We start from the raw sequence: 72,089 nt of genomic DNA, 5'->3' as shown, positions 1-72,089 counted from the left end.
TGAAAAATGTCCTTACTGGATATGGAGGGGAAAGTCCTCTGGTCAATAAGCGGAGGAGGGTTGGCCACTTACTTACTCACCAACGGTTTTGTCACATAAGCATACAGATAGTTGAAGTTACTCAGGATGCCTAGATCAGTGGGGATTAGCCAGATCATCAAAGAAGATAAGCGGAGCAACAGCACACTCACAGTGGTTTGGCTAGATTTTGCCAAAGCCCACCCAGACACATCACACCAGCTAATCCGAATGGCCTTGGAGTAATACTGGGTGCCATTAAAGGTTGTCAAAGTTGTGATGCTGCTCGTAGATTTACTGAGGATGGGGTTCAGTGTCCAAGATTTTACCACCAAATGGCAGAAGCTGGAAAAAGGCATCATGGCAGGATGCACCATTTCAGTCGCTATGGTTGTGGCCACCATGAACATGGTACTCAAAGTAGGAGGGACACAGTGCCAATGGCCAATGGCAGATGATGGGACAAGACCTCCAGCCTCCAGAGGATTCATAGGGACATGACTGTTATGACCCATCTATTCAAGGAATACAGTTGGTTCTGAGCCCTTCAGATGGGGAGATTGCCTGAACAACATCTTCAACATCAGTACATCTTCAACTTCCAGGGGTCAGAAATGCGAAACATCCAAGAGCAAAGGCTCCTTTGTCTAGGGAAGAATTTCAACAGCAGCTTGAAACTCAGTGGGAATGTTAAAGAAACCACAGCCCAACTGAATGCCTGCTTAGAGTAAACTGTTTGCCACTAGGACAGTTCAAGGTTCGGCAAATCAAGACTCCAGTGGGTATTCTTTCAACAACCAAAGCGGAAGCAACACAAAGTGTATAGCAGGTTCCTCTAGAAATGGCTGGGTGTCCTGCCACATTTTAGTTCAATCAATCTTTACAGCAGGTCCTCAAAGTACCATTTACCAGTCTCTGTAGTTGCAGAGGAATTCAAGGCCACAAAGCGAGGACAGCCTGTAAACTGCTCCTGTCTAAAGATGAGAAAGTCTGGCACTGTATAGGTAATGCTATACAGTGCAACATAAAATGGGAACATCAGGAAGCAGTGAAGGAGGCAGAAGTGCAGCGGAGGCACCAAAAAATAAGCCGGACAGTCGGTCAGGAGCGCCTGGGCAACTACAGTAACAAAATCAACAGCAGAGGAAGAAGAGAGCTTGTGGTGCATGCAACAGCAGTAGAGGAAAGGCCTGTTAAAATGGGTAGGGCTCGCCTTCAGGCCCAGTGCACACATGGGATGAGGCCATAGAGCGGTCGCTGGATCCATTCTGCAGTCAGGGCAGAACAAGTCGCTGCACCCTGAATCATATCTTGACTGCATGTCCGAAGACTCTTGCTGATGAGACATTACAAGTCCTGACAGAGATTGCAAAGTGGACTGACATACAGAGAGTTAAGGCCAAGAAGCATCATTTTCTTAACATAGGGCAGCAAGGCTCCCAAGACCCAAGACAAGACGTAGACCTTTGTGGTATCTTGTTTGGAGGGCAAGCTTATCCAAACTACTAGCAGAGGTTACAATATGGAACTTTATGGAGTTATTCATGATACTACACGAACTTTGGCGGATGTTGTACAACTGGTTCTGTATGGATTCGACAACAGCCAACCCAAAGTCTTCTTTGAAGTCATTTTTGACAAAACTGTCCACAGACTTCAGAGGGGGGCCACCCTGTTGCCAGATACTCTGCCCACTGAAGTCCTTTCACCATGAGCAGAGAAATCACATATGCAATCTTGGCTCGTTCATTCGGAAACTTTGAGTGCTGCTCAGTTGCCAGTGAAGACTGCATTGGGCTCGTATTGTGGGAAGACTGCAGAGAGGCGCGGCGATGTTCAGTCACCAGTTCACCTTGGGTCTGGGTTTGAAACTCAGGCCCCCTCCATTGTGGTTAGGAGTCTGGTCTTCTGTTACAGACATCCAGACACTCGGGGCAGTTTCATTCTTCACATTTAGTGGATACAATAACGAATCCTAGAGCAGATACAGCATAAGAATCAAATGTGTCCTATCTGCAACAAGAGCAAACACTCTTGCCTGGTCGAAGGGATTCTTTTAAAAAGGAGGCTAAACAGTTTAAATGGATCAGCGAAACACAGGATAAGTGTTTCGCTTCTTCAGTTCAGAACTGAAGAAGCCTCTCGGACTAGGGGTGAAATGTCTTTGAATGAAGAAATTCAAGACCAGTTGCCACGACAAGAGGATTTTGACAAGAAGTCCCTTTGTCAAGCTCTCTGGAATCTCTAACACCTTTGGTGAAGGCACCATCTAGGTACTGTGGCACTGCGCTACAGCAAACGTTTTTCAATACTAATATGGACAATATAAATTTTGATACGTTTATTTAGCCAGAGATATTTTGGCTTTTGTCTCTGTCTGATCATGCATTGTACTGTATATAATGTAACAGTAGTGGTGTTAGAACTTTGAATCTTCATTTCTTTTCTTTTGTTTTGTATGTATGTTACATATGGACTAACTCTTCCCTTGAAGACTCAATTCTAGCAGCCTTCTTTGATGCAATGTACTGCAAGCAAAGATTTGTAAAGCTAGGCATTTGCTCAATAACATTAAATTATCATAATTTATTTTTTCTATTTATTCTTTTTTTTATTGATCTGCTATTTTTATCTTTGAGATTTATGTTTGAGAGATAGATTATGGTTTAGGCCTCATCTTGTTTTGAAAATCATCTAACCAGCCTCCCACAGGTTTCACACTTTGGCAAGCAGTACTTACACCCAAAAGATTCTTGTTATTTTCAATAATTTCTTGCAGCTGGAGAATTTTAAGGATGAAAATACTTATAAGGGCATTCATATTTTCATTTGTCACATCCCCTTAACAATTGATCCAAAAAAGCATTAATTATTGATTGCTCTTACACCACAATTTAGGTGTATTTATATAAACAGACAGACCTCATTTGACTATTGCTATGAAGTACCAATAAGGCTCTATGCTGCATCAAATCTTGCAATTTTTTTTCACTATGGTTTAAAAAGAAAATAGAAACGCCAAGAAATGGTAATGCTAAAGCATTGTGTTTCCCAGAAAGGTTGTGCTACCCCATTGTAAACTTTTTTTTATTTGTGGTAAATTTGGACTAAATTGTTGGTAACTTTGTTTTTAGTTTATTAAAGAATTTTCAAAAGAAAAAACACAAGTTTGACTTGGACAACTATTGTGACTTAAACTGGGTATTTGCAATTATATTAAAATTTCATTTGATTCAATTTGAAAACACTATTTTAGAGACTGTCAATGTAAGAAAAAAAAATGACAATCATAATGGAACGCATCATTCTCACAGATTCTGAATGATGGTGGGTTGTCTGAGGTCAGAGTTGGACTGGGCGATTTATGCGAATGTGTTCTCAAACCTACTACAGAACTAATTCAGTTTGGGGACCATTTGACAGCTGTCAATAGTGATAGTGGTGGCTTTATCTGGTGATGCCTTGAAGGCCTCTCCACACAGACACGGGGATGATGGCTGCAAAACCTTATTTTTCAGCTTTTTGGTTTAGCGCCTCCGACTATCTCTTTTGGCGGTGGATTTCTGGCCCACTCGTTCAGGACTCCTTAGCCTCTTCTATGTTCCTTCTCCTTGGCCTGGCAAGGCTGTCTTGAGTTTTGAAGTTAACTATGGTTTATGGTTTTATGTGCTGAGGGTCTTCACCTGCACACAAATGTCCTCACTTGTGCATGTCTATAGTACTTGTTCTTAATATAAACAACTGCTGCCTGAAGGAAATTATATAAATTGTGATCTCCTGCCCCTAGGTGGTTGATACAGTGAGATACTTTCCCCCAAAAGACCAAATACACCATATACTGTCTCCCAATAAAAATAGTGAGGTTTGTTACAGTGGACATAGCCTTGCTACATGGTCCATTTTTCAAAAGGAATCTTCAAAAGGCTCAGATTTGAATTCTGTCTGGTGTATCAACCACTGCTGACACAATTACAATGGATCACAGACATTATTCATAAAAAATCCAATATTAAAACATTTATCCAAGTTATCTCTCTTTGGAAACAGATTGAAAACTGATGGACACTTTTTTGGGGAGTCTACAGTAAATAAATGATTTACGATTCAATCAATTTTTTAGAATGTTTTACCAGGAGTTCGTAATATCTCGTCTATTGGGAAAGTGTAATTTGGGTCAATGCGTACTTTTCAGCCTCACATCTCAGTGAATCATGTTTTTGGTACATTTACATAGACTTACAGCATCCACCTTAATTTTGTTAAGAGGAGAGATCTATTAACATGAGGTCTTCCAGTTACACCTACTGTAAAGTGTGACGTTTGTTATGGTATGGAGAATTTAGCCCGATAATCATTTTTGTTTTCAATAATGTCTAATAAAACTACTTCATATCATTGTGGATTCATCCTGACCTGCTTTATCACAGATTTTTGTCCGTGGTGATGAACAACGGAATCTTCAAGAATTGGACATAGAGCTTTACAGATTTTCTGAATATTTAGTTAGGTGAAAGCTGCAGCTTTATTAATATACATGTATATATATATATATATATATATACATACACACATTTATATATATATGGAGCGGTGCAATGGTGCAGTGGTCAGAACCTCAGCCTCACAGGACAAGGGACCCTTGTTCAATTCAGACAAGGACCTTTCTGTGTAAAGTTTGCATTTTCTCTCCGTGTCTGCGTGAGTTTCCTGTGGGTTCTCCAGTTTCCTCTCACAAATATCCAAGAATATGCAGCAGGTAAATTGAGAAAATACATATGCACGATATATAAGTCTCTGTTGATGAATAAAATCAACATCAAGTCCAGTTCTACTGGTAATTGATCCGTAGGCAATTAAGAGGAATGACCTTCAGCATCTTTGAAAAGAAATCCAAACAAATATCAGCTTATGTGTGAAACCCTCATGAACTCAGCTGTCATCATATTACAGAATTTAAGCTTTTGCTTTGCATTTTAGCTTTAGGTGACAACTCATCCCCTTCTGTTTTCCCCACTGTCTTCTTAATTATGAAAATTATACGACCTCCTCCATTCCCACTTATCTCTGTCTTCTCCACTTTTCCTCCCCACTACCGGCTGCCATGACTGTCTCTCATAATTTCTCATGCAATCGGGTGATGAAATTATTCCCTCTGCCTTGAGTCTGGCAGTTGTTTTAGTGTTGGTTTTAGTGATGCGATAAAGCACTGCTTGTTCAGTCTAGCTGACAGAGACTAATAGTCTGATAGAACTAGTAGCCTCATCCTTCTCATACCAAATCACTTTCTGCTTTTCAATTTGGGGAACTTCCGGATGGAAAAAAACAGAATTATCAACCATGGAATACCGACAGAAAAACTATGAAATAAGAAAAAGAGACCTTTCTAAGCACGATATTGATGGGCTGGTGGGGCTGATAATCGATCGCTCTGCAGAGAAACATTTTAGGAATCCCCAAGTGAACCACTGACATTTCATTTGACTTTACCATGGGTATGATGTCTTTACAGATAAAGATGTGTGTCAAGGCCACATTAACAGTCTGATCAATTTCAAGAACAACACTAAAATTAAGGAGGACACTGGTAAAATTACGTCAAGAGCATACCTTAAAGAAGAATCAGGTTCAACCAGAACTGTTTCATGAAAGAGGCAAGTGAACAGAAAAACAGGAAATTGGTTCAAGCAGTTGAAGATGTGAAATTCCAATAAAAGGCAATGCAAGATAAATGCACATTTCACAACTCTGATCAAATGAAAACTAACAGCAGTTCTTTAATCTTGGTTTTAAAAAGTTGAGAACAAAAAATGAAAAGCTGCAGGAGTTTATACCAAATATATGGAGAATAATATTTGAACACTGCTTTTCAGACTCAATAACAGCCAAGCATACCTGCTTTGTTTGCATGGCAGCAACAAATTTGAAATTAATTTACATCCCAAAATATCTTGTGCTAGATTAGTCTCTTAATTGACAGGAAGCAAAGATGTGAGAATGGGTATGGTCCACTATTTTGGTCCGAGTGAGGTCACACCATAAGTAGGGACATTCTGGATTCCCTGCTTCTTATGTAGGTTCAAAATATAACACCAGTCTCCTGTAACATTTTTGGCTTAATTTTGTTTTTTTTTTAAAATGGACTGAAGTGGAGTGCTGGAGCATTCCTTTTCCTGATCCCCCTAAAAAATTGCATGTGTTTTATTTGTAGAAATGCCTGGCGTATTCAACCACCAATTTAATATTTGCATTTACAAAGCTTATATTGGATTATGTTAGCCTATGTATGTGGTTCGATACATTGAATGTAACTAAAATTCATCCATTCATCCATCATCTGCCGCTTATCCTGCACTCAGGGTCACAGGGATGCAGGAGCCTATCCCAGCTGTTATTTGCCACGTGGCGGGGTACACACTGACACACTGCCCCGGTCACCAGTCTTATCACCTGCATGTTTTTGGAAAGTGGGAAGAAACCAGAAATCCTGGAGGTAACCCATGCTGAGAGAGGAGAACGTGCAAAACTCCAAACAGAAAGGCCCCATGTGGGAAGCAAGCCAGGTTCCAGGGGACAGAAGCATTAACCACATTCGTTTTTAATCTTGAAAAAATAAATGCATATTAATATTGAACATATGAGGCCTGAACTTTGGAGATTGCTATATCAATTTCCTGGGATATGAGGAAAGCTATGGAGCAACAAATTCTCTGTTTATGAAGAATTCATACCAATGTAGACTGCAGCTCTGAGATGAAATCAAATTCAGACTGAAAGTTTACCATTATTTACCATTGTTTGTCCATGTCTGATTATTTCTGACCTGTTTGTAATAATGACAACACAGTATTGAACCACTAAAACCACAGGATCATTTAGGTATTTAACATGACTCGTTAAAGAAATCCCAGTTTTTAGTCCTTCTCCCATCAGGGGTATCCACAAATATGCTTAAGATACCAGCAATGACAACACATTAAAATAAATTTGAACAGTTGTTTTATTAAATCCAGTGAGTAAAAAAAACAAGTAGATCTGTGGGTCATATCAGAAGCCAAATTAAGATGGGATCTACTTGTATTGGGGTAAATTGTAAAATAATGAAAATTTGTTTCCTTTTGTAACTAATTAAAATGAAGTTGGTGGACAATAGGCTTAATTCAGAAATTAATTCATTTTTCCTATGATCAAACAAATATCAGTTATAAAGAGTAACTGTTGCTTGTGCCTTCTCTTCCTGAAGGTCGCTTCTCTCTTTTGTATCAGTTTCTTTTTTTTTTCTTTTTTTTTTTAATGAGGAACAATTAAAGTACATAGAGCAAATGGTTGAGAAAGTTGAGAGTGAGACAATTTATTCCTGTTGTTTAAAGATGAAAATTAATAAAGTTTTGTTTAAAAAATTCTTTCTGCTCAGTCCCAATTTTGAGTGTTGTTTGCACAATCTGTTTTTTTTTCCAAAATTACCTAAGTAATATTTATTTTTTCCATTTTCAGACAATAAATAAAGAAGCATTTCTGTATAACACAAATGCTCACTTCCATGATGGGCGGCTGACCAGTTTGTCAGATGGCAATCACAGGCCATTGAACAGCAGAGAAAACGATATTTAGCTTGAGGTTTTTTTAACTCCCTCTCCCTCCAAAATTTTGTAGGGATGTGATTTAAGTGTGTGCTGGAAGAGTAGTGTGATCACCAGTTGGTTGTTTCCTAGAGCACAGCCCTCCTGTGCCCACTGCAGTTAGCAATGGGACATGTTTTCTTGTCCAATCTAAGTCCATCATACCTTGATCAATCAATTTTGTCTATTAACCTATACATCTACCCGGTTATTTTTGACTTCCTGTCAACAGCAGAGAGTAAATACCCTCAATGAGAACATTTTACAACATAAATCCCAGAATACAAAATGAGTAGCAATTAATTATTTTTAGCAGTTGTTGACTAAATAAATGATCCATGTCTCTGTGGAAGTACATGGTACAGTATGTGGAAAAAAGAAACCTGAACATCAATCAGCTTTCATCAATTTCTCAAAAGCACAATGCATACTCACAGACTGGCTACCACAATTAGTTGGATTTGTTTCCAAATTCTTACGTATGTTATTTTCCTATCATTTTTGCACAATGTTTGTCTTGTTACCTTTTTTTCACTTTTTCTTTTCAGCATGTGGGGCCAATTCATAAAAGCTTTATCCTTTGTACCTTCAGTTCTATTCTGCTATGATGATATTCTTCTCGAAGGGTCATGAAAGAGCAAGGAAAAAAGAATAAAGACCAGTTACTGCAATATTTTGTACTTTTGTGCTTGCATGCCTTTATGTGTGGTGAGAGAGAGAGCGAAAGAGACCCATTCATACAGCTGACTGAATCCCTTGGTTTTTACTCATACTGACATACTGACTCTTGAGTAATATGTGACTTCAATGCCTTGTTTTAATATCGGTACAGTAGTTATTTTTGGATACTGTTATACTTTGGATATACTATCAATATATAGTGATAGCTCTGATTGGGGTAAATAAATTGGATACTTGTCGGCTTGAATTGATGTGGACATTGAGACAGTCATTATGAACCCAGGTGAATGCAGTTATAGCTAATTTATGTATATTTTTACACACTTATTCATTTCATGTTTGTACATTGATTAATTCCAATCAGCCTTAAATGCTTTGTGACATTAAGAAATTGGTGTGAATATACATGAAGTGAAACCTCGCACTTCGTACTATAAGATGCACGTATAATCTCAATACAAACAGCTTTCCAATAGAGGACTACTGCTCTGAAAAAAATGAAACAGAAATATATTGGTTATTGTTATGTTTGTCAGTTTTGTTATTGTAAGAAATATGAGATGAATAATACGATAATAAAAAGTCCAAGTGGCCTCATTAAATTATTCAAAATCAACCAGTGCTGATGACCCTCAGCTTTTTTACTGATTGTTTTATCCGGGTCATGGATAAACTGCATTTGTGATTTCAGCAATGTCATTGAGTTGTGAGTGCAACATGTAATTTTCATAAGTGAAAATGCTGATGCACACATTTTTCCCTCCTCCATCTGAACCAGTTGAGACATAAGCTTCACGGGACAAATGCTGGGATTTTCCTGAGGTTTGCACAGTGGGGAAATAATACTAACAATGAAAATAATAATCATATCAATATCATATATATCATATATATTATATATAAACTTCTATAATGTCCCTTGCGAAAATATAGTGTGTTAGTGTGTGTGTGTGTGTGTGTGTGTGTGTGTGTGTTTACATTCATGAATATGAACATATCATCAGATTTTTTACTGATGGATCTATGTTTGAGTACCATTTCAGTATGCTTTCGATGAAAGTAGTAGCAGCTGATTTTTACACTAACTACATTGTCTACATAAATATAAATAAAGACTAGTTCAAACCTCAAATGCACACATTTTAATCAATAATGCCACATGATTTAATGGAAATGTCTGGTGAATACCACAAATGTCAAAGAAGCAGTCTCATCAGCCGATCTGAATTAGCTGACCTGCCTCATTTGCACTTAAACACTACAAACATGAGTCTAGATTCTTCATTTTTGCTTATTTGCCTGGGGTCACCTCTAGAACTCTTGATTATTTGTTAAAAACTAATATGGCTCACTTTAACAGCTTCATTTTAAGGCATAGAGGCCCATGCTTAACTGATTGGTATAGTTGTATTTTGGCAGAAATGTGGGAGATACAATATTTAAACAGTAATTTTTCCATACACCGAACCACTTGACATGTCATAAAAATGTTAACAGAATTGAAATAAAGACTTTGTTATGCTGTCATTCTCTTTGCCATGGTTAAGTGTTTATTCTTATCGTCGGCTGTACACTGACATTAAAGAGAACCATGATATACAATACGACACCATTATATAGTCTGCCGTAATGTCCAAATGTTCATGAAAAAACTGCCCTGCTTGCCATTTAGTTTTTTCTTATCAATAAAAAAATTAAAACAATAACTAATTATGCCTATCATTGGTGCTAATAAACAGTAACTGATCAAAAGTTTTGAGCTGCAGTGCTTAAATTGTTAAATTGTATAAGATAAGAAATGTTGTAGTGTTAAAGCAAAATAGCTCCGCTATTGAGAGGATATTAAACAGAGATTATCAAGGAATAAAGGCTTTAAATAAAATAAGGAATTCACTCTATGTTCAGCAGATTTGTACAAATCCAAGGACTTCTCTTTGTCAACCTTTAAAGTGTATTGAAGGGGTTGAATGGTTTAATTGGTAAGTATTGTCATCTTGCTTTTCCAAATTCACTTACATTCATTATATTTCTTCATGTAATGTAATTCAAGTTAAAACTCCGAAGCAGCAACTGTCCATTCTCACTGTTATGTTCTCAGAAGCTCAAAACCCTAATGTTACATTGGAGTGGCTTTTTGGAAATGAAAAAGAAGTTAATATCTATGTTATTCCCTCAAGCAGAGGCTAAACCCTCTCAGACTTGATTAAGATACACAGAATTTAAAGAGTCTAGTATTCACAAGTTATCCAAATATTTTTGGAAGGTCCTTCACATCGTGGCACTGATGTGTGATATTACACATTCAGTGTTTTAAAACCTCTGTATCACAGAGGAATATCTGCCTCACCAGTTTGTTTCATGGAAAAGAAGTTCGGACATCATAAAAGCAAGGGGTCTGAGTGTGCTGACCCTTACAACTGATCTATCTATCTATCTATCTATCTATCTATCTATCTATCTATCTATCTATCTATCTATCTATCTATCTATCTATCTATCTATCTATCAAATTCAATGATTAGATGACTGACATTGTTCTTCTTACAGCACAGACCAAGAACTTTATTGTATTAGTTTATCCAAAAAATTATCTATTGTGAAGGTTGTGGCCTGCTGATATGATGAGCTAATAGCCCCTAATTGAGCACAACACGAGTTTTTGATTGTATTTAGATGGTAAATGTGTCCTGACAAATGTAATTAAACATCAGATGCATGAATTCATCTTACCAAAAAGACACGCCAAAATAAAGCAAGGCTCATATTTTTCTGTGTAATGTGGATCATATGGTGATAATATTAAATACATGGTATGGTGAAATCTAAATGTTAATAAATGAAATGTATTGTTATTTATATTATAGAGATATTTTATCTATTAATATCAAATACATGATATGGTGCAATGTAAATAAAACATCAAAAATCATTAAGACTGAGGACCTCTGCAAAAGATGCAGTGAATTTCAAATCATCATCAGTTTTCAGAAAATGTTAAAAAAAAGGCCAAGCTTTCTATTTTTGTTTTTCTCCTCTGTAAACCAATTTTCATGTAAAGTAATTTAAAACATTACAGTAAGTCCAGGTCAATCGAGATAACTTGGGCAGTATATTGATGCTACACAGCTGAGAGTAGGATGGATATATTTAACATGATTATGATGCTTAGTCTTTCAACATCATCTACTGAAAGGTGCATTTCAGGATTTACTTATATCATTTAATAAAAAAGAGGAAAATTCAAGCTTAAAAAAGTCAGCTATTTTATCCTCAATGTGAGCTTATTAGCTTATTCTTATAGTATCAAGTATACAGAAATTTTCACCCCCCTTTCTCAATCCTTTTTCTTTTTTAAACATGCTTTCTAATTGGAAATCCCAGATATAAAATATATTCCCTGCTTATGTCTGATGCCATCCCCACAGTGAGCTCTCTGGCATTTTGCTGAACTCCTCTCTTCTCAAACTGTAAAGCTAATAGCCCTTGTACTTTCTTTTGAGTGGAGATAAAAGGCTCCACTTTTAATGCCAGCCAACCAGAATATAAAGAACACTGGAAGTTAAGCTTTATCAACACAGACACAAAACAGATACAATTAAGTGAAAAAAAGAAATAAAGCCTGAACTGTGTGCTGATCTCATGAAACAAATACATAGGAAGTTGAGTGTTCAGGGACCTGGAAAGGCATCTTAGTGTCCCGACAGGTTTACGAAAAGTAAAGAAGAGAGCTACATTTCTTTGTACACCAAGGGTATCGAGGTCAGCTCACAGTGCTTTTTGAAATGTCACCAGCTCCCTGAAAGCTTAGAATACTGTTCACCCACAAGGCGGAAAATCTAAAAGCCCCGATTGTTTTGTCTCCATATTGGTTCATGTGCAGCATAAACAAAAACTTCTGAAATGCTTTTCAGAAATTCAGTGTATCATCAAGTCTGCTTCAAGGTCCATGAATTAAACCATTGTAAATGAACACTTCTTATATTTACCCTGTAAAAAAAAAAAAAAAAATACATGCAGCTTTTAATTTTTCCAAAGCTGCCTAAGTCATGCACACAAAAATTCAATTGATTGCCGCCCATGTAGTAAATTACTTAAGGCTGCTGACTAGCTAAATGAGATCAGTTAAGGTTAAGAGCAGCTCAGTGTGAGTGAAGAGTAACAATTAAATACTACTGTAAGTAGGAACTGCAATAACTATCACCACCATTCCTCACACATTAGGCATTGCAGTGTAGCCAATGCATGTTCAGCTTGTATGTCTCTGTATAATTTAATTACATTCGGTAACTGGAGTGATCAAACGTCTAGAAAGACTTTTCAGGGTTTAACTGCCCATGTGCTTTGCATTTTGAACTATCTCTTCTAAGGAGGTAGTGCCAGATTAGGTGACATTATCACAGTTCATAATTTGATGCCCCCCCCCCCCTTTTTTTGCTTACTTCTATCATTGCTTGAGCAAAAATGCCACATCTAGCTGATGTTAAAAATAGAATGTCACTAAAGAATAACATTCAGTAAAGTCCTTCATGCTCAGTGCACAAATATGTGTTCAAATTTTAGAGCTTATGAAGCTCTATAACTGCTCAGTTTATAAGCCTTGTCTATATGATATGGTAATGTCCCTATTTCTCTGCATCAGAGTTCTGGATTAATTCTGGATGAATTCATGTGGAGTGTAAGGTATGAGATGGTATTATTTTTTAATAATGAGCAAGAACATGCTGATTCTGTGCAAGACTAAACTAAGCAAAGCCTGTTATATATTCTTATTTGAGAATACATTTAATCTTATTTTGTAACAACCTTATATGTACAGATTTTAACCCCAATTACAAATAATTACTTATATTTATCTTGTCATTACCATGTTGTGTGATTTGATTTCTAGTATTTTATCTAGAAATTTATCATATACTTGTAAATGAAGAATTTTTCCAAATATTTCTCATGTTAAGGTTATGATTAACGATATCTATGCTGAATGAATATGAATGTATAATTATTGTTGTTGCTGTTATATCCTATTAGGAAGTACAGCCTTATCCAAAAATCTGCTCAATTAAATATACCCAACTGAGGTGATAATTTTGGGTAATTTTCAAGCAATTAATTTTCTTGTCTTTTTCATTTGGTTCAACGTATCTAAAAATAATTCAATGAAGGAATTTTGGTTCTTCGAGTCATAACAGAGGTTTGCTTTGTAATTGGTAAGATTAAAATTGTGAATTTTTCATTAACTTCAAGGTAACATTATTGTTGAATGACTATCTCATTAGACTGCTTTCACACAAAGAAATTGAAGGGATTTGATTTAATCTTTGAATATAGATAGGTTCTATGGATTATTTCAAAATTGTTTTTTTCCTATTAGGATTTTGGGGCGCTTTGAAAACTCACTTGAATTGACAACTTGTTTTGCTTCAGCTGTATGAGATCTCTTTTTGCTTAACACATTATGTGTACTTTTACCTTTTCTTAAAAGCTAAAGATAATCATGACATGGGTTTTGCTGGGCATGACATGAAACTGACCAGTACTATAAGAATAATAATAAGAAGGATAAGAACAACTTTATTTATCCCGAAGGAAATTGTTGTGCCAGAGTTTCAAGTAAAACATAACAATAATAGATAATAGTAGGAAGGAGGGAAAATAAGAAATGCAGGTACTATTTGTGCCCCACAGAGTAGAAAAGCAGTCAAAAAAAATTATGGCAGATTTTCATCTCCAGGAGAAATTAAGATGTAGAGTCAGTTACAGACACACACCAAAACAGACCTTTTGCCTTTTTTTCCCCCCTTACACAGCATGTGGTATAACTCAGGCATCTTCTAGTTTGTAAAAAGACAAGTCTCCATTATGTCTATTAATGTGTGCATACTGCCTCCCTCTGGCAAAGTTGATACTTTCAAGGATTCAGTACTTTTATCCTTATACAGAGGGCAATGAAATTAAGAGATAGCAGCTCTGAGGTTCAGTGGAATCAGAAAGAGACAAAAACCTTAAAAAGCAGGACACAGCACAGCAATTCAGCGATAGCAGAATCTCTGGATTAGAGATATAAGATACAATATAGAGAAAAATGTAAACAAAAAAGTAATTGAAGAACTAGTGAAGAACGACCAACAATCTGGCTGCTAGCAGGCTCCTTTTATCCTCCGCTTGATGAGGCTTGATCAGCCGCAGGTTTACTGGCATCATTCACCTGCACAATCAGGCTCACTGGTGACGGGGGCTGCACCCAGAGCCCTAGACCCGGATCCCAACGTAGAGGTGGTTCTCCAGCAGCTGCTGTGGGACCATTTGAACATGCTGACGGTGGTCTGAGAGAGATTTTGAAAAGATGTTATCCAGATGGACAAACACAAAAATGTTACAGTGCACATCATTAATCAGGGCTTGAAACACAGATGGGGTATTGCAAAGGCCGAAGGGCATGACCAGGTATTCAAAGTGTCCAATGGGGGTCTTAAAGCCAGTCTTCATTCGTCTCCCGAGCGGATCCAAACAAGATGGTAGGCGTTGGAGGTCGAGCTTGGAAAAAATGGTTGCACCTTGAGTGGGTTCTGAGGCTAACAACAGGAGGGGCAAAAGATACTCGTTCTTGATGGTGATCTGATTCAGTGCTCTGTAGTCGATACAAGGCCGAAGCGAGCCGTCCTTCTTACCAACAAAGAAAAACCCTGCCCCCAAGGGAGATGATGAGCGGTGGATATTACCTGCAGCGAATGATTCATGGAAGTACCTCTCCGGGGCCTCCCTTTCCAGGTGGGAAATATTATAGAGCTGACAGGAAGGAAGCGGTGCCCCAGGGAGCAGCTTTATTGGGCAGTCGCACAGGCGGTGAGGAGGAAGAGAGAGAGCCTCATCTCTGCTAAAGACTTGGCAGAAGTTATGATATTCTTCTGGGACAAGGGACAAGTCAGCTTCTTCGGGAAGAGTGGGAGGCAGACTTGGCGGGACGGCACTCTGCAGCCATGGTCATCTAACTAGATGACCATGATTCAACTCTGAGCTCAGACCAGTTAAGCTGCGGGTTGTGGTGCTGGAGCCAGTTGACGTCAAGGACAATGGGTGAGTGCAATGTGGGGAAGACATAGAAGGATATTGTTCACAGTGGTTTCCGGAAATAACCAACTCTAAGGGCTTGGTCTTGTGGGTGATCCAAGGTAAGGCTCTACCGTTTAGGGCAGAAACATTCGACAGAGGTATGGTTTCAATGTTGGACTGCCGGACCAAAGAGTGATTGATCAGATTCTGCTCACAACCAGAGTCAATGAATGCAGGGAGGCAGAGAGTGTCTCGATTAAAAACAGGAGTAGCAGGTGGCATGAGTCGAGGAGACGCACATGTTCTGAGATGGTCGACCAGCCTTCCTGCATCTTCTGGCAAACCCTCTCTCCTTGGCCGCTGGAGGCTACAAAATGACCAGGGTATCCGGGTTTAGCCAAACCCGGATCAGCCTTTTTAGGGTTTCTGGCTCATCCAAGGGAGATAATTTATCCTTCAAGGAGCCGGATATATCCCGGGATACCTCTGACCCGGGGATATCTCGTAAGTGTATTTCCTGACTTTGAATAAACCATTCTTGCTTGATCAGTTCCTGACCATTATGACCATTTTTTCCCTGAAAGAAATGCGAACACACTGAAACAAAGATCGGTCCCATGGCGAGAGCCACAAAAACGGACAAAAGCCACAATAAATGCCTTTATAGCAAACAGCTGTGAAACATAAAAAACACCAATAATTACCTTATAAACTTTCAGTATTGGAAAATAGCAGCATTTTACTCACCAAAATTCTGATCATCTGTAGACAAAATCCATCCTCCTTCCTTTCCTCAAATAGAGTTCTATTATTCTGTCGTAGTGATTATCCGTCGCTTCGCCTCCAAGGACTCCCAGTAATACAATTTGCAGTGTACCTCGGAGCCTGTGAGCCAGGGGTACCGGTCATAGTTTGTGGCTTGAAAATGTCGGACAAATCCTTTTCCTGGTTGTGACGGGTTTGCTAGCTTAGGAATTACCTGACCTTTCTTTACTATGTCCAGCTTTTCTTCAAAACTCCATCTTGAAAACGGCTTTAACAATATATTAGTAACTAAATCTGTTTCTTCTCTTCCTGCAGCCATTGTGGGTTGACAATACTGATATTAAACAAACACAACTATATTTCTGTTCGCAGCTCGCTAGTAAGGTTCTCCTCCCCAATACACTTGTCCACTCTCTGACTATGCAATCAGAGGGTGTGGATACGCTGACGTTGTTGTAGCCTGCTAGAAGGCTTTGATGTTACCAACTCAAAATCTGATTGGTTCAAGGAACAGCGTCATCAGCACTTATTATTTGCTTACAGGGCTTGCAGAACTGATTGTGCAGCCCCCCCCCTCCCAGGCAGATTTCTTTGACTTTGACCCTGGCTGGCAACAGATTATGGCTGAAATGTGATTGGTTAATATGAAAACGTATGTCTGGAAGCGGCACAACCAGGAGAGAAGCTATGAAAGGAAGTGAACAGACCATTTGGAATTATTTAATAAGTATTCATGAGGAAAATATAATTAACATTTGTGATCCAGATATCTTTTTAAGCCAGCAGAGAAGGCCCTGCAGGCCCTGATGGCCCACCACTGGGTTCTAGTGATCCTCTCTGCAGTCTTTACCACTTGCTGCAGGCGTCTGTGGTGCAGAGCAGTCATGCTGCCGTACCACACAGTGATGCAGCTGGTCAGGATGCTCTCAAGAATCCAGCTGTAGAAGTTGCTGGGGATCTTAGGCGACATACCAAACCTCCTTAGCATCCTCAGGAAGTACAGCCACTGTTGAGTCCTCCTGACCGTCTGCGTGGTTTTGAGGGACCATGTGAGGTCCTCACTTATGTGGACACCCAGGTACTTAAAGCTGCTCACCCTGAGGTTGTTGTCTTCACACCACTTCACTAGACTGGCCATCTCAATCCTGTAGACCATTTCATCTTCACTGGTGATGTGTCCGATCACTGCAGTGTTGTTTGTGAACATCAGGACGACAATATCCTCATGGGAGGCGACACAGTCCTGGGTAAACAGAGTGCAGAGGATGGGCAGAGGATGGGCTGAGGAGTCCCTGTGTTCATGATGATGCTGGCTGGGTTACCTATCCCGACAGACCTAAGTCTGCCGGTCAGGAAGTCTAGGAGCCAGTCATAGAGGGTGTGGTAAATGCCAAGGGTTGACATTTTGTGTGTGAGTTTGTGGGGTATGACCATGTTGGGGGTAGAGGTGGGATAGGGAGTAGTGGTGGGTAGTGGCTATGGCGTCTTAGGCGGACCTCTTGGGCCGGTATGTGAATTGCAGGGTGTCTAGGGTTTCCGGGATGTCGTTCTGAATGTGGGCCAACACCACTCTCTTGAAGGACTTCATAATGATCGGAGTGAGTGCTACTGGCCTGTAGTCATTCAGGCAGGTGGGTGGGCTCTTCTTGGGGAGGGGGCGATGGTTGTGTTCTTGAAGCAGGTGGGGACGGTGCTCATTGATATGGTAGCCCATGTCACAGTGGTCAGTCTCATTTTCCTCTAAACGTGCAACAAATTGTCTGTGATTCAGAGCTCTTACTCTGATAAAGTCGTTTTAGTTATGACTTCAACAACAAGATTCACTTCTAACACTGACTTGCACAACACACTGATGTATAGTACAATGAAAAAAAGTTAATTTCTGCTCAGGGTTATTCTCTGCCACTTCGTCTTGGATTCTCTTTAAAAGACCAACTTTTTTTCCTGTGAGATTTGGACAGCCATCTGTTGTTACAGCCGCTAGGCTGTCCCATTTCAGTTCCAAGTTTTCGACACATGCATTTACCTCTGTTAAGAAGTCACTTTCTCAAAAGCCCCTTTTTTGGGACATATTAGTGCAGGCAAGTCCACCAAACACTCCTTACTAAACTCCCCATCAGAAAATCGTTTGCTCTCTCTAGCTATCTTCTGAGATGTGACAAAACTTATTTTGATTGCTGCACCTCTGGATGCCAAGCATTTTGTAAAAAGTGTTTGTTGAGTTTGCAACTTGGCTAGCAATACGGACGACTCAATGGCGAACTGAAAAGATCTTGTATTTTTCCTTGTGTTTAGTCACATAGTGATGATGAAGATTGTAATCCTTTAAGACAGCCACTTGTGCAAAACTAACTAAACACACAGCTTTACCTTTGACTTCTGTAAACAAATATTTCAGTCCATGCCTCGTTGAAAACACAGGATTCAGAATCAACTTTTCTTTTTTTTACCATGAGTCAATGTTTGTCTGGCGTGTGACCTTTACGGCATAAAGTAGTTTACACCACTGGTGGCCCCACCTCAAAGTGGGCAAAGATGTGGTTAAGTTTTTCAGTCCAATTTCACAAATAACAGGTCAGACTGCCATGCTGTGGCAGCTGATATTTGCTTTCTGTCATTTAGAGTTAAATAAAGGTTTAAGATATTGATCTTGGGTAGAAACCCATTCTTTTACAATTGATGGCAGACTTTGGCACCATTGACTGTCAATGGTCTCACTGTCAATATAGAACACTTTTAATATTATCATTTTCTGTTATTATAAAACATCTGATATAAACATCATTTAATATATGAATAATCCATACAAGTTTGAAATTAATGTCTAGCCAGCTGTCCAGTCTTGTTTACAGTTACAACATGAAGATTTCAAAATATCAAAAGATACTTGACACTATGTACTTAGTTTGATAGGATCCTATCATCAGTTGAACATAGCAAATATACTGCTCAAAAAAATAAAGGGAACACTTGAACAACACAATGTAACTCCAAGTCAATCACACTTCTGTGAAATCATAGTGTCCACTCAGGAAGCAACACAGATTCATTTTGACTTGTTTTAAGGACATTACATCAAAGTTGGATCAGCCTGGAGTTTTTTTTTACACTTTAATTTTGAGTGTGATTCCTAATCAGACCGCCATGGGTTGATACAATTGATTTCCATTGATCATTTTTGTGTGATTTTGTTGTCAGCACATTCAACTGTGTAAAGAGCAAAGTATTTCATAAGAATATTTCATTCATTTAGATCTAGGATGTGTTTTTTAAGTGTTCCCTTTATTTTTTTGAGCAGTGTAGAAATGGAATAATCACAGAAATTAAAGACTTGGGAATAACATACTATACAATTTGTGCTTTATTGACAAAAGAAAAGATTGTACAGTTTCTTAGGTTGATTGCAAAAGCAGTGTTGATCCATCACCTCTTCCCATAATTTAGATAGTAAATGAATGACACTGTGCAAACTGAAGCATCCATCCACCCAACTAGTACTTTTATAAATAGACCAGGACAGTTGTGGACAAATGTGAAAGAAGACAGTTGAAGCATTTAGTCGGACGTGGCTGTTAACAATTTATCCTGGACATATCTTGCAGACACATGATAATTGTTTTTGTAAACAAGTTCTTTATATTCTCATGTGCAATTATCTTTGAGATAATCAGATATCAAGGGAAAGGGTACCTGCCCAAAAACATCATGTTCCCACATTAACTAAATAGAACCCGAAAAAGCAAGATAGTTCTTGTTCCTACACTATAATATCTTATGTATAGAAATCTACAATTAAGAGATTACAAAGCAAAATTTTAGAGAGCATGGGGGGAATGCAGCCATTAAATGATTATGACAGTATTACGACAAATAATTGAAAGAGACTTCAATGAAGTCATAAAATAGGGCCAACAAGAATTTCCGAAGAGGAAAATCAGGGCAGTAGGAGGGGTTATGGTTGAGTATTTGACAAGTTAAAAAAAGAAATGAGTTGATAAGCTGACGTATTTAAGACCAAACTGAACTAAAACAGTGGTGTTTTATGAAAAACAACCCCCCAAATAATAAATTTGCATGTTTTACAAAAAATTCCAATGGGTCATTATATGATGTACAGTGCTTTCCGAGTAAAATATATTTTAGACCAGTGTTTCATTTGCATATGTAAATCATTTGATGCTTTCTTTATTATTTGATGAAAAAGCTTTCTGTTGAAATGTTACATAAATCTTGGGATTAACAATAAACTGATTTGATCAAGCATTATTATTATTTTCATTGTTATTATTATTATTATTACTACCACTACTATTACTATAAATATAAGTTAAATTTTACAAGTATTTCTTCCAAATCTGACAGTAAATATTAAAACCAGCAGTTGAGGAATATAAAGGCCCACTGACCCAAGATACAGCTAAAACACAAATCACAAGTTTTCAATTTAGAAAAGAAAAAAAACTAACAGAATAGGAAAACAAGAATAAACAATAAAAAAATCTGTCTATGCAGACAACCGCAAGGCCGTGAACAAATATTGTATTCCAAAAATGCAAAAACCCCTGCAGTTAAATGACTAGTAAATCAAGAGAAAGCATCATTCGAGTGTCACAACAAACTAACCAGCAAGGCAGGAAGGATAAGCTGGCTTCGTTTTGGAGTCTGGACAAATTGCTCTGATAGACATGAATCAAAAAATGTAGTCCCGGGTCATCTTGAGGGACGGCATGGCCTCATTGACGTTCTGGTCAAGTCGATGATATTCTACAGTGTTGCGCGAACACAAGCTGTCCTTCCAGCGACGTGTCTGAGCCAAAAGGAATATCTAACATCGAAACAAGGGGAGGAGAATCACAAATGATTTCTTGGTTGGCAGAGTAGTGGGAAAGATAAAAGGATATGTCAAAAAAAAAAAAAAAAAAAGTAGTGGTGTTTTTACTAGTTTCACAAAAAAAAAGGAAATCAATATGTTAGAAAGCCGATCATTTACTGACACATAATACAATGCACTTGGTAATAAATACCCCACCTGAGGGCTGATACAATAGCTCTGTAGATTTATTTTTTTTATAAATTTTTTAAGGTCTTCAAATTTGACATTCAAAATACTTTTTGCTGGTAATGAAAATAGACAGGAAAATTGAATGTGCTGTCTGGGAAGGAAGTAAAAATTTCAAGCCTGTATGAATGAAAAGTGAAGTTAAAAAAAAGACACGCACGCACACACACACACGGCACGTTCTATTCCAATTAAAACAACTAACTTTTTTTCCATTTTTTTGGAACGTAAGATAAATTCTAATGTGTATCTTGACTATGCCTCCCTGGTGGTGCAGATGCATATTTTATGTATGGCACATTACCCATTATGCATTAGAGGTTACAATATATTTACATCAATACAAAAACACAACTCAATACAACAAACAACTTTTACAAAGAATGATATTGCTTTGGCCTTTCATAGCACCATTATTTCCCAAATTCCTGGATGGACCATGAAAAACACAATCATAAGGCTTAAAAGTATGTGTTAATTGGGGTCATTATTGCCAATATGTCAACCACTACCAATATGTAGCCAAAATTATATGGATATTTAAAAAAAAAAATTTTTTATAACTAAATCAGAATACTGCTGAAGTACTTGACTAGTTAAAAAAAAGCCTTGTGCCACATTGCTGGGTTGCCAGAACTTACCTTCCTCTTGTTATGATAAGTAATGTAGACGATGGCCACCAGGAAAGCAAGGATGACCAGATGAAAGAAGAAGTGGGAATCTTCCTCCTCTGCTACGTAGTTTTCAACTTCCTTGTAATTGGTCTCATCCCTTCCATTGGGCTGCGGTTTCCTGATTACAGTGAGGTCTTTTCTGTCATCATTATTTGACATCCGGTATTCATTTTCACTATGTTCATCATCATCGTCATCATCGTCCCCATAATCATTTTCATCATCCACAGTAGCTGTATAATTATCATCGTCAAGTTGAGCTTCTGAGCTTTTTTCGGTGATTGGCGGTAGGTCTTGCTCCATACTCTCCGTTGTGGGTGGGCTCAGTGTATTAAAGAGTTGAGTGCCAAATTCGGGTGTGTTTGGCTCACGTTTGGCTGAGCCATTATTGACCACAGAGGAAGCTGAGTTATTTGCTGCAGGAACATGACCTTCTGCTCCACTATCTTGACTGATTTCTGTAGTATCAGTGTCTATAGCTGCTTGTTGTGAGCTGGAATCAGAAGAGCCACTGACAGCAATAGAATCATTTTGGATTTTCACCTCTGGTGAAATATCTGTTATGTTGCTTTTAGTATCCTCTGCTTTTGCATCTGCGTTGACATTGATGACATTGGCTTCTGTTACAGAAGCCAATGAACTGTTTGAAGCTTCTGTTCTTTCTCCAGGTAGCAACACATTCGGATCCTGAGTAGTAGTGACCCGAGTAGTTCCCTGTAAAGCTGTTATGTAAAAGGAAACAAGATATATTAGATCAATGTTAAAATAGTCTTTTAAACAGACATGTAGCAGGCACTAAGCTGACATTCAGGTCTGGTTAGATCTTAAATAACAATTTCAAAATCTGGAAAATTATCAAAAATAAATTCCAGACATTATCATCACTCAGTTTATTTAAGGTCTTAAAAGAGCAATGTCAGAACTACTGTGTGGCCCGCAGGCCTACTGCGGCCCACAATCCACTTGTTATTGGCCTGCAGGAAATTTTTATAAATGGAATAGAACATGGGCCGCGATTGAAACTTTCTCCTGCTTGTATTGCACTTCTTAGTTTTAACACCAGGGGAAGCTACTACTGAGCAAGGCAGCAGCTCCAACAAAAAAGGAAAATCACAAAAAAAATTACCACAGGTTGCAAGCATGGGAGAACAGAAGAAGCATGCTTGAAAATACCCAAAACAGGAGGAGTTTCAAATTGACTTGCAATGCACCTCAATGGCAGTTTTGAAAGAGTATAATGTACAATGACTCTAAGAAACCAAACATCAGACCTATGCACCCTGTTGAGCGAGAGCAGAAAGTAAAGTAAGAAAGAGAGTAAATGCCAGCTATCCTGCAGGGTCAGGGACAGTATTTTTTCTGCACTAAAAAAAATGTAGGAAAAACACTACAACTCATCGAACGACGTGGTAAGCCTTTCTCAGGTGAAGACTTCATAAAAAAGTGCCTCATTAAAGCCAACAAAATAATGTGCCCGCAAAAAGAGCCGGACTTCAACAATGTCAGCATGTCCAGAAACAGTTGCGCAATGCATCGACAGACATCAATAATGCGTAACATCAGTTCAGTCACTACTACTATTTTTGCACACCACTTTCTTATGTGCACGTTTGTTGTGAAACACAAGTTAATTTTGCTGTGCACAAATCAAAATCAGCTGCTTTCCTTAGTGTGAGGCACTTTATGTCACTCTGTGATCATCATTTTTGACATGAGTTGCATTGGATCAGCCACCACAGCTGGATGGTTAGTGCCTCAACTGAGTTAAATACCCAGCCTAGTAACTTAAGTAAGAAGCTTGAAACGCACTCATCCCATTTTCCCCTGTATTGTTCCTTCTCTGTACTGACACTGTACTGTCTCTGTAAAGAAATCGGAGGCTGCTGTTCTGAGAATGCGCTCCAAAACCCTTTTCTGAATAAATCAGGAAAAAATAATTTATCCATTTAAAATCCTTTTTTTTTTATTTTTTTCTAACTTTAATACACTAAAGGTGATACTATGTACCTTACCTCACGTAAGTGGTCCAGCCCCTCAGATATTACACATACAGATATTTATCTGTATCTGGCCCTCAGTAAAAAAAAAAAAAAAAGTTTTGACACCCCTGTCTTAATAGATAGGTCTTCACATTCTATCCTCTCTCACTACGTCAATAAATATTCTCTTTGGTCTTCCTTGAGACCTCTTGTCTGGCAGCTCCTTTATACATGACTAACATCTAACAAGTGCTGCTCCTCTGATACTCATTCCTGATCCTATCCATCCTGGTCACTCCCAAAGAGAACCTCAACATCTTCATCTCTGCAACCTGTAGTTCTGCCTCCTGTGTTTTCATCATTGAAACAGTTTCTAGAGCATACAGCATCGCTGGTCTCACCACTGTCTTGTACACCTTTCCTTTTATGCTGGCCGATACCCTTCTATCACTTAGTACCCCTGACACATTTCTCCACCCATTCCAACCTGCTTGGACCCGTCACTTCACCTCTTTTCCACACTCTCCGTTGCTCTGGACGGTTGACCCCAAGTACCTGAAATCCTCCAGCTTCTTGATCTCCACTCCCTGTAGCCGCACCGTTCCACACCAAGTTCCTCTCATTCACACACATACATTCTGTCTTGCTGAGACTAACTTTCATTCCTCTCCTTTCCAGGGCATACCTCCACCTCTCTAGATTTTCCTCTACCTGTTTTCTGCTCTCACTACAGATCACAATGTCATCTGCAAACAACATGGTCCATGGAGATTCCTGGCTAAATCTCATCTGTCAGCCTATCCATCACCATTGCGAACAAAAAGGGGCTCAGAGCTGATCCCTGATGGAGTCCCACCTCCCCCTTGAACGTCTCTGTTACCACTACAGCACACCGTACCACTGTCTCACAGCTAGCATACATGTCCTGCACCACTTTAACATACTTCTCTGCCACTCCAGACTTCCTCATACAATACCAGAGCTCCTCTCTTGGCACCCTGTCGTATGCTTTTTCTAGGTCTACAAAAACACAATGCAGCTCCCCCTGGCCTTCTCTGTACTTCTCTATTGGCATTCTTAATGCAAATACTGCATCTGTAGTACTCTTTCTAGGCATGAAGCCAATCTGCTGTTCACAAACGTTGACTTCTGCTCTCAGTCTAGTTTCCATATTATTGTATTATTATATTATTATATTATTATTATTCCATATATTATTATTATTCCATATTATATTATTACCATGTATAGTTTTCATTTCACATTTCATAATTGGAGGTTCAAACCACATAATAAGACAAAGTAGACTTTCACAATACTATTTCAAATTTGAAAAACACCAATTCGCATCCTCAAAGTATATCACAACTAAAAAGAAACAATACAGAAACATTATTATGAGAAACAAAAAAATATTTTCAAGGCTAATTCTAAAGTGATATTTTAAGGGAATCAGGTCTGAGGAATTAAGGCAGATTAGTAATTAGAGCTACGTTGTTTGGATGACTCGATTTATTTTCAATACACCATGGAATGCTACAGCAGTGAATATGTGTCTTTAGTGTTCACCTAATGTCTAGTGTAGAATTCATAATCATCTTTCAACAATGAGTTTCCTCAATCAGCATATTGTGCTAGGAGCCCTTAATGCAGACAATGTAACATGGTGAATGTTTATAGTCTTAATGACTTTAGTTTTGTGGTTTTCAGTAACAGAGAAATCAGCTTTCTTGTGGTTTGGTCAGGTGACTGACATGGACATTAAAAGGTATCCCAATCATCTTTTATTCCGTATTTCATGGAATATTTCAGATGCTTTCATTGTGGAGAATTGAATTATTATAGACAACTAGTGACAACTAGTCACTAATCAAGCAGGATGACCCAGATTCATTTCCTGCAAGGGTATTTTGTACTGGCTCCACAATGTTTGGCGAAAGGATAGATAATGTGGGATGCTCCAGGATAACTCCACAGCACAAAACTCTTTATTATATAGGGGTTTCAATCAAAACATTTAAATCATAGTTTACCAACACAGTGACAAATCATAATTCAGTAGTAGTTTATTGAGTATGCTACAATTGGGATTCATCTATGTCATTGGTAACCTATGATCCAGTCTGACAAAGCCACTGACAAACTGATGCTGATAATAGCCAGAATTCAATAATAGATAATAAACTATTCATAGAGCACTTTTTGTCCAACAGCTGTACAAGTAAGAAGAACATGCACATGCTATGAGCCCACTTCAGGTGGGCTTTTGTGATACTTTGCACTCAGTTACTGTTTTTTTTTTTTCGTAAACAAAAATACTTAGATATATTTGCAATCTGTACTTTGCAACAGATTCAATGCCAATCAACTAAGTATCTAGTATATTATAACTCTAGTAAGAGTTGGCTATTGATCTCCCATCAGAAAAAGAGATAATGCAAAACAATGATTGAGAACACTTAATTGGGAGTTAAAGAACTGGCACCTGTTAAAGCGCAGTTGAACATATTTCAACAGTATTTTCATGAAGAAGTACAGTATAGTACTCACAGATACTAACATCAGACCAATTTATAATTGTCAAATTTATTTACATTTGATAAGTATCAAATGTGAAGAAAAATATCTAAATCTATTTGCTCTTTCTCTTACAACTGTATTCAATTTTAACAGCCAATGAGAAGGCCCATGATTTAAATCAACAACTGTAGGTCCCAAATGTTGACAGTTACAATGAACAGCTACCAAATACAAGTTCAACACTCAGACTCACTGTAGACCTTTGACAATGTTATATCATCATGGAAAATCCAGGCTAACTTATATATGCCATGAACCCACTTTGCTGTGAAATATCTGAACAATATTGACTGAAAGGAGACTGAATTTATGTTTGCTCTCTTATCATACATCTTTCATCATATACAATCCATTGTGTTGGTGGTATACGAGGCAATTTTTTTTTAGCAGTCTAAGTATCTCTGTAAAGTATATATTCAGCATGTGACAAACAAACTCATGGAACTAATGTGGGTTGACTGGCCTAACAAACACATGATGTGCTAGGTCAGATGTAACATCACTTGAGCGGCTACAGTTGCAAATCCATTACAGTAGAATCTCCTTATCTGAACTGTCCAAATGGAATTCTGTGGAAAGTGAGGCAGGGCTTGTAAAGAGAGTGCCATTTTTATAACATTAATACAGCCATATGTCCCAGGCAAAGTAGACCAAGGGAGTCTATGGTCACACCTATTCACTCATTTGTCATTCTTTGTTTTGACTGCTTAGGACTACCATTCAAGTTTGCAGGTATGTCTTGTAGGTATCAAGTAAGGAGGGTAGGAGAATATACTGAAAGGAAAAAAGCTACCGTCATTTCCAGACTATTACTCTGGAAACTCTACTCTATACTTAAAAGCCTGAGTATTTGCCACAAGAGTTTGCAGACTGCTCATGTGCAGAGTTATGCGACATCTGTACAAGCACAGCATACGTAGATCTGAGGCTGGAGCCGGACTACTAGGGGTTCCAGCTGGTATATGCAACACCCTCAAGTGCACTTATCCTGTCACCAAAGGCTTGACTCTTAGGGCTGGGTATGTACGCAGTTTCACAAAGGGAAATACCCAAAACATGGCGTAAATAAAGAGATGCAATAGCAATTTTGGACAGATTCAGTGTGTCCAAGCGGATCAATTCTTGAATGCAGTTTGGACATAAATCAAAAACTTTTACCAATCACATTATTACCATCTACCTAATGATATGCTCATCTACCTTTAGTATTCAAAACAGCACCATCAAATCAAAGTATAGGCTTCATTTGACCTCTGTTGACATGTGGTGGTACCTGCCATCAAGACACTACCAAAAAATCAGTTACATCTAATGATGAGATATGGTGCCTTGAAGTATCAGACCTGTTCTTCTAGCACACCCCACAGATGCTGACAGGTTGCCATTGTAATGAGATAACATTATTGACATAATCTTTGATTATCATAATGTTATATATTTCAGCCATAATGGAAACAGTGTAAATTCCAATACAATTTCAACAGACCCTTCTACAAAAGACAAGAAACTTCAGCTAAGTCTAACAGGTTGGGTTTCTGTGGTATGTCATATTCAATCCATTCAGTACACTTTTTATAGAACCTGGACACCTTTGTCACTGTTGTACAAAGTACAAACACATGGTTTTCTATATATCAAAAATTATAAAAGGACATTCTTTTTATGAAGAACGGAGCCAATATGATGGGGCTTAATGTGTCCTGCTTATTGACTTCTTACCCTAACCAACATAGAGATTCAAGACTCAGAGTGTTTATTGTCAGATGCAAAGTGGAGAAACAGGTTTCCCTGGTAAAAGATTCCTTCCTGGCAGCCCACAGTGAATACCAAACAGTATAATCGATGTATAAAATACATAAAAAATAAAATAAAAGCAATTTAAGAAAGCAAAATGTGAAAGATACAATAGAAATATGAATTATACAGATAGTTCAGTTTGATGACTATTTTGCCATGGCCAACACTTATTTTCTAAATCACTCATAAGCAAATTGAAAGTGTGAAAATTGAAAGTCCATTCTAGGAGGTAGTCCACGGTTGCTTGACAAGTTTGATGACTACTGTGCAATGTAAGCACCGTGTGTGGAAATTTATGATGTGCAAAATAAAAAACTGCAAATTGAAAATGTAAAGAGTCAAGCACAACTGATTGCTCAGAGGTACTTGACTATTCACATTTTCAATGCTCAGAGGTAGTCAATGATGTAAACTTCTGTCAGGCATTATCTGGCAGGGCATGTCTGGAGTGTTCCATTAATTTTGACAATTGAAATTTAATTAATGCACTAATACATGATTGAGACTGCCTAAACTGAGGTTGACCTAAATAAGGTCGCTTACTATTAATCATCTAAACGGATTGAATATAAACCCTCAGCCGCTGGATGAAAGCATCTCCAACATGTCAAAATCATTATCTGCTGTCTGATGCTGACTAGACACACATCACAACATTATGTTGTTTTGTGATAACATACTGCTGTATACTGAAAAGGATCACAGGTATCACAGGTAACTGATATTACATAGTTCAAGTTCAGTATAAGTCACACTAAAACTAAAGTTTACATGGTTTGGGAGTCATCAGACTAATTTTATTTTAAAAAATGTAAAAAAATCATTCATTCAGCTAACTACATCTTAAATTGGAACCTTAAACAGGAGATTGCTTTTGGCTTGTATTCCTGAATGAATGATACCATTTACCCAAGAAATGTCAACATGACATTATTTTAGGAAGGAGGGGACCTTTCTCAGCAAGGGAAAGGAAGAGAACCAGGGATTTGAAACACGGAGTAAGAGGTCCCGAGAGAAAAAAGGAACTATTCATGCGCATGATCCATGGCCAGGATAAACAATCACTGAAAAAGACAGCTTTGTGGCATGTATGAAATAAGCTTTTCTGCATAAAAAAAAAAATATATATTGAAAAAATAGTATTAGTATGTGAGCAGCTAGCTCATGCAGTGAATATTCAGAAAATGCAGTGAAGTAGATTTTGTCCTCACAACATCATGGTACTGTGTGTTTCTCGCACTTTTCTACAAAGTTCTTGCTTGATTCAATTTTGTTTAAATAAAAAAAATAAACTTATATGAAACTTGGAATGTATGCAAAGTAGGAAAGTAGGATCATTTGAACTATAAACTAACTGAATGTCTGCATGTCATGCTGAATAAATGTTATAAAATTCTAAACTAATGACTAAACTAAACTAATATAAAACTAATGCCCTCAGTAGTAAAAGGTTTTTTCATATCTATCTACCTTAATAAACAAACACGTTGCATATAGTGTGTGGGACTTCAAAAAGGAAAAAAAAAAGGTATTTTGCCTTGTCTGTCAATAACCATTTCACCTTTAGTAAGTGGCTCCCTTTCAGGTTTCTCTGTAACTAAACTTTATCATTACATCTTTAACAAAATATGCTGTCATTGCAGCTTTTCTATCAAAAAAGAAGAATTCGGCAAGAATTTTGTTTTTGATGTATTTTGTTTGCATGGATATCATACAACACCAACAAGATTTGTCAAAAACTATATAACTGTGTATTTGTGCCTGCCATATCATGTGTCAAGTGCAGTCATTTCTCAAAAGCTTTAAAGGGGTTTCCCAAATAGACCCACAAAAATTAACCTAACTCCTAGACAGGTATAGAACACAGATTTCAATGCCTATGTCGAGTACTATATCTTTCTATTTTTTTCCCCATTACATGATCAATGTAACCATTAACCTTATTGGGTACAAAACAGACCCTGTCCATTGAAAGCAATTTACATACCTTTCTAAGGTCCCAGGTTTGGAGTGTTAAACATGAAAGGACTTTATTCACATTTAATGAGTGCTGGGGTAAGTGGTTCACTGACAGGGGTTCAATTAACAGTTCAGAGAAACAAGAAGCACATCTGGACCAACTCTTTCAACCTGTCCACCACATAATAAGGTCTGGCAAGGAGTCTTCGGGCGATATGCACTAAATAATAACCAGTAAGTGGCGGTGTCACAGAATGAATAGGTGATTTTTTTTTTTATTTGGTTTTAAACATAATATTCCTCCAACAACAGTAAAACTATACCAAACACCGCTAACAAAAATCATGCTTCACTGTTAGAATTTTTCAATCATTTACACTGTGACATTGCCATTTCAATATTGATTGTGGCTTAGATTGAGGTCACTGTCAATCACGTTTCCAAGTAGTAACTGCAAAGTCCAAAATACACGGGTATGAACATCGTTGTTGAATACATTAAGACTCAACTCTTAATCGTTATAGTCAGGGAATATGACACGGCACTTTTTTTTCCAAAGGTTTTGACTTCTCGGGCTTTGATTTTTCCCTCAGGCTCGGTCAAGAATGTCCTCCTCTTTCACAACCTTATTAAGGCATATGGTCTCATAATTTCTGGAGGACACTTCAGACACTACACTGAAACAGAACTTAAGTAATGACAGCCCTGCCTAAATTACGTCATGGCACTACGCATTAACTTGTAAACAAGACGGAGCATTGTTTCATTTCCTTGCTGAAATATATACGGTATACCGTGTGAGTATAGTACAATGACGATTTGATAATTTTGTTATCGAGCCGTGACTCCGATTGAACCCTCTGACACCCTCTCGCCCGACACCGCAGCTGATAGCATGACATACTAGCCGACTAGCCAAAGCGCATACTTGACGCTGGCGAACTGACAAGTAGTCATTTAAATGTGTCAAATTCAGCAAAAGTGTTCGATAAATTATACGAGAAAAGCATACCTTCCGTAGTGGGACGTGCTGTTATAGGATTGCAACCCCCGACCGAGAGCTTGAGGACAATAATCATGGAAAGAACACAAACATATCTCCTGCTTCGCCCCATCATCCAGAATGTCGCCATGTTTGATGTGCGACTGGGAGGGGGCGTGGCTTTCAACAGGGAAACACAGGCTGGTCTTGTTGCTAAATGAAAATCGAGTTTCATAGTGATTTTGTAGCATGTGATTCATTACGTGATGTGCGGAGAAGTTCATGGCTGGTGAGGCACTTACTTCATCGCAATTAGATTAACAAACATATGAACCCTACAGAGTAGCTTATTCACCATTTGATTGGCAGCAGTCAATAGGTTATGTTTAAAATCTCATACCCCCTTGCTAACACTAGCCTGGTGTGACTGTAGTCTGCAGCCGAGGAGTCGCAAGATGAATCCTTGGAATCACGAGCGCCTCCTACCATGAGGCAGGAGAACTGTGTGCCTCACTTAGTGGCTCTTCGCAGCTGTTTTATGATCGCTTAGCACAGGACAAAAGTAACATGCATACAGTTTTGACAAGAAAACACTACATTGGAAATGTAGTTGATATAGCAAAAGGGTTTAAACATTTTATTAGAGACAGCAATACAGTCTTGGTGCAGAGCATGCTAGCAGTCAGCCGTCACTGTCTTATCTACACTGACACTCAACACTCTACGGCCTCACTGCAATTGAAAATCCAGTGATTCTGAATAAAAAAAACAATCGAAAACAGGTGACAAAAAAAAAACCTTTCTGGTGCAAATGACTGATATATATAACAATTAAATTCTTTTTTTCATTATACATTTTTTTCTTTCCAAGATTAGCAAGTGATGCACAGCCTCTCCTGCCTCCCTTGACTGCATACCACTGAATTAATTACTATACTATTATCACTATAATTTATGCATTTAGTTATTGGAGGATTTCAGGCACTTGGGGTCAACCGTCTAGAGCAGCGGAGAGTGTGGAAAAGAGGTGAAGAGACGGGTTCAAGCAGGTTGGAATGGGTGGAGAAAAGTGTCAGGGGTACCATACGATAGAAGACTATCAGCAAGAATGAAAGGGAATATGTACAAGACAGTGGTGAGACCAGTGATATAGTATGGCCTAGAAATAGTTACGATGACGAAATGACAGGAAGCAGAGCTAGAGGTCGCAGAGATGAGGATGCTATGGTTCTCTTTAGGAGTGACCGGGATGGATAGGATCAGGAATGAGTCTATCAGAGGAACAGGACTATATTGTCTATATTGGTAGACAGATGCTGGAATTGGAGTTGCCAGGCAGGAGGTCTCGAGGAAGACCAAAGAGTAGATTTATGGACGTAGTGAGAGAGGATATGAAGGTTGTTGGTGTGAGAGGATACAGAGAATAGGGTTAGATGGAGACAGTTGACTCGCTGTTGTGACCTCTGAAGGGAAAAGCCAAAAGGAGAAGATGATTTAACTGTCAACTTTCTGTGTTTGTTATCGTTGATTACTAAGCGTCTTTTCTGCCCTTATTCTAACTCAATTGCAAATATATATACATATATAACAGTATATGTCATTATTATGCCTGTAAATAGCCTCACAAATTACAAAATATAAGTGACCCTGTATGTAGGGTTTGGAAAGGACTTTTCTCAAAAATGTTAATGTAACATTTTCAATGGATTTTGGTCTTAATATTTCCCATGTTCTAAACTAAACTGTGAGGAAACGGACATAATCTGATTCACAAATAAATTCAGCTTTTGCATTGAATGAATGTTGGACAAAGGCATTTGTTTTAGATAGTCTGTCTGGACAAACTGTCATGCACTGACTGTTCACCTGCCAATTCACAAGTGAATTTGTCCCATTGCAAAATGTACTGTATTTCCACGGAATCTTTCATTGGGTGTCATTCATTGTGCTGCTTTATTTATTGCTCTTTGCCCTTACTAAATTACTTGTCTATTCTATGTTACCAGAACCTTGTGCAACTATCTGACAGTCCAAGGACAGCAAAGCAAGAATTTTACTGTGCAGTAAAACATGTCTCCTTAGCGTGCACATAACAATAAACACTTTGAATCCTTTGGCTCGGCAGAATTTATGAGAAGGGACATGCAACAGACATTTAAGTCAGGGTCCAAAGATAAGAATATTAACTCTGGACTCAGACAGTAAAACAATTCTAAGGGATCCATCTTTATCATTTATTCAAATATGTTATAATTTAATAAAATCTTCTCTGCAATTAAAAAAATATATATTTCAGTGATATAAGAAACAAAAAGTTGACACTCATTTTATATTGTATATCCTAGTTGCATACAGTGTCATGAAGGTCACACTGGCCAATCCCGATAGGATTTACAGATCAACCAGACAGTCTACTGTTCATCTCAACTAACAAATAAAAGTTGTACATATGTGCCAAGAGAATGTGAAGATAGACAACCTCTCTTCAAAAAAAAAAGGGATGGGTAGGGGCAGTTTTTTGTTCACATTGTTTTTGTAATTGTGTGGAGTGTTTTGTCTTACAAAAACAATTAGCTTAGGTTCTGCAAACAATAACACGCAAAATCTAGTTTAAGATATTCTTTATTTAATTTAGGGAGTAACAATAATGCCATGAATGCCAAGAACGATTCCCATAGCCAGTTGTGGAAGACATCTCCTGTCCACTTTATTTGTTGAGTTCCTTTACTGGAGTACTGTGATGCTTATTCAGAAAAGATTGATTGTGTGAAGGTTTCCCTTCACTTGTTCAACCAGTAGCAGTTCTGCTACTGTAAAACTGCGCAGGTAAATTAAACTTAAACCATAATTTTCCTACATGTACCAAAAAGACAATCCCACCAAAAGTACACACAAGACAATAACATAGAATGTACCACATAGAAGTGGAGTGCCTCTTCAAGCTACTGACAGTTGCTTCTATAATGGACAACTTTCTCCTCACATAGTTTAATCTACCAAAAGACACAAAAAACTCTCAGATGCAGAGGTGATAGGATAAAATAATTATCATCCCTGCACAGAACTTGGTCGAGCCTTTATGTATTTTTGGGGGGGGTCTGATCTTGTCATCGTCCCTCTCTTCTTATTCATTCGCAAGGTACATGTAACAAAGTGAAGTGTTACAATTGGACTTAAATGACAAAGCATGATACCAACATGAATGTACTCAAGGCTGGTTCTCTTAAAACACCACACATTAAAAATCAAACTTCCTGTTGAATAGTTGCAAAGTTGTTCTAAACTGGGCTACCTGTTTCCAGAATTTTCCCTTAAACTGATCCTGACAAATTGTTACACCAATAAAAGAACCATGTGACTTTAATGTTGTTTTGGCTGCGCCTGTGGTAAATCTAGGGGGAAACATTGGCTTTGTGAGGGCTACATTAATTTTTTTGTTTTGTTTCCTTTTTTCTTTTTAATTTGGTGGGGAATGCATTTGCAAGAGGTCTGCAGTAGGTTTGCCACACCCGTTATGCCTGAAACTCGAGGCCAAGGCCAAGCTTGTGGCCACCAGCATTGATGTTCTTGCCATCAAGAAGAGCAGAGAGTGTGAGCTTGATGCCTGTAAAATATATATCAGGACAAGCTTTCAGGAAACAAAAATGACTTGATTTGAGAATAAAGAAATATTTAAATGTTACATGCATATCCATATCCATGCATATATCCATGAGTTAACTCCTTACACAATACAGTCTTGAAACATACTAGTTCCATATTATTGTTTTTCTCTGGTAAATTTTCTTAATCAAATTAGAAATGGATCCATAAGTAATACAGAGACACTCACCCGGCTTCAGTGTCTGAGTGTATCCCAGGCCCACAAGGCTAGAGTTGTTCACCTTGGCCTGTGGGAAAATGAAAATCAAACAAAAACACAACACATAAAAACAATTCATTATCATACTTTAAAAGTCCATCATCAGTGCATGTATAATAGTTTAAATTATGAAAGACCAGATTATAAAAATTTGCAGGAAAATGAATTCTGAAATCAGTGAGTGGAAGTAATATTTTAGCCTGCAAGATTATATGGAGACATACAGTATATTAAAATGTGTCCGTAGCACTGGCTGACTTCAAAAGAAGTATAACCCCTGTCATTACACTGCTCATGCCCATAAGTGGACAGTTAGTTAATTAAACACATCTTATTAAGTATTCTGACAGTCGAATTTATTTCCTAGTCCAGTCTCTGGTATCTGTGCTATAGAAGAGTCAGCATGAATTTTTATGTCACGAGAGTTTAAAGATAACTCTTAGTAGCTGAACCTAGACTAAAAAGTATACTCACGGTAAAGGATGCATCAGAATCTATCTGATACTTGGCAGCGATGCCAAAACGGGTGTTGCTGTTCCCAGCAGTCCAGGCCAGATTGACAGCTGTTTCCAGCTGTTCATTCACCTTCTGATAGATGGAACCACCAAACTCAGTACCATCATTTCTGAGGAAAAAAGAAGAAATCAAAACAATGCCAAAAACTTCCCTTCAGGGAAAAATATATCAATCGGTGAAAAAAAATAAAAAATATACATGTGTGTATATATATATATATATATGTATGTATGTATATTTGGATTTCAACACTGTTTTGTTAATTGGTATTTACAAGCAGCAGTATATGTTCACCAATAACACTCATAAGCTGTTTACATCACTCAAAAATTAAACAGTAATTTCTTATTATTGATGGATTGTGTTTGTGTTTATCAGCATAAATTTAGCTGTGGATTTTGTATTCTTTTTAGGCACATGAATTATACCAATAAAGCAAAGCTTACATGGATCAGCCATAACACTTCAAATGGTGACAATGACACCTGAGAAACAATTTTAGCTGGATTACTGATTTGGACCATTACCAAAACTGTAGCTTATGTGAGGTGCTCCCAGTCTGCAGTATATAGTATCTAATGATGTTGCTTGGGGCTGTTATTATGTAGGGTTGTTTAGCAGCATAGGTCAAGATGTGAAAGCCAACCACTCTATTACCAAAAATGAACAAAATGACAACTTAAAACAGGTCCTTTCTTCGCTGTATATAAATCTTTGCATGCAGTTTGCAAATGGCTCTATGTATGTTGATTTTTTTTTTAATACAGCAGAATCATTATGGTGAAGGCAGCAGGAAACAATAAATTTGGAGAATGAGAAAAACAAAACTCTTTGAGGATGGTAATGCTGTGGATTATGATCTCCACTTTTTTTATAGTTTCTGTGAACCAAATGTGTCAAGTATCTTACTATAGCACTCACAAACTAGGGGTAGGGTAATAATTTGTTCTTAACATGGTGCTTTATATTTATTCAATAACCCTGCCACCCAAAACAGACATTATCCTGCAGTCTCACTGGTGATTTGGAGCCAAACAAATCACTCGGTCTTACTTCCAATACAGTAAATCCAATCACCTGGTTTAAAAATAACTATCAGACACCTGGAAGAAAGGCAAAGCCCAACAACAGCCAGACAAGGACAAAGGTTGAGATACACATAATGTCTGAAGCATTTTCAAACGTATTTTGAATGAATCTAGTTTGTGAGTACCCAAGGACAGAGTCAGTCAGGATTTAACTGAAAACATGCAAAGATGAGTCTAAACGGGGTGTATGTCTCTTTGCTTTATGCTGTCTTACACATTTGTGTGAAGCTGGAACTCATCAGTCTTATATCCAACTGCAAAATTGCTCTGGGTGATCCTGTTCCTGCCGGCCTCAAAGGTCATCTGGTAGCCAGCCAACCAGCCTTCATAACCCACCACTGCTGCACCATGAATAGCTGTACCATTTATATCATAGTTAACATCACAGCCAAGGTTGATGTGGTCACATTTGTAGCCTGTCTTGATCTTGCCACTTTTTTTGCTGAAATGTAAAGGAGAGAAGACAGGTTATTAATTACATATGCCTAATATCCTGAGACACTGACACTAAACCCTTTAATGAGAATAATTTGGTTGAAGACAGATCACTTTCACATAACCACAGCCTGCTTTATGACTCATTTTCTATATTGCTAACTACTGCTTCGTACATTGGTTCAAGCAAGATGTAAGGATCCATAAAATATTTTCTATCTTCCTTCTTGTCACTTGGAATTATCTGATGTTCATTACTGTCATCCAACAGTCCTTACCCAGTGTTTGGTGAGAAGGATGAATCAAATGTAAGTTTCAGCCCCTTAGTCAACTGCGGAAAATGCAATTTAAGAAAAAATAAAGTTGTTGAGTTTTTAATTCATAAATGACAATGCAAATGAGGAAGCGTCCCACATCTGTGAACTGGCCATGATTATTCAAGGAAATGGATCATTTAATATTGTTTAGAGACATTTTGCTTCACAAATATAAATTTCTTATCAAAGAAGTCAACAATAGTTGAAACTCCAAGTCATGCATTAATAACATTTTTTTTACCCAACACATATATACTTGTAAATTCCATCGCTGACCTGGTCCTCAAGAGTGATTTCAGTTCCCAGGGTGTTGTCAGTGTTCCACTTCTCCGTGAAGGTGAGCCCATGCTCTGCCCACTTATACTTTGTTTCCAGTGATCCAGAAACTTTACTGGTCTCAGTGTTTGCAGAGCCTGTACTGTTGAACTCCTGCAGATTAACATGAAAAGGCGCATTATAGTATAAAAGACTATTTGTCAATATGCTATTCAATGTATGTGTATTCACGCACGCACGCACGCACGCACACACGCACACACGCACACACACACACACACAAGTAGTTACTAGCCAGGATCCTCTACTAGGATACTACTAGAATAGCCGCCTGTAGTGGCAGCTCTTATTATCAATACTGATGTCGTACCAGTCCATTCTCAGACTTCGTTTTCAAGTCCAGCTTGATTAGTCCAAAGCCTGAGGATGAAAATTAAACAATTGTTATCAATATGCCACAGTTATCCTTATAAGCATCTTTTCATTATTTGCAGCCCATTTATTAAGGGTACAAAGGTCAGTTGGACCATATGAAAAGCACAAACTAAAATGTGATAACACAATATAAACAGGGCATGGAGAGACAGTACATGGGTTATTTTCCAAGGTAATGAGAGTGTGACCAATTTTAAATACATGAGTTTCAACATCAGTCAGGACCTCACCTTGTCCTTTAACACCACACAGACAGTTAAGAGGGCTCAACAGTGGCTGTGCTTTCTAAGGAGGTTTGGCATGTCGCCTGAAGATCCTGAGCAACTTCTACAGCTGCATCACTATGGTACAGCAGCCCCACTGCTCTGGACTGCAAGCATCTGCAGCCAGCGGTAAAGACTGCAGAGAAGATCACCAGGACCTCACTGCCTCCTCTGCAGAGCATCTACTACCCCAGAGTCCACAGGAGAGCTGCCTCCATCACCAAGGACCACGCCCATGCCCACCCCAGAGCACAGACTGTTTACACTCCTGCCCTCCTGCTGCAGGTACAGGAATGTGAAAATGTAGAACCACACAACTAAAAATCTTGTTCTACCCAATTGCCATTAGACTCCTGAACAACTGACAGGAGTCAATAACCAAAACCTTCAGGGACAATTCTACACTGTACATCCAGCACAGCAAATGATTTAATCGAGCTGGTGAGAGAGGCACATGAGGGGCCATGGCATTTACACCAAACTACAGGGGTAAAAATCAGGAATATTCAAAGTAGGCAGTGCAGTCCCTTTTATACCTGAATAATTCAATAGAGCCAAGCACTGCACCATGTACTTTAAACTTTAAAGTTAAAACTTTGACCAGCAATAAAATACGCCTTTGTTAAGCAACATAGCCAAGTTCATTTGCAACTGCTGGTCAGATTGTATTTTATCTCTGACTTTTTTCAGACCCTTTTGGCACTTCCAGAATGACTTGCCTCTTCTTTTCGCATTTCTATGGGATAGTACCTGGTGACCAATAATTGTTTTAGTCCCTGCACATTTTGCAGAATAAGTGTTATTTTGTTTTTTGTTTTTCGTTCTGGCCTTTTTTCATCAAAATTACATGTGCTTGCTTGTGTCCTTTGATTCAAATTCAAGGGGGAGCCTAAGTCTTAAATGTAGTATTGATCACTGACAATGATTAATAATGTCCATAACTGACAATTTTGTACAATATTGTACAACAGGGAATTTCCTGTATGACAACTGTCTCTGTCACTGGCCAACCATGAAAGTGTATTGACAAGGAAACCCATTTCGCACATTATTCTAAGTGCAGATGGATAAAAAAAAAGTTTTTTTCAGGGGCTTACCATATCCCTTTGTGAAAACATCCCTGGCAGACTTTCCAAGATCAGTATAGGTGGGAGGAATAGCCATTATCTGCAAAGAAAAAGATTATGACAGAGGCTTTGACTTTCAGCTACTTGGCATTTTTTTAAAATAGTGTAAAATTCCCAATAAAATGACATCCCCTCCATAAAGCAATTGTTCTAAAGTTGGGACAGTGCTTGCCAATAGTACACCCATGAGCAAAGGGTACAGTACTATGCTACTTCAAATGGGCCAACTAATCATATGTGGGTAAAAAAAAAAACAATGTTACACAGTGGGAAAGATACAAGCGACGGGTGTACGATTTGATTCGAATTGTAGAAGTGGCTGACATGACTGACAGACTTACCGGTAAGTAGAATAATTGCACTAACATTAGCTTGAAATGAGCACTTATACAGATATATATATTAGCTGTATTTTCCAATGAATGTTTAAACTATTGCTCCAGACTCATCGCTGCCAAATCTAGTGGCATTCTGGGTGAAGCACATGTCACATGACAGTCAACAGAACTGAACCTCTTAACACTCCCCTATGTTATGCCTATGACAAATATACAAGTCTCACATGCAATCATCACATTTCAGTCCATCTTATCTAGCATTTAGCAATTGCATATACATCTGTAAAAGTACAGTACATATGAGCACAGATTGGGAGAGAGGCAACAGATCAACTCATCACTGTAGTCTGGTTAACATGAACGCAGATGAATTAGGAAGTTTCTGATTCTTTGGATTAATAGCAATTACATTGAGATTGTAACGTGATTTTCTTTTGGAATTCTTAATAATTTGCTACAGATAAGATAAAAATGGTTGTAGAAAATTAAATTTAATTAACTAAAATTGTCATTTCTTCCACTAATCCCTTACTGTTGCAGCTTTCACGCTGCATTGACTGAATGCATTGATTATAAACCTTATCTTTCCTACTTTCCTAGATCAGTATATTTCAACCACTTTGCACACACTTCGAGAGCTGTGAAAGATCCCTAAGTGTCCCATATGCAAATAGTCAATGTAACTGAATTGTTCCTAAAACATTTATTTTGTAAATCAATAAATTGTTAGCTCTAAATAACAAGCCATTGTCTGATTCAATCTAGTGACACGCAGGGAAAGTTAATACTCCTTTATGTCAGTAGATGGCAGCAGGTAGCTAATTACCTTTTTACTTACCTAAGACACTAGAATTTGTTGTGCCAAGTGAAACCTAGTGGTCATGGTGACGTTTGTGAAAAGAAAAAATACAAACTCTGACCTGGGCCCTGCAAAAAAAACCTGACCTAGAGTCAGGCTCTAATATGAGTAGTGGTCATTAGAAAGCAAAGATGATGAGATTTACTGTCAACAGAGGTGAGAAGGCAGCTATGTTAGGGGTGCATGCATATTACCATGCAAGCTCAAACGGCATTTCATAATGAAACACTTGTCACTTTAAAACAAGGATATTAACTATTTTATTTGCCAGCATGAACACACAGAGAAATAGGCAATGTTAATAAGAAAAACCACAAAGGTCAATGACAGACAGCTTAAAGCTGGCTACCACGTTGGTGAACTCTTAGCTGAAACCAAAAAGGCACACAACATGATCGAGACATTCATACTCCCTGCCTACAAAGCCACTGTAAACAAGATGCATAATCCTGTCTCAGTTAAAGAAATAGTTAGTCCCTCTCAGACACAACAAAACGCAACACAATTGCCAGATGTATTAATGACATGTCTCCAGACATCAAAAGTTTTGTTAAGGAAAACATAGGCGTCAGTGGGTAATTTGTATTGCAAGTTGATGAGTTGACGGATATTGGTGGACATCACTGTTCCCCTTAAGCCGCGCGTTAGCACAATCGCGCACTGCTCCAGTGTTCTCCACGCACAGCAAATCTATGCTGCACATGAAATAAAATCCAAGCTGAACTGTAAATAAAATAAATGTGTTTGATTTATTTAAAGTTCAGCTTTGCTGTGCGCGGAAAACACTGGAGCAGTGCGCAACTGCGCAAACACGCGGCTTAGAGGGAACAGTGGTGGACATGCTCAACTCTTGGCCAATGTTCATCTTGTTAATGGAGATCCCATCAGAGAAAATTTCCTATTTGGCAATTCTTTGCCAGAAAAAACAACAGGTGAGGAACTTTTTTGGGTCACATCAGAATATCTTGAACATGAGGACTTCAGTAGGGAAACTGCACAAGTGTCTGCACTGATGGCGCAGCAGTCATGGTTGAGCACACAAATAGGCTTTGTTAGCAGAGTGAAGGAGAGAAGTCCAGATGTTACTGCTTATCTGTGAGGCACAAGTGTCATCATTCAATTCCTGCCAGAATAATAGCATTATTAAGCAAGCCCAGTTTTCACAATGAGTGAATATACATAAATTGAAAGACTATATTGTCATTAAATGTATTCTATTGGGCTACAGAGTGTCATTTAAGAAATGAGGTGCTGTAGCTCAAAAATTGTTGAGAAAGGTTCCAGATATCTGATCTTGATGCTGCCACCTCATTAGTTAGCTACTTACCCTGTCAGACTGATATGAGAAACTCATAATCGAGCAATACATAAGTATTGTGACATTAATAATGATGCCTCACTTCTTTTTACTGATGCAATTAAGACACAAATTAGAACTGTGAAATTATAACATGTGGTACTTGTGTCTGAGTACTTTACAGAATTTATCAATACTGGGAAATGCTGGTTCATCAGGTTTGATCACAATGTAGCTATGACAGAACTTATAGTGTATACACCAGAACACAAACACAAAACCAGAAATCAACTTAATTAACTTAAAGCTGGTAATGTAAAGGTCTTGACTCTGAGCTAAAAGCTAAAGCTATTTGCCTCTAGGATTAGGGCAACATACAAATCCAAACTTTTAACAAATTTGGGAGATAGTGGCCACAGAGGGACTGAAGCTCACACAATGCCAACCTTTTCTGTCTGAACTTAAGCAAAATTTTGCCCATTTAAACCATGCCCTTTTTAAAATGTGTTGTGCAAGATGTGTCTCATTCACTGTAAGAAAAGATATCAAGTTTCTGTGGGACAAATGTTATCATGGTACAAGAGTTACGCAAACTTTTTGATAACATACATCTCAAAATTGATAGCAGACAAAACCATTATTTGAACCATTTTAACAGACTAAGAGCCAAAGACAATATGTTTCTGCTTGATTATTCGTTGTGCAGGTTTGAATTTCAACACGCCACCTAAATTCATTCCTTCATGACTGATCAATTACAGCAATGAATCAATCAAATCTAAACTCTTAACTCTTACCACTCTCTAGACCGTAATTTTGAGGCTTCACTTTGCTATAAATTCAGGATATGGTACTTAGCTCTGCATGCAATAAGGACTGTCAAGTCCTGTTGATGAATAATGCATAATTTCAAGGAGACGTCGATGAAGACAGCCAGCAAGATAATCATCTTTTCACACCTTTAATTCAGAAGAAACTAATAACATCGTAGGTTTATCCTTTATTGCAAAATATTCAATAGGTGTATTCATAATACAACCGAACGATTGCTTGCAATGGTTCTGTGCGAAAATGAAAGCAGCGGTCCCCATCTAACTCCAACAGAGGACGTGAGGAGTACACACTGTCCATGCCCTAGCGTACCGCTTTTAACTTATTAGAGTTAGCAAGGTGAGCAGCCGACTGGCAAAAGTGACACCTAACCGACTGGCATAATGGGTACCCGTGATGATTGGAAAGAGAAAAAAATATATAGTATGTGAACGTTTTTATTTTAAGCTATATGACTACTTAAGGACCACTAAACCCAGCCCTGTTAAATGACCGGACAGAAAGTCATTAGCAGGCGTGCTAATAGCTTTTTTGCTAACAGAAGCATTGGGCCTTGCATCTCTGATGGATGTCGCGTTGCAACAAGCGTTAAAATTGACCTCTGAGGTGGTTCCCTCATGCTCAGATCACTAACGGCAACTATTAGATATGCTGATGATGATTTCAAAAGGAAATTTGTACCTCTGTCTGTAGTTTCCAGTCCTGTCCGAGAGGGAGGCTGTTAATAGCACAAAGGGAGGAGAGAGGAAGGAGGTGGTGCTGGCGTCACGTACGTTAAAACGTGGATGCTACAAGTCACGCAAGCAATCGACTCCAATTGTCGGAGTCAAAGATAGAACAACTACTCTCAAAGCAAGATGCTTCAAACCCCATTCCAGCGTTTCTGAATTTATATCCTCTGAGCCTCAGCGTAAGCTTTTCTAGAACGGTTGCATTTGTTCTGTCTCTCTAGCTAGTTTAAGACATCCCTCCTCATATAACAAGGAGATGCCGTTGAATGAGAGAAGGACCGATGCGTTTTCTGGGAGTTGTCTTTTAAATCCATTAACAAAGTGTATCATTTTGTTCATAAACCATTTGAGTGGTATGCACGAAACTTTCCAGTTTAGCTTGGTCGCTTGTGGCTGTCTGTCTGTTATCGCTATTTCGCACGGATCCTCAAAATATATTCACTGTGGAAAATAAGATTAGGAACTCACTCCTGTTATGATGTTCCGTTGTCATCACTTTGGCCCACAAGGAAAAATAAACAGCTGGTTGTTCATACATAAAAATGAGCAGGATCTTAAATATGTCACTAAATTGTTTTGACACGCTCCCTTTAGCTTGTACCTCGGAACCATACTGAATCGAAATTCATTTCTTAATTAAATTTTCTTAAATTAATTTTTATTTAATTTCACCTATAAATGTGCCCATACAATTTCCTCCTGATGGACAAAAACAAGAATGAGCATGAAGCAACTGCTATTTATACGTCAATACAGACGTATAGAAAACCATTGTATTTTTCAAGGTACAATGCATCAATTTATTCGTTTATTCGTTCATTTGTCGATGCGAGCTTCAAATGTGCATTTTAATGTATTTTCATGAGTTTGCCAAAGTGCATAGGTGTCGCCAAAGGATGGCGCTGTGGTGTAGTTGAAACACTCGTGTTTGCGTGACGCGCTCTCCCGAGCCTTAAACTCAAGATGGACACTCCTTTTCGCGTGTAATGCATATTATAAACTTGACATAAAGGTTTAAATACACTGTCTATTTATAGCATATTCTAACACAGAAGTATGAAGAAGAGTGGTGCAGACCAGATCACTGCAATTCAAGATTGTGTCTTGGAGGCAAGAAAGATGATTTGAACCTATAATGTAATACCAATAGTTGAATTTACTATCATACTGCTCTGTCAGTGAAATCATGAAATTATTTAAATATTGATGCTTTCAGTATTCATTCTGTATTAATGCTGAATAGGTTTGTACACTGGGTGCACAATTATCAGGCAAGTTGAATTTTTGAGGATTAATTTTGTTGTTGTACAGCTACAGTGCTCTTGGTCAATCCAAAATGTTAACGAAACCTCAAACCTGAAGATTCAAGTAGTAAAAGTGAAGCGTTGCCTCTCTTAAGAGAATATCTGTATGTACACCATTACTAGGCAACTATTAGTATGCATAATTATTATGTAACTAAATGAAAAACAAAGACTTTTCCATCTCACTTGTTTATTTTCACCTGTTAAAGTGACAATAATAAACAAACTCAAAATTTACAAATAAACATTTCTTCTTTTTTTTTTTTGAACATTTATTAGAACAGGTTCTTTGACAGAGTCACAAACATTCTTACAAAACCTCATGACGATACACATTATACAATATTCTTTATAGGTATAATTATTTCTACCATTCATTTAGCAATTCACTTATTTCCTCAATAGCAAATGTTTATCCCAAATAAACATTTCTGAAATAAAAAAAATTAAAAGAATTAAGTAACTAAATATAGCCACCCTTCTTTTTGACTATTTAACAGTCACAAGCCTTCCATTCATGGAGTCAGTCAGTTTCTTGATCTGTTCAGAATCAACTTTTTGTGCAGCCACAACTACAGCCTCCCAGACACTGTTCAGAGAGTTGTGCTGTTTACCTTTACTGTAAATTTCCTGCTTAAGAACAGCCCAAAAATTCTCAATACGGTTTCATTCAGGTGAAGAAGGGGGTCATTAGTTTTTCATCTTTAAGACCTTTACTTGCCAGCCACGCAGTGGAGTACTATGATGCATGTGATGGAGCATTGTCTTGCATAAAAATCAAAAGTGTTCTTGAAAGATGCAGACTTCTCTTGTACCACTGCTTGAAGAAAGTGTCTTCTAAAAATTGGCAGTAGGTCTGAGAGTTGATTTGAGTCAATTTTCAACCCAAAAAGGTCCAACTAGCTCATCTTTAATAATACCTGCCAATATCAGTATCCAACCTCCACCTTGCTGGTGTCTGAGTTGAAGTGGAGCTCTGTGTCTGTTACTGAACCAACCATAGGCCCATCCATCTGGTTGGTCAAGAGTCACTCTCATCTCATCAGTCCACAAAACCTTTAAAAATCTGTCTTCAGATATTTCTTGGCTCATTCTTGACGTTCCAACTTATATGGCTTGTTCAGAAGTGGTTGGGTTTCAGCCATTCTTACCTTGGCCATGTCTCTGAGAACTGAACACCTTCGTACTTCCTGACTCTCCAGGTAGGTTGCATTTGTGAAATATGCCAGCACTGGGGGATAATGTTTGGCAGTTAATATGCGTCTTTTCTTCTCGACACGTTTCTTGCAACCCTGTTGACTATTTGTAACGAAACGTTTGATGGTTCTGTGATCACACCCCAATATCTTGGCTATTTCCAGAGTGCTGCATCCCCGCTGAAGAACGTTTTCACAATTTTTGACATCTCAGAGTCAGTTAAATCTCTTTTAAGGCCCATTTTTCTGAAGAGAAGAATCTGCCTAATAATTATGCACACCTTGATAGATGGGATTGAACTCCTTAGGCCACACCCTCTCTTGTTACACAAATACACATGACCTGATATGCATTAAATCCAATAAGCATTCAAGTTTAAATAGCTTGGTGTTGGAAATTATGGATAAAATGATGATAGGGTCAAAATAATCACTTGCCTAATAAGTGTGCACACAGTGTATATCCTCTGTGCATAATGTGCCAAGTGCCTCATTCATGCTTGAGTTAACTTTTATTAATGTATATTTAGTAATACAGCACAGATGTATCCATGATTCTATATGCATGTGTTTGTTGATTGAATTTGGAAATCAGAACACCATATTGGCTTGCTTGTAAGTAAAGATCAAAATCCATAGTGGGTCTCTCGAGGCATTAATAAAGTTCTATCCTATCCATTGACCTTGGTCCCTTTTCCTGTGATACTCGACAGACAGGGTGATTTACCTGATGTGTTAAGACATTATTACTAAGTTAAAGACATACATGAATAACTCTCAGTATCTGTCTTGGTCAGGAAAATCCATCCTTCAAAATTCATAAAATGTAATGAAGTGTGCACAGCATCATTGATTGGATCAGTTGAAATAACATGGGATTGTTTCATATACATTCTTTTTTATTTTTCATTTTTTTCCGCCTGAATAAAATTAATATTTTTTTCTGTCTTCATTCATTATCCATACCATATATTGTGCACTTAGGGTTGCGGGTTTGCTGTAGCCTATCCCAGTTCTCATGGGTGAGAGGAAGGGTGCATCCTGGACCAGTTGCCAGTCGACCACATACTCAATAGAGACAAACAACCATTAACTCCCACATTTAGGTCCCACGTATAGGTAATTTGGAGTCTTCAGTGAACCTACTTTAATGTTTTTGGACTGTGGGCAAAGAGCATTAAACGCCACGCAGACATACCCCCTGTCAGATTTGAATCAGGGACCTTCTTGCTGCGAGACTGCAAGACAGTTTAGCCTCCTACCCTCAGGGAGAAGGCACAGGAACTTCTGTGCTCACTCGACCAGACTCACAAACAGCTTCATACACCAGGCCATCGGGATGCTGAACTCTCTTCCCACTGCCAGTCCCTCCTCACTGCCCCCCACCCCCAAAACACTGGACTCTCATCACTGTCTTATTGAACTACTACTTTGCACCATTACTGTAAAATCGATCATCCTGCTACTGTATTATATACTGACTGGGTTGTACTAAATTGAATAGAAACCTCTGCTACTATTCTCTGTACATACACATGACAAATATTGATACATTTCAGTTTTTATGCCTTTAAATTTCATCTTTTCACCTCAGTACTAGTAAACTGTATCTGTGTGCACTTTATTGTTTAATACTTATCCTGTTTATTGTATTATTTTGTCAATTTCTTGTCACCGGGGGATAGGGAGAAACATCTCTGTATTTCTGAAAAATTGAGAATTTACGATAAAGCCGACAATGACCTTAACTGTGACAGAAGCACTTCCCACTGCACCAGGATTTTTGTACTTTACATTTTTTTGCATTTTCATGTTGGTGTTTGTCCCCTAGATACATTCAGGGCTGCTTTATGTTCAATGTAATTTTTATAGTTTTTCTTCTTATCTCCTCAGACACCTATAGTTTATAGTGACATGAACCCATACCCCACTTAAACTTGAACTTAACATAACTCTGGAGTACCATATAATATATAATGGCAAGTCAGAGGTGCAGTAGACAAATAGAGAGATCCCTTTTTAAGGAATATTTTTTCATTCAACACGCTGGCTGTATCAATCATACGACAAACAGGAAAACTTGGGTTTTCAGGTGATAAACTACAGGAGGCTGGAAAGTTTTACTGCCAAAGCAAAGGATGCTAAGAAGTGTCATATGTTAATCTTCCCATGACAATATTGTGTGGCTACTCATAAAGATTTGCATGGGTAATAAACATATAGTAGTAACATTTGTCATCTTTACTTATCACAGTAAAGATGACAAAGTGCAGCATTGACATTTCAATCCATTGAATCAATCACATCATAGTCAGTTGCTTTTAATATTTGTTATTTGTGACAAATTATAATATTACACTAAAATAAACAAAAAAGATTGAAACATTCCACATTAAGTATATTTGATGCCTAAGAAAAATTATTGAATTTTTGTTGTTCTCTTTTTCTTGGTTTGCTTTATTGTTGCATACTGTCCTCAAATTTAGGCTTATTCTGTTGCTTCTCAGTCAGCTGCCTGCACAAACATGTTCTACATATAATAAACTATCAAAGCTACATCAAATAAGTTATAATGAAGAATGATAGTGCAGACACTTCAAAATGTATTTTGAGTACCTGCCTGTTGTATACCTACTTCCATTTCTCCACAATATATTGTACAGCTATTCAGTATGGGCTGGGGATGGGGCCCTGCCCCAAGTGGAGGAGTTTAAGTATCTCATGGTCTTGTTCACGAGTGATGGAAGGGTGGAGTGGGAGATGGACAGGTGGATCCTATGTCTCCAGGCTGGCCTGGGAACGCCTACGGGGCCCCCAGAGGAGCTTGACCATGTGCCGAGGGAGAGCGAGGTCTGTGCCTCACTGCTCCGGCTGCTGCCCCCACGACCCGACTTTGGATAAGCGGGGGAAGATGGATGGATGGATGGATATTGGTTGATATTTCTTTTTAAGCAATCTGATTGCCTTTCTGTATGTTCTATCAGATGCAGCTTGTTGTTCTTTGCTTCTTAATATGGTTGTTTCACTGAATATAACATACAAAATCACACATTTGCTACGATGTTTTGTAAAATTCACTTTGTGTGTGTGTGTGTGTGTGTGTGTGTGTGTGTGTGTGTGTGTGTGTGCGCACACACTAGGTATGCACACACTCGGTAACTTGGAAAAAAATTAGATCAAAATCCTGTATTCGAAAAATGGCTTTTCCGACAATGCAGCACAGCAAAATGGTTAAAAATACATGTAAATATTATTTATAAATTATAGATATGCAACATATATCAATATATTATAAATGATCATATCGAATGGATTTAAATTCGATTGTTTCCAATCGAATGTGCAAGTACAGAATATCAGTATATATTTGTTTGATGTGGAGGTAATTCTGGAAACAGCATTTTTTTTGTTTGTTTTTATTATCTTTGCAGAGTGTAACAGAAACATAGCAATGTGGTCACGCTGAGGAAATGAAGCCAAAACCCTGAGGCACTTCCTTTAAACAGCTGCAAGCGGCGACACCTCACATTGTATTTTTTTACTCACAAGTTGATTCAAAATGCTCGGATCATTTTCTCATTGAATATATGTTGTAATAATTCACTTCAATTATGAAGATTGCAGATATTTTTGCAGATATTTTTAAGGACTTACAATCGAGAACCTCTAAGTGTGTGGTTGGTTCATCTTGCTCATCCACCTTAACATCACGTCTCATTGCCACAGCTTAAAACAGATCTGGAGAAACAAGGGTTATAAAAGGGCAAGTAAGCTTTGAACTGTTTTCAAACTGTGCAATTTCCAAGGCTGACTGATGATTTGTAGAGGAGATTGTGATCAGTTTTTTCCGATAGATGTCAGTGTTGTCAACCTCTACATAAACCTCTACACTACAGTCTCCTTTGCAAGCCAAGCCTGTGCGTATTACGGAGACTAATATCCTGTGGTTTTGTTATAGAAGTTATTTCAAAATTTGAAGTGATTTATTGTTTAAAACAATATAACTGTTATATGTTTAATAGAATCAGATGTATTATCTATTAAATTATTCATCATTTTTGGGTTCTAATAATAATTTTTTTCTTGAAACAGTCACAAAATTGCTTCAAAAAGATAATGAAAAAACCTGAATGAAATGACAAAGGAATGAATCAGAAGAACAAGATGGAATATAGTGAATATAGAATCAACAATTCATTATCAAGATAATTTGAATATAAAACGTCAAACTTCTTTTCTTTTGTCACGCACATTGTTTTGCACTGATGGATTGTTTTATTTTGTTTTTGACCTATGAACCATTGAACAAAGCCAAACATGTAATTACTGCTGACATGAATAAACGCGCTGCTCAGTGTCAATACCGCTCAGGGTTCATGCATGATGGGTTAAATGCGTTGGTCCAATTTCGCTGATGTTGTGCTGTATGTATAACTGAATGTGACTGTTAAAACAGAGTTTAATGCAGTTTAGCTCAGTATGCTTATGAAATTTGCTAAAATCATCCATCAGTGCAGCTATCTATTTCCCATTATTTTTATTTAAAGTGATGTAGATTTTTTTCATTATTTGGAAAGTAACATATATGGTCAGATAGCTGAATTCACACTGATAGTTTACAAAGTTTATATAAATGCATCTATATTTTATTGAGAGTGTCTCTGTCTGGATGTATCCAATTCCAGACTCAACAGAAGACAAACTACACAACATTTACCTGAAAGCCAGCATAAATGTAATTATTTATGCAAAAGGTTTAATATGCAAAACATCATTTAAGAGATTAGGATAAGTTAGAGTGAAAAGTCAAAGCCAAAACCTTTTTTCCTTCATTTCCCGGAAGGGAATTATATTGAACATGTGATTTGAATATTCTGAATATTAAATATCTACATCCTCAAGTGAAGTTCAGTCCTTTTTCTTCTAAATTCTGCATCTTGCAGACTCATCAGCTTTATAAACCAGTAGTGTTAATTCTTTAACTATTTTTTATTTATTTATTTATTTATTTACTCATTTATTTGTTTGTTTGTTTATTTATTTATTTATTTAAGAAATGGCCAAAAACTATAATTGCCAAGGACTTTTGATTAAGTAAATATTTTCAAGATATACACCAGCTGTCACTGAATGGAAATAATGATTAATGGCATACTTTATGACCACAATGTAAACAGTTTGACTTAAGATTGATTTAATTTGTCTCAAAAGAAACATCCTTTTATCCTTTCTTAGTCTTTGAGCAGGTACATTAAATGTTTGTTGAAGAAACCTTTTTTAACCCATTTGCATGCATTTCTAGAAGCTTACATCTCTGTTTTGCTAGCGTATTGCAAGAGACTCATAGGTAAAATTTAACTGGTACTACTAACACTTGTTGAGAGAGAAACAGAAAGTCATTTCAAGATTATCCGCGAGCCATATCTGGATGCTTTGCTTTCATCCCCTGAGCTTCAAAGCCACCGCCATGCTCATCACAAAACCGTCACCCAGTGCCAATCAAATCCCACTCCAAAAGACAACAAACAGTACAGAAAATGTTAATCAGCCTGGGCCGAGCATCTCGAAAGTAAATAATATAAATTGTATACAGATGTTATAATTTGCAACATATGGATAAATAAGGCAGTTTGTCATCATTCCTCTTTCTTTTTTCAACTCAGTGGTTTACACTGTAGCCAAAATCTTCTTATTCTTTCCTCTTCCATTAAGTCCTACCCTAACAACCACCATCCACCCCCTCAAGCGGCTTCTGCTGCTTATTTTCAGTGAAGAGTGCAAGTATAGTACCAAAGATTGGTTCATAGGGTTATCAATAACTTTTGGATTTCTTTCCAAAATTACCCCTGTATTTTTTTAACCCCATGCATTATTCATCATGTTTAATTTGTTTGTTGAAAACTGGAGGAACGGGCAAACAAGAAGAAATGTCATGATTCCATTCACTGTCAGTCAGTTGGCATTTGTTTTGAAATAATGAGAGAAAGGAATTCAGTTGTTTTTTTTTCCTTTTTTGGGAAAGTAAAACATTAAATCTGGTCAAGTCAACAACTTGGAAACAAGTTGGACAACAGAAGTTTCTAAGAGTGTAAGACACCATTTATAAGAACTGAACCATTTTTGCATCTGCTTTATATTGATCAACAGAATTGAATGAATGCCCACTTAGAATGTGTATTGTTTCAGAAGATTAGTATATTAAATGAGACAATAAAGGTATTAGAACATATTTCAATAAATAATGCTCTTATTTCTCTTTTGGAATGATAAAAAACACTACCTGTCTTGGAACAAGCCCAGTTTTGTCACGTCTAGATGTCGACATGTATCCTTAAAAAACAAATATCTTTTCACCCTTTCCTCTTTACATTGCTGGTCATTGATGTGAGCAGTATCAGTGAGACATTTTTTTTATAATATCTATCAAATTCCACTTTTAACCCTACATTACGTTTAAGTCAGTTAATCCACAATTAAAAAGAAAGAGAAACAAACAGGGTTTTATTGCAGATCTGAGTTAACTTGGTTTGGGTTTGTTTGTGACTAGTGTGATCGTTCTCACTGTTTATAAGTGGTTAACAGGATAGGAAAAGTGAGATATGCGTTCTTCCTGTTTAAATGTTGGTGAGCAAACTGGAGGCATGACGAAATGTCAAGGTTCACCTGTGGTCGGAGAACATCAGTGGAACAGTGACTTACGTTCATTCTGTGAATGTGTGCCTTTGTGTGTGTGGGAGGACAATGTCTGTGTGTGGCTTGTTGTACGCAGCAGATGCATCGATGTTTATCTCTCATTCATGGTGTCCAAGGAAGTGTTGCGTAACTACTTAACAGTCGTTTTCTTCCTCTCTTTGTGGCGTAGATTTGCTGATAATTCCTGCCCTGTAGCTTGTGCAGTCGTATGTCAAAATTTCTCTATTGAAAGTGAGGTGGTGCCCGGTGTTGCTCTTCCTTTCAACATGTTGTTGAGCGGACCGATTACCTTGCAAATGCCGCAATGTTGCTCAGGCCAAAACCCCAGTCCAGCAAGTATTCAAAGTAAACTCAGTGCAAATGAATGGTTTAGTAAAAAAAAAGGGGGTATTCATTTCATGTAACACAAAACAGAAAAGTCAAATTGCCACCCCACAGGCCACTTTGGTCCCCTCCCTAACCATTTCACCCACCATAAAAAATATGAACCAGGCCGCCACTTTTTAAGAACCGGAAAATGTTTTTTTGAGTTGCAATCATCTTCTTAATATCTGAAAATAAAGAAAAATTTTCTGGTACAAGCTTATAAGATGTTAGTATTCTACAGTCTTTATAGATATGTCATAGTTAAACATCAATGGACCATTATGGTGTAGGAAAATCAACAGTGTTTCATGTGTTCCTTAACGTGCATGACCATGATGGACAATTGGAATATTAACAAAACCCCCTTTTCTTAAAATTATATAATTATATTCTTTTCCTTTCGGCTTTTACCCTTCAGGGGTTGCCACAGCGAATTAACCTTCTCCATCTAACCCTATTCTTTGTATCCTCTCTCACACCAACTAACTTCATATCCACTCTCACTTTCCATAAATCTTCTCTTTGGTCTTCCTCGAGACCTCTGGTCTGGCTCCAATTTCTCCAACTTCAGCATCCATCAACCAATATATTCACTATCCCTCCTCTACATGACTGAACCATCTTAGTCTGACTTTGCTGACTCTCCTGAACATCTAACATGTGCTGTCCCTCTGATAGACTAATTCCTGAGCCTATCCATGCTTGTGACTCCCAAAGAGAACCTCAGCATCTTCATCTCTGCGACATCAAGCTCCGCCTCCTGTCTTTTCATCATTGTCAATGTTTCTAGACCATACAGCATCACTGGTCTCACCACTGTCTTGTACACCTTTCGTTTCATTCTGGCTGATAGTCTTCTATCAAGTAGTACCCCTGACACTTTTCTTCACCCATTCCAAGTGGCTTGGACCTGTTTCTTTACCTCTTTTCCACACTCTCCATTTCTCTGGACTGTTGATCCTAAGTACTTGAAATCCAACTTCTTGATCTCCACTCCCTGTAGCGTCACTGTTCCATCTGGGTTCCTCTCATGCACACACATATATTCTGTCTTATTGCAACTAACCTTCATTCCTCTCCTTTAAAGACCATACCTCCAACTCTCTAGATTTTCCTAAACCTGTTCCCTGCTCTCACTATAGATCACAATGTCATCAGCAAACGTTATGGACCACTGAGAGTCCTGTCTAACCTCATCTGTCAGCCTGTCCATCAGCACTGCAAACAAGAAGGGGCTCAGAACTCATCCTCCACCTTGAACTTCTCTGTTACACCTACAGTACAGCACACCTCACCACTGTCTCACAAATGCTGACTTCTGCTCTCAGTCTAGTTTCCACTACTCTTTCCTATAATTTCAGTGTATGGCTCATCAACTTTATCCCTCTATAGTTGCCACAGTTCTGCACATCCCCGTTATTCTTAAAAATGGGCACCATCACGCTTCTTCTCCATTCCTAAGGCATCTTCTCACGCTCTAAGATCCTGTTGAATAATCTAGCCAGAAACTGATGCCTCGCCAAGACACTTCCATACCTCCACATACCTCATCAGGACCGACTGCCTTTCCACTCTTTACCCTCTTCAATGGCTTCCTGACTTCACTTTTACTAATCTCTGCAACTTTGTTTGTCTACAATAGCCACCTCGTCTACTCTTCCCTCTCTTTCATTTTCCTCATTCATCAACCCTACAAAGAACTCTTTCCATTTTCCCATCACTCTTCTAGCATTTGTCAATACATTTCCCTCTCTATACTTAATCACCTGTACTTGCTGTACATCCTTTTCATCTCTATTGATCTGTTTTGCCAGACAGTATAAATAATTCCCTCCCTCTTACAGTCCAACTGAGCATTTAAGTCATCATACGCCTTTTGTTTTGCTTTGCTACCTCTACCTTTACCTTACATTGTAACTCCCTGTACTCTGATCTCTTCAGTCCCCACAGTGTCCCACTTCTTTGCTAACCACTTTCTCTGTATATGCTCCTGCACTTCCTCGTTATCTACTTTCCTTCCAGATGACACACATTCACATTAGCTGTGGTTGTCAAGTCATCCGGGAGCTCTCCCTGACCACGCACAGCCTTTTTCAACTCCTCTCTGAAAACCATACACACTCCTTCCTTTTCAGCTTCCACCACTTTGTCCCCTGCTCTAGTTCCTTGTCACCAGAATCAACCTACAAACCAGCATCCTATGCTGTCTGGCTACACTCTCACCCACCACTACTTTGCAGTCACTGATCTCCTTCAGATTACATTGTCTATACAAGATGTCGTATACCTGCGTGCTCCTACCTTTGCTCGTATATGTTACCCTATGTTCCTGTCGTTTCTGGGAAAAAAAGTGTTCACTAAAGCCATTTCAATCCATCACGAACTTCTCCTTAAATGTCCCACCAGTGGGGCATAGCCATTATCAACATTGAGCATCTTGCCTTCAGTTTCCAATTTCAGACTCATTAGTCTATCTGACATTCTTTTTATCTCCAGAACAGTCCTCACAACCCCCTCCTTCAAAACAACTCCTACTCCATTTCTCTTCCTGTCAGAACCATGATAGTACAACTTGAAACCTGCTCCTGAGCCTTACTACATTTCCACCTGGTCTCCTGGACACAGTATATCCACCTTCCTTCTCTGCATCATGTCAACCAATTCTTTACCTATTCCTGTCATCGTCCCAATATTCAAAGTCCCTACTCTCAGTCCCAGACTCCCCCCTTTCCTCTTCTCTCGCTGCTTCCCTTCTCCTCTTCTTCTTTGACCTACAGTAGCCTGATTTCCACAGGTACCCTGTAGGTTATCGGCACCAATAGCGGTCGTAGTTAACCCGGGCCTCGATCAATCCGGTATGAGATTCTAAGGTTCGATTGGTATATTTGGATTTGGCACATTTGGTTCTGGCTCCTGTAGACACTGGCCCATGCCCCTGATGCTGCATTGTTAATTAAAGTCTGACACCCCTTGGAAATTTAAAGATCTTAAAAAAATATTTATGTTTTTTTTTTTTTTGGAAAATTGAAGCCCAGCAACTTAATATGGCTTCATTTGAAACTTTCAGGATGAAATAATGCTAATTATGATGGTCTGTGACATACTTTCCAGGCACTCTTATGTTGTAAACTGGCAGTTAAAGCAGCACTTTGACAGTTGCACCATATTATTAAATCAATACTAGTCGAGCCCATGTCTGGCCACATTAACTGGGAAATCTTGTATTTTGATACACAAGAGTCAAATATATTGACAAATAAAACTGTGATGTTGGCAGAGAAAAGAGATGTGGCCTCGCTGGCATATTCACCACAAACAGTCGAAATGTAACATTGAGCCCTCTAGTATACACTTTACGCAGTACTGATGTGTGTTCTTTGTACAGGGATTCCATGATGAACACATTCTCCATATTATTCCCCCTCAGGTGCATCGCCAACATCAAAGGATGGTGTGGTATCTCTGTGTGCCGGCGTCTTCTCCTGTAGAAAACAGACCGACTCTCTGCCCCAAAGATACAGGCAAGGTGCAGCCAAGGAAATTGAATATCATGACTATGACGGTGCTACCTGGAAGGTAGGGCTGTGGTCCATGTGTCTGTGGGTTTAACATGTGCCTACTTATGAGCTGGTCACATACTGTTTGAAAGCCGAGGATCATATCAGTGAAGAACTTTTTTTTACACGTGATTATAATAAACAAAAATGTATAATTTCATAGCTAATTTGGGGAATTCCTTGTTTTTTGAACTAACTATAACTAACTATATTCATGCAGTAGAAAATACTGATCTATTCATCTAGTTAGGCAAATCACATCGAAGCACAAGTTTTTCAGAGTAGATGATCTAATTAGGGTAAAATGAGTTTTTATTTCATCATTTACACTGCCATTTTTAAGATGGATAAACTTGCAAAAGTAATATGTTTAAATAAAAATGCCTTGGTGAAATGTCTGTTTATTGTTTCATGACTAAGACATGTTTAATATCAAAATTAGTATAAATATTAAGTTTAATTTGTTTTTCTATAATTCTAGATACTTTTTTTTTTTTAATGTATTGATCCCTTGTGGGAAATTACCTCTCCACATTTCACCCATCATAGATGAACCATGTGCAGTTTCATTTGATACACGTTTCATGTAAACATATATATATTTGTCTATCAACACCCAAACTCACAGAGGCAGCACAGTAAAAGCAGTTTTACTCCAAACACCTTTCTCTTAACAACAGCGAATAATTCCAATTTTATTTATTTATTTATTTATTTTACTTTTTTTTTTTTTTTTTTTTTTGGGGGGGGGGGGTTAGTTTTAATCAATATGGCTCTTTGAGTAATCTTATTTACTCTGTGACACTTTGTTGAAACATTCAGAGTTTCTGGGTTTAAAAAACGGGATTAAAGGCCCAGAGAAAGTAGATACACACCAACTACAAATCCCTGGCATTGAACATCAAGCCTGAAGCTACAAGTCTTGGTGTGGCCTTTGATCCTGACTTGAGCTTCACATCAGAAAATCACCAAAACTGCCTTTTATCTTCTCGGGAGCAAAGCTATGTTGCTTTCTGGCAGATACTGAAAAGCAGAAATGGTTTTTATAACAGGGTGCATTCTTTTCGAGAAGCCAGTCATGAGCACAAAATGAATGAACACTCTCACCGGTTTCATGTCAGTTTCAGATTTTAAGCATTTTTAACTGGTTTCCAATTCTCTTCTAAGAAAAATTTGTTGGCCAACTGTGCTTTGTTCTGTTCTGTTCTGTTCTGTTAAAATTGGGTTTTAAGGAACAGTCTGTGATATATATTTTTTTTGCAAGAGCCACACTGTCTCTTGATACACATTGATATATTCAAATCCAGAATGCATTCAGCAGGGCAGTTTGTATAGGTCAAGTATACTGAAAATATACAAGTCACTAGTCTTGTGTTATTGTGAAGTTTTCCATTTCAAAATAACACAAAAATAACAATTGTTTTTTTTATTTCTATGCAACAAATGTAGTGATCTTGACTCCATAATATTGATAATACCACTTGGTTTTTTTGTGGGGGGTATTCTGTGGAATAATTTGTACAGCATTAAAATGGTCATTATTCACTTTCTTATCGGATCCATTCACGAGACACAGGCACCTGCAGGAAGTTGCAGTTAGGGTGATATTTAACACGTAAAAAAAACAATTTCCATAGTTTTTGATCAGATCTGAGAATGATTGTGTAACCCTGTATGTTACGTTCCAGGTATCTCTGACTTCAAAACATTTATAAAAAGGCCTCTAGATATCTGCTCCAACTGAAAAAGATGTAAGAGAAATTAGACCAATCAATTGTTTGGTAGAAAAGCTGTTGCAATGCTGATGGTTGAATCTAAATGCCAGGCCCACTTTTTTCTAGCCTTTAGTGAGACACAGACACAGACACCCAGACGCACACTTATACGATCAAACACACAATCACACAAACACACACACGCTCTAACTTACATCAAAGCCCTCATACACTGAGTCTTATCACCATATGGATATTTTCAGATGCAAGTGCACATATCAAAGATAGAAACACATTTAAATAGACTGTTAAGAGTCAAAAAATAGTCTCTCCCTTTTGTTGTCTTCCTCTTTTACTGACAAAATGCTTTTTCAAGCAGTACACCAATAATATATTTAAATTTTAACACAAGAATTACTATATACGATTCAAAATAATTCATACAAAGATTTTATTCCTCCTCAATTTGACACACAAGAGCTATAAAAGAGAAAACTTGATTTCATCAGATACTGAGTTCATACTGTTGAGGAGTTCCTTAACTGCTTGGAACCCTATTCAACAAAATTAACATACACATAAAACTAAAACATAAAATTAAATATCAAATCAACAAAGTGTAATGTGATCTATACACAAATCTTTTCGGAACATTTGTGGTTAGGAGTCCATGCAATCCTGCACATTTTATTTGTTTTTGAATCACAATCATTGTAACTACAGCCAGAAATTGTCCTCAAGGCAAATCATTTCCTCAAAGTATTCTTTGAGAGAGCTTCAAAACTACAAAAATTTAATTAAATTAAATTGGTGGAGCCCCAAGAAAATATTACTCTTTACTCTTATATTTGTGAAAAGAAAAAGCAAAAGATAGTTATAATCAAAATAGTGTAATTATTTAAAAACATACTTTGACATATGTTTATAATGCAGCATCTTCATTTAGTTATGTTTATGAAATCAAGCTTTTATTTACTTATTTATTTATTATTAACAGCAGCTTTGCCTTTGCTTTTCCATTCACCTAAAAACACCATGATACCTGTTATCTAACCTCAAAGCCCACACAAATACAATGTCTAATTTTTGCATCTAGACGTTGGTATTTTCACTGTCTTTAATAGACAGGGTACCGGTACATAAAGTCTAAATTTAGATATGTGAGGTGACATTTCATATGATTACACCAATGGCCTTATAATCTTTCCAGCCAGGGGAACCACAACAAATGAGATTAGGCAGCCTTTTCAGCTTTCAGTCACTGTAAATTACTACCATGTACCGAAAAACGTGCAAGATGTCTCTATGATAAGAAAAATGTTTTGTTTTTTTATTGTTCAACTTCCTCTTGTCGTGCTGACTATTCATGCCGTCTTGTGTAAAAATAGTGGCTCATTGGTGATCCTGCAGAGGCATAGTGGCTTTTATTCTGCATCTTGGTATTCCGCACCTGTCAGATATTGATCAAAATACTCCAACTAAAGACTGATATGTGTCTTATCATTTGACATATAGATGAAATCGTTCTTATATCATATTGTTCAATACAGTATTCTAGGTTGACATTGCCTTCAATAAAATAGAATTGAAAAGATCCAGTATCTTCCTGGTTTTATTTTAATTCTGCAAAATTGGAGGAAGCTAGTAGATGTAACCATGCAACGTTTATGTGTTTAAGTTCTTTGTCTGTGTGTGTGTGTCTGTGTGTGTGTGTGTGTGTGTGTGTGTGTGTGTGTGTGTGTGTGTGTGTGTGTGTGTGTGTATGTGTGTGTGTGTGTGTGTGTGTGTGTGAATTAAGTTGGGGTTTTAGCTCGTCATTTCATCCAGCTGTTTTCAGTTAGTTTTTTCTTTTCTCCTTCATGAGAATTGAAATCACTTGAATAATGTGACTATTTATATTTTAATGAAAAACAGTAATTTAATCACTAAATCTGTTGAAGTGTAAGAGGAAGTATACTAGTCTGTTTCCTGGAACCGTTTTAAAGCTCCGGTGAAATCTGTTGACTCCATGTTGTCAGAAAAAAATCATCTATTTATTCAAGCAGAACTTTTCTTATGAATTAAATGCCCTAACTCCCCTTTACAAAGTTAATCCTGATCTTTATGCAACTAACTCTTTTATGTAATATTTATTTGAATAGTGAGGAGACAAGAAGGGGTGGAAAATAATATATCGAGAGGGAGACGAACTCTGAAGAGGACCAATGCAGCTCTGGGTTGGATATACAATCCTGTCCTTAGTCTCTAAGTCAAGTAAAAACCATCAAAGCTTGAGGTTTGTGGACTCAGAAGATGGTTCATTCTACAGCCATGTCCCACAGCCTTTCATGGGCTGCCAAACATTTATTTGTTTTGGATTAAAGTTATTAACCCCCACCCCCCACCCCGGGTGATGCCACAAAGAAGCAAGTCCCAGAGACAAGATTAAAAGGGCTCTGCTTCTAATACACCCAGCAATGCCAAACAGCTTCAGTGAAAAATAGATATCATATCAGTAGATTTCATTTTACTCAAGTTGACAAAAAAACACATCGACATAAGATGTGAGTATATCACTTATTATTCAATTATTATTTAAATGGCAATTTCTTTGTCCTCTCTTGTACCTTTTGTGCAGGTCGGTATGAATTTGTCTGTCAGGACCATTTTAAAGGACTATGATATCAGCAATTTTTGTCAGAATTCCTAACATCCTGCATGATAAAACAAAATATAATAAAGTTTATTTATATATCTGAATCAATCAGCAATCAAGACCCATCATGACAGCAGCTTTCATTAAATTTCGTTATCTAAAAAGAGGTGTTTCGTCCTGAAGGATTTGAAGCGCTCTAAGTGCAGCTAGTCGAACGTTTTCTGGAATTTAGACAAAAGACCACTGTGAGAATCGACCACATTCAATATATATATTTTACCATATTTACTTTGTTTGCTTTTAATATTGTTGTTTCATCTTCATGAAGCATTCTGGGATACCCCTTTGTTACCCATTAAGACTGGTTAACAATAGTAGAAATCCAATCTAATATTTAATCATTTTTATTCTCTTCAATTGTTTAAAATGTCATAAGCATGCATTAAGACCTTCATTCTTTTTAAGGCTGGTTTTGTTTATTACACAAGAAGACATATCACTATAGTTTTATTATCAGTCAACCTATCTAGATATTATTGTAACTTTGTGCTCAGTGACTTATGAATAATTTTTCCACAAATGTTTTCTTGGGTTTGGCGGTAGATGGATGTAACCTATAATTTGAATAGTGAATCAAAATCATTATTCCTGTGAATGATAAATTATATAGCATTTTGGTCAACATGTTAGAAGTAATTTTAAGTTCAATTGTATGATACTTCCTTCATTTGTTTTCTTTCCATAAGAGGGATTCTGGTTTTGTAAACACAGCACCATTTTATACAAACAGCTCACCAGTGCCATGATTTGGCACAGATCAGACCTTTCCCTATTAATTCCCATTTTTTACCTCAAGGGGTCAGTCGAACTCCCCATGCTAACTGTACGTAACCAGATAAAATTGCGAGGTTCAACATGAGCTTCTCCGTCTGACAAAAGGAGAAAATCTAACAGTCTTTGCTACTGGGAAACCAATCTTTGTCTATATGAACACAGATGAAACGGAGTCTAATGTGCATAAATCCTCAATCCAGGTAATTTAAAGCATGCACAACTTCATGTTGCAAGGGTCAGAAATTGGCTAACCATAATCTACTTCTACTTTTTCTTTTCATTTCTGTTGTTCCCTGCTGTGATTGACATAGCAAATCATCTGCCTCCATCTAACCCTATTGTCTCTATCCAAGCATAATATCCCTATGATATTCAATTTTGGTGAATAACATCTAGATTAAACAAATAGTGAAATGATTGTATGATATAGCACAGTGGTTAGCGCTCCCACCTCACAGCAAGAAGGACCTTGTTTTGATTCCCACCTTTCTGTGTGAAGATAATGCCTGTGAATTGGGTATCCTCCGGGTTTTCCAATTTCCTCCCAGTCCAAAAACTTGCAGAAGGTTAATTGAAAAAATTGCCCAGATGTGTGCATGAGAGAATGAATGGGTGTTCATTTCTTTATGTGGCCCAGTGATCTACTGGCGACCGGTCCAGGGTGGACACTGGGTTTTGCCCGATGACATATGGAATAGGTGCCAGCATCCATGTGACACTAATGACAGCATAAGCAGTAGATGATGGATGGATGGATGGATTGTATGATAAAGTGATTTTGTTTGTTAACCTGGTATATATAGCTATATAACACACATTACGATTACAATATCAAAAGAGTTCAATCTAAATGTCCCCAATCTTCTCCAGCCATTAATCTGCATATTTCTGTGTCCTGGAAATGTTACATCTGTCTGTCAGAGATGTGTCATACCACTTCCCCAAGCACTTAATTGGGTTTTCCTCAACTGATGGTATCTTCTCCCCCTAGATTCACAGCTGGAACCTGCTAGTCAGTTTTTCCCCTTCCAATCACTATGCTTCTTGATTTTCTTGGCTTGAACTTAATCCGAAGTTCCATCCATCTTGCTTGCACATGGGTTGAAGTTGTCGTGGTAATGTCATCCATGTCACAAAGCCTCTTATTGGAGGTTGGCGGGTGCTGGACTCCATTGATGATCCTTTGGATTCCTTCCCTGCAGCTATTAGGTACCAGTTTATTCTGATGACAAACAGGATGGGGGAGATGGCACAGCTTGTTACGTTTCCCTCTGAAGGTCCTGCCACTCGGTTGTAAACTGGGCTGTTTTGAAATATAGCGTGAACCCTCCAAAGTAGCTGGTAATCATTCCCTTGATGTGGGGAGGGATATGGTGGTGTTCCATAGCTGCGCTAAAGAGGCGAGGCGGGTTTGATCTATATGTGATCACCAGGTCGAGTCAAACAACCGCCTCCCGTATCAGCTGGTTGAGGATGCCAGTATGCTCCAAGCACCTGGAGAACCCTGAAAATCCCACACTTCTGGAGTGAAGTGTTGGCAAATTTGTTCTTCAAAATGTAGGTAGTCGTCTTTTTTGCCAGGACAAAGAAGAATATCTTGCAGTCGACATTTAATAGAGTTCAAAACTGGCTGATATTGAAGTAGTGCATTTCCTTCAGTATGAGACACCTTTCTTTTCTTTTCTTTTCTTTTCTTTTCTTTTCTGTTCTTTTCTTTTCTTTTCTTTTCTTTTCTTTTCTTTTCTTTTCTTTTCTTTTCTTTTCTTTTCTTTTCTGTTCTTTTCTTTTCTAGGATAGATGATGCCTTATGTCCATATCCTCCACAACAGTTTCCATAACCTGTTGAGGACTATACTATACTCTTGTATACTTTATAATGTATAGCACTTGGCCCTGAGGCAGATGCTGAACGTGCTGTGGCCTGGACTTCTCCCCATGTTGGTTTACAGATGTCAGGCTCTTCCTTAGGCGTTTTAGCAGTTATGGTTATCTTTAGGGGTGCACTAAAGGCTTGTGTGGCTCACCACCACTTTTTTTCCCACTGGTCAAACTTCCAGATCTTGCCTCCCCCAACAGAGTTTTGGTAAAGCTGTCTGGATCCTTAATAAACAGAGCTTGCATGACCTCCTTCTCCTTTCTCAGTTTCAGAGACCTTTCTGCCCTTCACAGTCTGCAGAGTTGCCCTCAAAGTCCAATGGTTAGAATTTTTATACCCTTCTTATCTTCAGCACTTGCTGTTTTGAACTGCTTATTGATGTTCTTGATCTCTCTTGCCCTCCTGTTTGGCTGATTTTGTTGAGTTCCGCTGCTGGCTTTTCTCTCGTCTGTGCCAAAGCATTCTTTGGCCAAGGTGAAGATGATTGTTGTCATGCTGTAAATTTTCTTCCTGCCTGCTGCTGCCAATGTCGCCTAAAGAACTCTATCAAAGTCCTCATCTAGTTGGTTCCATCCAGTGTTGTTGTTTGCTGGGGGCCAATTCAGTTTCTCTGTCATAGGTTGGGTGCCTGAGATAGCATTAAGAGTGGCCCTCCTGTGGATTTAAGATGGAGCAGGTACTATGAGGTCTCCTGTACTATGGGGTGCTTCCTGAAAAGTCACTGGTATCCCAAGGGAATACTATTCCATGCATCTTCATTGATGCAGTCTACCCCTGTCATATCTGCATGACCGTTGCTTTCTGCTGCCTCTTCAGTCATAGTACTTATGTGACTGGGGGAGTTTTGTTTCACTTTACACGTCTATATCAACACTTGTCATTTTGTAAACACAAAGTAACACATGAATAACTGTAACTCGTATTAACCATTCAGATATGAACTGTATTTGAGAATTATATCAGGCAAATTAGCTGTTAAGTTATTGCAATACACACCATAATGTCAAATTCAAAGTATCAGACAAAACACAAGCAATGTCCCTGAAACAACACATTATGAAATGAATATCACAAAATGAATCTCCGTAATAATGGTAGCAATTCTAAAAGATATATCTCAACATGTCGTGAAATGATTGAAAGAAATATCAGATAAACCTCCCTGTATTTGGACTAAATTCCTCCATACTCTCTTGGGTTTCACAAATTCATTGAGTTAGAATTAATGAAAAAAAAAAAAAAGCAAGCAAGATCCCATTAAAAAAAATTATTTTTGAGTACTAAGGGTCTATATAATTTCCTAATTTTAAAGGACCCTGGTTTCGATTCCGACAAGGGGAACTTCCAGTGTGGAGTTTGCATGTTCTCCCCGTGTCGGCGTGGATTTTCTTAGGTTTCCTCCCTCTGTCCAAAAACATGTAGCAGGTTAATTGGGAAATTGACAGAAGTGAGTGAGTGAATGCTGGCAACCAGTCCAGGGTGTACCCCACCTTTTGTCCGATGATTGCTGGGATAGGCTCCAGCATCCCCTGGAATCCTGAGTGCAGAATAAGCGGTAGAAGATGTATGGATGGATGGATATTGCAATTGTTTTAATGAAAATGCACTTGTTCTTGTATTGTAAAGAGTTGTTTTAGGACATATTTTGAAGTGAGGGTATACAATGTGCCAGTAGGCAGGCAAAAGAAAATTTGGTTAACTCAAGAAAATGACATTTTGAATTGTTTCTCAGTCACCATCTACTTTTGTCCATAATTTTCTCGAATACTTTATGAGTGGCACAGTTAGTTCTTTCAAATGTGAAAAGCAAAAATCCACACAATGCTACTAAAGTGTGGCATCATTTGGACAATAGATATAAAAGAAAAAAATGGCTCCAATTTGTGACTTCATAAATGGCAGCTTGGTTCTTTTCAAGATGCAAATCTTTGTTTTGGACAACCAACATTTTTCATCAAATTCATTTCAGAGTGTAGATCCCATAGACCATCCCATGAATTGAAAACATTTGAAGCATCTGTGAAATATAACCTTTCAAAATGGGGAGGACATTGTAAATGCTTGTGAGCCTTTGGGGAACATTTAAGCTTTTGCTTTTTTTGTTTTCTTGGTCATCTCAGCTGTGTTTGGATACACAGCATGGATTTAGGCAGGGATTTAATTTCTTATATTTATTTTGGAATTGAAACCAACTTTTCTATAATCGAACTCTATGATACAATGTGTAAACATGATACCTACACTGAGGACATTTGTAGACATATGACATTTCAACAGATTGTAATAATGAAAATTAGTTAGAAAATGTTTGGTAAAATTGCTGAAAAATCTATGTGTATGGTGGAAAACCTGTTCAAAATACACAATTTTTAGCCCCCATGCCACTAGTTTAAAATACATTTTCAATGCAACAGTTTGTGTAATTTTTAAAATCAGAACAATACTTTCATGAGAATTTGTTTGTTTGTCTGACTGTTTCTGTCTATGTCTCTCTGTCTCTTTGTCTGTTTGTTTGTTTCGGCTGATCAAAATCATTTTCTCAATCGCTAAACATGTAGATGGATATTAAAATATGTTTGACTGAACTTTTCATTGGATACGGTTTCATCGTTGTTCATAAAATTACAGTACGTTGGTTATTGTTAGTGGTAAAATTATATATTTTTCATTTGCTAATGCCACTGTCTGCACATAATTATCATGTTAGATTAACATCAAAAGCAAGCTCATATGTAAAGCTTGCACACTAGTGGATTTGGTGTCTCGGCACATGCAGATGTTTCTGAAGCGTGCACAAATTCTGTGGGTGTGAGTCCTTCTCATTTTAAAATCATGGCGTAGCAACTGGGCGTGTGAGAGGTAAAATGTCTTCAAAAGAGCACATTTCAGTTGCTACAACAAGATTTGGAGATTATTATGACCTGGATGACAGAGAACTTTTTCAGACACAGCAGGCACATACACGCAAGCACGCACACATACTCCTCAAGCCTTAACAATGATTGGTCATACAATTCCACATCCTCTTCTGGGCCACATCAGATCATTTACTGCGGAAAAACTGATTCCAGAATCGGCTGCTAGCTGTCAAATCTAGGACTCGAAGCCACCCACTCACCACTAGAAAGTGGAAAGAGACCACTGTGCATGCACACATTTAATAGGCCTACCATTATAGCAAATGGAGGCATAGTTTGAGAGTGCTCTGATCTTGCTCAGGATTTGTGATGCTCCTCTGTTCTTTTTTCTTTTTTCTTTTTTCCAAGGGAGAGAAAAAACAATGGTGGATTTGTTAAGGCTGCAATTGTAATATTAGGTTAAGTTGTGTCATTGTATCTTTTTCATCAGGTCGAACTGTTGAGCCTGTGAAGATGCTCAAACAAAATGTGTCTGTGTGTGTGTGTGTGTGTGTGTGTGTATGTGTGTTTGCATGTGTATGAGCGTGCGCGTATGTGTGTGTCTGTGTGTGTGTGTTTGCATGTGTGGTTGTGTTCGTGTTTGTGTGTGGTTACGCATATGAAGTTCTTAACTGGATATATTCTATGTGTTCAGATACATTTTCAGCTTATAGTAAAAGGTGATGCTTAAGACGTGTGTCTATGTGTGTGTTTGCTGAACAGATCACCATGGTTCCAGTGAGAATTTTTCAATAATTTGGCTCAGTCTTGGGACTCAGAGTCAGTGGAAGTGGAAAGGAAGAAAATAAGCTCCTGTTAAAAACTTTCCTCCTGAATTTTTCTGCTACAAGTAAAATTTGAATTTTAGCAAGTATGGAGAGTCCTCCCACAATTCATCTGAATGTGTAGACCTCCAAAGTTTCCATAGCTAATTTGTTGCTTGTTCGTTGTTTAATTATTATATTATATTATATTATATTATATTATATTATATTATATTATATTATATTATATTATTTTATATTATATTATATTATATTATATTATATTATATTATATTATATTATATTATATTATATTATATTATATTATATTATATTATCCATCTGCCACTTATCCTGCACTCAAGGTCGCCTATCCAAGCTGTCATTGGGCGAGAGGTGGGATACACCCTGGACTGGTTGGCAGTCAGTCGCACATCCACAAAGACAAAGACAGACAACATTCATTCACTCATTCTGGGCAATTTTTCCCTTTTTTTTACCAATTAACAGCATGTTTTTGAAATGTGGGAGGAAACCAGAGAACCCGGAGGAAACCCACGCAGACATGGGAAGAACATGCAAACGCCACAAAGAAAGGTCCCCTCATTGGATTAGATTAGATTAGATTAGATTAGATTAGATTAGATTAGATTAGATTAGATTAGATTAGATTAGATTAGATTAGATTAGATTAGATCAGATTAGATCAGATTAGATTTGATAATTTTTAGTTATTTGTGCATCAACGATAAAACTTGAACAATGTTCAAAAAGCAAATTAATTTAAGAGACAACAAGAAAAAAAACTTTTTTACAAGACTGGACTTTGATCAACACCCGTTCTGTGCAACAGCTTGTGTTTTTGGACATTTGTCTATGGGCACAACCTTCAAGTTAGGTCTCTTTGGCTGTGGTGAAGATAATCAGCATTAACATTTGCTTCTTCGGCAAAGGAAAACAACAGTATGTGCATGTTAACCAGACAGCTGCAGCTTCCTGCATTGACATAGGTTTATGACAGATGACTGCAGTTTCTCAGCAAAAGCTAAAGATATCTCTTTTTTTTACATACTGGTTATTCGAAGTATGCGTGTCTATTTTTACAACATGCATAATAGTGTTTGAGGATTGATGTAAAGCACTTCTTTTTGTAAGTCACTTTGGATAAAAGTGTCTGCCAAATGATTGTAATGTAATGTAATATCATGGTTGACTATTGATTGACTTGTAAAAATGCCTCTTGTTCAAATTGTAAGTTAAACAAATTGCTGGAAACAACTGGATTAAAGGTGTGTTTCAGGAAGGTTCTGATTGAAAATGAAAGACGCATTTGTTTGAAAAAAAAAAGAAGAGGGAATTTAAATAAAGAAAAACAAACTCTACAGTTGTTACACTTGTTGCTACTAAAAGCATTGAAAGAATGGCCAGCTGTGTTCTGTTGATATGTTTTTCATTCAGTCTGTTTTGCATTTGCTACATGTTTTGCAGCATACTTGTCTCTAGCAACAGTGGGAATTGAGCTCACTTTAACCCAGAAAAAAATTTAATTGAAAACCAAATTTCTTTCTATTTTTCCTGTTTCTACAACTTTTTGTTTCATCATTCTCTAAACATGTAGCTTTACTTTATTCAATTCTTGGATACCGTGCTTTAGATAGCAATCATTTTGCCTGTAAGATTACCATCTTTTCAACATATTCTGCTTTTCAAAATGCTGCACTGTGGTAAGAGGATGCATGCACATGTCTGTGAGTTTTGCTGTGTGCATGCACTTGTTTCTGTTTCCAAAATGTGTGATAGCCAGAGAATAAAAAAGACACGGAGAGAGACAGAAAAAGAGAGAGTGAGAGAGAGGGGGGAGTGAGTGAATGGCTTGGCTCCACATCAAAGTCCCCTGCAGTGTCTGCATTAACAAGGCCCTTTGTTCCCAGATTATAGCGTGTCTCTCCTCTTTCTGCTGTGTATGTGTTTGCGTGTGTGTATGTGTGTGTGCGTGTGTGTGTGCGCGTGTGTGTGTGTGTGTGTGTGTGTGTGTGTGTGTGTGTGTCTGTAGGTGTGTGCTATCATGTCAGTATGTGCAGACATGGTAACCTGTATGCCAAAAGGCAAGGTCAGCCAATCTCTGAATGTAGTTTCCCATACAGGCATTTTTGCCTTTGTTTACCTTATCTATCTATCTATCTATCTATCTATCTATCTATCTATCTATCTATCTATCTATCTATCTATCTATCTATCTATCTATCTATCTATCTATCTATCTATCTATCTATCTATCTATCTATCTATCTATCTATCTATCTATCTATCTATCTATCTATCTATCTAATGTCTTCTTTACTTCACTTTTACAAATCTCTGCTACTTTGTGGTCTAAAATAGTCATCTCTTCTACCCCTGCCTCGCTTTCATTTTCCTCATTCATCTGCTCTTCAAAGTAATCTTTCGAACTTCCAATTCATTCTTCTAGCATTTGTCAATACATTTCCCTCTCTATTCTTAATCACCCGGACCTGCTGTACATCATTCTCTAGCTCCTTACTGTCTAACTGAACGTACAAGTCATCGTACGCCCTGTGTTTTGCCTTTGCTACCTCTAACTTTACCATACAATGTATCTCCCTGCACTCCTGTCTGTTCTCTTCATTCGCCTTAGTGTCCCACTTCTTCTTTGTTAACCGCTTTCTCTGTATATACTCATTCCACCACCAAGATGATACACCAAGTACTCTCCTACCTGTCTCCCTGATTACATTAGCTGTAGTTATCCAATTGTCTGAAAGTTCTCCCTGACCACCAACCACCTTTCTCAACTCCTCACTGAAAACCATACAACACTCCTCCCTTTTCAGCTTCCACCACTTTGTCCTCTTCTTTGCCTCTGTCCTCTTGATCTCTCTTGTCACCAGAGACGACCTACAAACCACCATCCTATGCTGTCTGGCTACACTCTCACCTACAACTACTTTGCAGTCACTGATCTCTTTCAGGTTACCTCGTCTATAAAGGATGTAGTCTACCTGTGTGCTCCTACCTCCAGTCTTATAAGTTACCCTATGTTCCTGTCTTTACTGGAAAAAAAGGGTTCATTACAGCCATTTCCATCCCTTTTGCGAAATCTACCACCATCTGTCCCTCTGCTTCCTATCCTGTATTCCAAATGTGTCCATCACGTCTTCATCCCCTCGATTGTGTGCATCAACATGCCCATTGAAGTCTGCACCAATTACCACTCTCTCATCTCTGGGGATATTCTGCATCACTTCATCTGACTCATTCCAGAACTTCTCTGTCTCCTAAACCTCACATCCCACCTCTGGGGCATAATCACTGACAACACTGAGCATCACACCTTCAATTTCCAGTTTCAAACTCAAAAGTCTGTCTGACATTCTTTTCACCTCCAGAATATTCCTCACAAACTCCTCCTTCAAAATCACTCCTTCTTCCTGTCAGTATCATGATGGTACAGCTTAAAGCCTGCTCCGAAGCTTCTAACCTTACTACCTTTTCAGCTGGTCTCCTGGACACGCAGCATATCCACCCTCCTTCTCTGCATCACGTCGATCAACTTGTTACTTTTCTACCTGTCATAGTCCCAATATTCAAAGTCCCTACTCTCAGTCCTAGACTCTTGCCTTTTCTCTTCTCTCTCTGTTTCCGAACACGCCTTCCCCCTTTCCTTCTTTGACCTACAGTTGCCCAGTTTCCATTGGTACTCTGTAGGTCATCGGTACCAATGGTAGCCGTTGTTAACACAGACCTCGGCCGATCCGATATGAGATTATTAGGTTTGATCCGCTTGTTTTGACAAAGTTTTTACGCTGGATGCCCTTCCTGACGCAACCCTCTGCATTTATCCAGGCTTGGGACCGGCTCAGGGAGACACTGGCCCGTGCCACCCTGAGGATGCATAACGAACCACAGTGCACTCCTTTTTTCTTCTCATGAAGTTAAAGTGCACGTGTAGCATTTTGCTCTGAATGGAGCTTGGACAGCTGGCAGTAGATGGAAATAAAGAAAGCTGGAAATAGGGGCGGCACAGCTAGATCCTTCTTGTAACCGAACATTTGTGGTTCGATTACCACGCTCCTCCAAGCCCAACAAACTGTTGTTGAGCAAGACACTGAACCCCCAAATTGCTAACCTGGTGCTGTTAAGTGGCTGCCAACTGCTCATGGTTCATCCATGATGGGTTAAATGAGAGAAATAATTTCCTGCAAGTGATTAATAAAGTATAAAGAAAGGTAAAAAGAAGATGGCAAGTAAAAGAAATGTAACAGAAAATGTCAATTTGGCCACCAAACCTTTAAACAAATAGAGTAAACAAACCCCTGATGTCAAAGTAATGCCTTGTATATCAAATAATTTGTTGGAAAATGTTTCATTTTTTTTTGCCACATAAGATACTTATGACAATTTAGACATATACCATTAGGAACTGGTGGAATTCCCCATTTTTATAAAAAGGACATAATTTTCTTTATGTATAGAGAACTTTTCTGAAAACATACAGAGCATTAATTGGAGGAGTCTAACCCTATACCCTCCCTCTTTTAAGGATAGGCAGAACAAATTCATAGAATGTGTGTCATTATGTCAAATTGTGTTCAATCTATCCCCGTTCACTTGTACAGCACTTTGGTGGCTCTATAAATGTATTAATTCTACTCCATTCTATTCTGTTACATTAAATTATCCATCCATCGCCTGCCGC

General features: G+C 37.9%; 2 protein-coding genes across 2 annotated transcripts; both read right to left on the bottom strand.

The window, feature by feature from the left end:
- Nucleotides 1-19,473: 19,473 nt before the first annotated feature.
- c29h5orf15 (chromosome 29 C5orf15 homolog) lies at nucleotides 19,474-31,321 on the bottom strand. The gene is made up of 3 exons (XM_086176862.1): nucleotides 31,191-31,321; nucleotides 21,831-22,585; nucleotides 19,474-20,955 (listed from the first exon to the last, which is right to left on the bottom strand). Exons 1-3 carry the CDS (start codon nucleotides 31,309-31,311, stop codon nucleotides 20,821-20,823), a joined length of 1,011 nt encoding a protein of 336 aa, XP_086032988.1. The 5' UTR covers nucleotides 31,312-31,321; the 3' UTR covers nucleotides 19,474-20,820.
- Nucleotides 31,322-33,766: 2,445 nt separating this feature from the next.
- vdac1 (voltage-dependent anion channel 1) lies at nucleotides 33,767-43,602 on the bottom strand. The gene is made up of 9 exons (XM_086177035.1): nucleotides 43,486-43,602; nucleotides 39,450-39,519; nucleotides 38,025-38,074; nucleotides 37,655-37,807; nucleotides 37,340-37,392; nucleotides 36,841-37,068; nucleotides 35,497-35,647; nucleotides 34,993-35,050; nucleotides 33,767-34,764 (listed from the first exon to the last, which is right to left on the bottom strand). The coding sequence occupies exons 2-9, from the start codon at nucleotides 39,514-39,516 to the stop codon at nucleotides 34,673-34,675; spliced, it is 852 nt and encodes a 283-aa protein (XP_086033161.1). The 5' UTR covers nucleotides 39,517-39,519; nucleotides 43,486-43,602; the 3' UTR covers nucleotides 33,767-34,672.
- Between the last annotated feature and the right edge of the window lie 28,487 nt (nucleotides 43,603-72,089).

This window comes from Fistularia commersonii, chromosome 29 (assembly GCF_037954325.1).
Source record: "Fistularia commersonii isolate RoL2024-O1a breed Wild chromosome 29, RoL_Fcom_v1.0, whole genome shotgun sequence".
NCBI lineage: Eukaryota > Metazoa > Chordata > Actinopteri > Syngnathiformes > Fistulariidae > Fistularia > Fistularia commersonii.
The sequence above is the reverse complement of the archived record's forward strand: the minus strand, read 5'-3'. Positions and strand labels throughout refer to the sequence as shown.

Excerpts from the sequence above, each read along its gene's own strand:
- c29h5orf15 (XM_086176862.1), bottom strand. The coding sequence starts at position 31,311 with ATGGCGACATTCTGGATGATGGGGCGAAGCAGGAGATATGTTTGTGTT. Across the intron at positions 22,586-31,190 it reads AGCACGTCCCACTACGGAAG|CTTTACAGGGAACTACTCGG; the intron begins GTATGCTTTTCT and ends TTTACATAACAG. Across the intron at positions 20,956-21,830 it reads CTTATCATAACAAGAGGAAG|ATATTCCTTTTGGCTCAGAC; the intron begins GTAAGTTCTGGC and ends TTTCGATGTTAG.
- vdac1 (XM_086177035.1), bottom strand. The coding sequence starts at position 39,516 with ATGGCTATTCCTCCCACCTATACTGATCTTGGAAAGTCTGCCAGGGAT. Across the intron at positions 37,393-37,654 it reads AAATCACTCTTGAGGACCAG|TTGACTAAGGGGCTGAAACT; the intron begins GTCAGCGATGGA and ends CATTTTCCGCAG. Across the intron at positions 34,765-34,992 it reads CACTCAGACACTGAAGCCGG|GCATCAAGCTCACACTCTCT; the intron begins GTGAGTGTCTCT and ends TATATTTTACAG.